The sequence below is a fragment of the Halichoerus grypus genome, chromosome 7 (assembly GCF_964656455.1).
Source record: "Halichoerus grypus chromosome 7, mHalGry1.hap1.1, whole genome shotgun sequence".
Classification (NCBI taxonomy): Eukaryota; Metazoa; Chordata; class Mammalia; order Carnivora; family Phocidae; genus Halichoerus; species Halichoerus grypus.
Genome location: NC_135718.1, coordinates 36,887,677 through 36,951,096, shown reverse-complemented (window position 1 = coordinate 36,951,096; position 63,420 = coordinate 36,887,677). Strand labels below are relative to the sequence as shown.

Genomic DNA, 63,420 nt, shown 5'->3' with positions numbered 1-63,420 from the left:
ACTCTGCCATGGCGGGCCCTCAGCCGGCTGCGCTGGGCCACTCTGAGCGGGCCCTCGAGGGCAGCCTCCCAGAAACCACGGGCTTTTGGTGTTTTAAAGACTAGGGCGGCAAAAACGCACGAGGGAAAAGCAACCTTTTATAGAAGAGCAGATCCCCTCCGCATCCCTGGGCGGGCCAGGACATCCGAGCTGGATGCACCGACGTGGAACGAGCAAAGGGAACCAGGACGGAACAATCTGCAGAGACGGAACTGCCCGCGCAAGTCGCGGGCTTTCTGGGGCTACCCCACCCGGCCGGCGCCACCCCCCCCACCTGCGCTGAAACGGCAAGATCCGTCCGGTTCGCTCCAAGACGCGGCTGCGGCGCGAGGCGCGACCAGGCTGGGACGCGCCGCTGCGGCTCAGGCCCTGGTCACCGACCCTGGCCGCCGGGCCCGCGAGCCGTTCCGGCGGGAGACCCGCCCAGCCCGGGCCTCGAGGCGCCGGGTCTGCCGCCCCACCTCGCTCCCGGCGCAGCCCGCTGCCCGCCGCCACGAGAAAGGCGTTTCCGAGCGCGTCTGCTCCGCCGCTCGGCGCCGGGCGCCAAGTTCGCCCCGGCCGCTAAGGGCGCCGGCCCCCGGCAGGACTCACCTTCGCTGAGCAGCGGCAGCAGCAGCAGCAACCGCAGCCCCGCGGCGCCGGCCGTCGCCGTCGCCTTCGCCATGGCCCGTGCGCGCCGGGGCCGCGGCAAGAGGGCTGATGGCTGGGGCTCGGGGTGTCGGCGGCGGGGTGCGGCGCTCAGCCTGGCCGCCCCATGCCCGCCCGGGGCGCGGCGGACGCGGGAGACACTGGGGGCGCAGAGCGTCGGGGCGCGGACTCCAGCTGCCCTCCGCTGCTGCGCGCCTGGGTCTGGTCGCGGGACTGAGGCGGGGCGGGCGCGGGCTGCGCCGGAGGAGCGGGCGGGGGCGGGGCGGTGAGGGGGGCGGGCCGGGGGCGGGCCGGGCGGGGCCAGGGTGCGGGCGGGGTGCGGGGGTAAGGGCGGGGCTCGGGGTACCAGCCGGGGGCGCCTGGTGCGGATCCTGCCCGGCTTGGAGAGGAGACGGGTGCTGGCACCGGGATGCCGGCCGGGCCGGGTGCGAGTAGGAGCGAGGTGAGGGACGCGGGGTGCGGGCCTGCCACCCGCAGCACCAGTTCGCGCACCTCCGCACGCCCAGCCACTCTTCCTCAGCCCGTGCGTCCGCTCCGGGTCCCTGCGCTTCGCCCTTTCCGGCCGCCCGGTGAGGGCAGGGAAACCGCGCGGGCCTGCGGGGTCTGGGCGGACTGGCTAGGGGTGCGCCCCAGCGGACCAGGAGACTAGGCGGGCGCCCAGCCTCCAGGCTCTCGGCGCGGAGCACATCCTCCGCCATTTCTCAGAGGGGGGAGACGCGGTGGGAGCGCGGCCTCTCCTGGGGCCCGAGGCGGGAGGAGGGGAAGAGCCTGGGCAAGGGAAGGGGAGCCCGAGCGCTTTCTGCGCACTCCTGGAGCGAGCCTGGCGCGTGGCTTACAATGTCCGCGGCCGCGCTGAGAGACAGGGTAAAGTCTCCTGGGGCTAGTTTATGATCCCCCTCTCTTTAGGACTGGTCTAACCAATGGGAGCAGCAAACTGGCTCAGGAGGCCTGGCACTGGCTAATGGGGTGCTTGGAGGGTGAGTGTCCTCCTTTCCCAAAAGGAAGAACTCTTAGGATGCGGACTGACTGGGTAGGAGAGCAACTAGCTGGAACCCAAAATAATGTAATTTTTGCCCAAATAAATGATGCCCATAAACACATCCAATCCTATAAAGGGGGAGACTGAGACTCTGGGCCCCTAACATGGGGGGTCCTGGGGTGAGGTTGGAGTTGGATTCTAGGTCTCTGTGGGAAAAGTCCACTGTTGTCTCCCACCCCTAGCTATCTTTTGACGTCTGGCCTCCACATAGGTGAAGAGGACTAGAAGCCCATGGAGCCTTGGGATGGGAGGGTCCAGGGCACGAGGCCCGGGGTCCCCCTACCTCAGTGTCTCCTCTTCCTGCTGTGCAGAGCCCCGCCCTCTTCAGGGCTGAATAAGAGATGAGCACATCCCTCTGCAGATATGAAGTCAAAGTGAAGTCACCCTCGCAGGCAGGAGGGGCTGCCAAGACAGAAGCTGGCTGGGGGTTCTGCCAGCGGAGATGTCCAGAGCAGGCCTGCTGGCAGGAGGCCAGGGCACAGCGCTGCCAGCTCAGGAGAGCCACCCTGCGGCCACCAGACCTAGTGTTGCTTGCCATACACCACCAGGGCCCTGGGGCCCTTGGATTTATGGGGCTGGAGTTTGCCATGGGAGGGTCCCTTGGGTGCAGACAAGCCCTACTTTGTGGTGCTAATAAGGACTATCAAGGCTGTATATTTGGGCCTCTGCCCAGGGAAGGGACTTGAGTAGGAAGGAAAGGGCTGAGGGGGATTTCTTCATTGCAAATCTCCTGTGGCAGGAGAATGCAGAAGGAAGAGGGGTGGCTTGGCCCATTCTTCCAACCAGCCTCATCCCTGCATCTTTCAGGGACCACCCTGGCGGGGCCATGGCTGACACTAGACAGGCTGAATGTCTGGGCGTGCTCTGTGTGACCATCTCAAGGGCTGAGGCTGTGGTCCTGCTTGGACCCCCTCAGGCCCTTCCACCCTCTCCGCAGTACCACCTTTGAGGGTTTTGAGTGGACACCTGACATGGTGGGGGCATTGCCCTCTTCTTAGAGAAAGGTCTGGGAGGCTTCACACGTAGTACCCCTGTACACATGGGCACATGTATACATATGTGTATATGCCTATGTTCACATAGGTGGACATTCCTACACTCTCCCACTGCATGCCCAGGGACCTGACCAGAGTGGCATCCAGGAGAGGGCGGAGGTGAAGACTTGGCCTTGTGAGCCTGAGAACTGCAGGGAGGGGAGTGAGTAGCCCTGTGGGGTCTTGGGCATTGGGTCATGCTCCCTAACATCAGAGCAGCAGGAAGGAGCTTCCTCACTCAGCAGAGAGGAAATAGATGTGGCCTCCCTGAGGTCCCATAAGAGGAGGTCAGAGGCTAAGTTGGGGTAGAATTCAAAGATGCCAGGCTGTGATCCCCAGGAAGTCCTTCTCCTCACTTCTCTGTCCCAGGGCAGCCCCAGGACATTTTCCTGGAAGAGTCTGCAGGAGGTTCTTGCTCCCTGTCCTGGTTTCTCCTAGTCATTTCTCTTTCAGCCTCAGTTTCCCCAACCGTAAGCATCCCCCTCTCAGAAGGAAGAGTGAGGAAAAAAAGAGGAGTACATGTGAGGGTGAAGCTCAGTGCCAGGCACTGTTCCATAAATCATGGCCATCATCTTGCCCAGGTTTAGGCATTGGCTCTTAGCATCCTTGCCCTGACAGACCACAGTGTTGAGGGGCATGGGCTCCCACAGGCACTGAGAGGCTCTCTGGGATCTGGGGAAGGGGTGCATTACAGTGTTGTCAGTGCTCCCCACCCCTGCCCACAGACCCCTTGGAGTATCACCAGGGCACCTTTTATCAATACATAGATCCCTGGCCTCCGCCTCCATAAAAAAATCCACATTAAAAAAAGTGCCCCAAGAGATTCAGATGTGAGATTCTGCTTTGAAGTGAGTCAGACCTGAGTTTGTATTTTGCCACTTATAGTCATGTAACATTGCACAAGTCACTTTACCTCTCTGAGCCTCAGTTTTGTCATGTGTAAAGTGAGGGCTGAAATAGTGCCCCCCCCCATCGGTGGCTGTGAGGACTGAATAGTGTTTGCAAGGCCCTGCCCCCAGCACAGGATAAAGTGCCCAGTGGGCAGGCAGCTCATATGTTATCCCAGCTGCGTTCTTTGCTTCTGAGCAGGTGAGACCTACCTGGAGCCCCTTGGATCTGGCCCCAAAGCACAGCACAGGGAAGGGAGGGTGGAGGTCAAGCCCAGCAGAGAGATAGATCCCAGCCAGTGCAGGCTTGCCCAAATGGGGTGGAGCTATTCCTGGAGGTAGGAGGAGGGCAGGATGCTCTGTGACCATGACCCAGGTGACTGTGGGGACTCAGGGAGGTCCAGGGGAGCTGCGAAGGCCAGGTGTTAGGAGTGGAGGCTGAGTGCAGGGACAGGAAACCCTGGCCCCGGGGGGGGGGGGTGCGGGGGTGCCTTGCGGGGAAGGGGAAACAAAGATAGGAGCACACTGCTGTCCTGGGGGCACTGGAAGACCAGGCAGCAGTTCCTGGAACTACTGACAGAGGCCTCTCAGGTCTTGCCTGGGGGCCAGATATGGTCAGAGTGAGCATGGGAGGGGGTCTCAGTCCCTCCTGCAGGCGCGTATTGCAGTGGCTGGAAGCACAGACCGGGCCTGACTGTGCGAGCTATTAGCTAACTGCTCAGTGCCTCAGTTTCCCCTCTGTAAATGGGGGTAATCATAGTACCTACTACTACACTCTGTAACCCCGGTGAGGTGTCAAGATGGAGGCAGATCCGCTATCATTCCATGGCTTGCCCTTCTCTAGGCACAGCTGCAAAAAGAGCCAGTGCCACCAGCTGGCTCTGAGGGGCCCCAGAGCAGGGCTCCCCACTCACCCATCCTGATGTCAAACCTGCTATCTCCACAACACACTCACAACACACCACGATTGGGCTCACAGGATATGTCACAGGGACACTCTTCACCTTACTCTGTGCAGGCCCCCCGTCCCCGGCCTTGCCACCCACAGCTGGCATTTGCAGACAACCTCAACCTGGCTGGTGGAGGACCCTCCCTTGGGCTTGACAAGGAGCAGGTGCCTGAGGCCGGAGCCAAGGCTCCGGGGCGGGAGCAACTGGGTCCTGCGTATCTGTGTGCACATATATAGAGAGACCCCTGTGTACAAATACAGATCCCGTGTAGCTCACCTCTACCCTGAGGGCCTGACCTCAGCTCTTTGCCCCAACTCATCCTTCCATGGGCCCCCATAATAGCTTTATTTTTCTCCTCTGAATTTCCTCCCCTGACTCCCTTCCCTTCTCTGCTCTCCCCTTCTCCTTCTCTCCCCCTTCCCTACCACACCCTCTCAAAGCAATCTCTTCTCCATTCCTTTCAACCAGCATGGGAACCAGGTTAGCTGCTTCAGTGGGGCCTCAGGTTCTTCACCTGTTCCATGAAAAGAGTAATATGGTAACTGCCTTGCAGTGTTGTGAAGCTGAACCCACATGAAGCATTGACAGGATTGGCACAGTTCCTGGCTCGGTAGGAAATGGACATTTATTCTCGCTGTTCTTCCAGGGCTCCTCCGAAATCCGGGGAGCCGTCCGGGTGGTAGGCCGGGGGCACTACCGTGGTGTGAAGGTTGCAGGTGGGCTCTGAGTTGTGTCCTCATCTGTATCCTCGGCATGTTCCCAGAAGCATGCTGCCAGCGTCTCGGGATCTGTGTGGGAGAGCAGAGTTCCATTCCCCCCAGGTGTCAAAGGACAGTGAGTCCCCACGCAGTCAGTATGAGCTGTCATTGTTACCATTGGTTCCCATCAGATCTAGAAGCTGGGGCTGAGAGGCCAAAGAGGTCAGTGGACATGGCGAAGGTAGCACAAAAAGCAGGTGGTTCCTAAACCTGAACTCTCTGCTTCTCTGTGCCCTGGCTCCCCATTTGCATAAGGAACAATTCACACCCGCATGGGGATGGCAGTCAAACGTGAGCCTGGCCCACGTGAGCCTGGCCCCTGTCACTCACCCACCCCGCAGGACAGGCCGCCTTCTCAGTGCAAGGAGAGAGAGCTCTGGAACCCCAGAGTCCTCTTGCCGCAGGCCCACTTATCTGGCTATGTAATTACACACGCGGGAGTGCTGGGTTGATTAATGCCTGTGCCCCACCTCAACCAAGTCCCCAGCTCCAGGCACGGCAGGCTGGAGGCGGCTGGAGTCTGATGGGGCCTCGGGCCTGAGAAGGCCCGCCTCTTGCATCACGTGGACGCCAAGGAGAAGGGCCCTCCTGGCTCACAAGCAAGCCATAGAGATGCTAGGGGGCTTGAATTGGCAAGTCCAGCAAATGTGGCCTGAATGCTTTTTAGAAAAAACATCTCCCAAGGCAGTTTCATAATCTGCCTTGTAATGCAGATTTAGACAAGTTTTTACGAATGCACTTTTTAAAATAGGTCTTAATGGAACCTTTCCAGTAGTTACAGTCCATTGTGTAAATGCAAACAGAAGGCTTTTTGAAAACATGTATTATTGATCAGAATGGCAACAGCAATTAGAAGCCAGTGTGTCATATTATTCGATACACACTTCCTATACAGGCCTGCTTGTACTCACTCATAACTTTCTGACAAATTATCCTGTCACTAGGAAGCCTTTTCTTTTCCTTTTTGCTTCTGAAAGCGAAGGAGGACCTCCCCATCAGTTATTAGCTGGAGGCGAATGAAAAATTAAGCTTATCTTTACCATAGCAAAACTTATTTACGACTTCTCCTTTGGTTTCAAGACTAAAATAGCAAAATCTTCAGGTAAGATGGATGATGCCTCTATGATCCAGATGGAAAACAAAAATGGAAAACAAAACAAAACAAAACTGGTGACAAGGTAGCAGTGTGCTACAGGAGGGCAGAATCACACAGCGGGGGAGGTCAGAGCCGCAGGGCCCAGGAGGGAAGCCTGCTCTGCGGGAAGGATGCTGAAGCAGAGCGGAGAAGCGACCCCGCAAGCCAAGGAGGGTCCACAGGGAGAGGTGCCGCCTGAGCCCCTAACGTCCCCAGGGTTATTATTTTCCCTCCCCAGTCATGGAACCTAAAATGATCAACTGAGCGAAACGTTGAGATTTGTTTTTGCCCAAAAACTCCCGTGTGAATCTATACCCAATCTGCACATTTCCCCTTTACCCTCCTTGAAGCGTTCATTTATTTAACAAACATTTCCTGGGCCCTTACTATATTCTAGGTGCTATTTTCAGCACTGGAGGCCCTACAGTGAACAAAACAGAGACCCCTCCCTTCCTGCTGCTTCTTGCCCACAGTGACCAACACAGCAGGCTCATAGGCAATACCTCTTAAAGTGACCCCACACGGGGACGGGACATCTGTCAGGGCCGGCTGCTCCAGGGAGCCAACTTGGGGCAAGCTGTGGGGGACAGTACTGCTCTCCCTGGAGATGGGGCTAGGGGTGGGAAGGGGCCTTGGAGTGAGCCCACACTGTCCCGCAGAAATGAGACGCCATCACTGGGTCTTCCTAGGAGAGCGCCTCCTGAGCAGCCTCACCCTTGCCTTCTGGAAGCCGCATCTCTCATCTCTGAGAGGGTTACAGCCTGCAGTCTGCAGAGCACATACTCTGGCCTGGGCAGTCTTTTGGAGCTGAAAAAAACCTGCCGTGCACTTGGAATGCTGACAAATAGGAAGTCCATTGACTTAATGCCCTGTAATGGCTTCTACCATTCCGGGGCATTACAGGCATCCTTGCCCAGGATGGTGTGGGTTACCACTCCAGGCATGATGTGCGGATTCCAGGTCCGTCTGAGGCCTGGGTGTGGGTGCTGAGGCAGTATGCTGTGAGCTAGATGGGCTGGAGAGAGGGGGGCTGGCAACCTACCTGTGGTGTGTGCAGAGCTTGGGGAGTGTAGCCTGGGTGGCTCCCCCAGCCCCTGGTCTGCAGACAGGCCCAGGAGCAGGGCACCGACCCGCCCCCCAGCCTGAAGCTGCAAGTTTCTGCAGAACTTGCCCGGCCATTTCAGAAGCCCCGGGCTGGTCTCAGGTAGATCACTGCTTGCACTCCAGCAGCCCTGAGCTTGCTCCCTGAGCCTAGGCCTGCCCGGAGCTCCCACCCTTGCTGCAGACCCCTCACACAGGCCAGATGGGTCTTGCTTGCTGAGAAGTTGGCCAGCCCAGCCTTCTTCCCCTAGAACAGTGCTGTCTGATGGAACATTCTGTGATGGTGGAAACGTTCCGCTCTGTGCTGTCCAAGTGTGGCTATTGGGCACTTGAAATTTGGCTAGTGGGGCTGAGGAACTGAACTTTTAATTTTATTGAATTTATCATAATGTGAAATTAAATAGTCACATGTGACCAGTATACTTACTGGGCAGTGACGTTTTAAGAAACAGCTCCCCAGCCCCTCCCTAGACCTCCTGGCACAAACCACCCCTCCTGGAATGAGGGCAGAGAAACCAGAGCCCCAGGCCATGTGGGTGCCCAGCGTGGTCCCAGCGGGCTCTGTGATCCAGCAGCTTTCTCTCTGTTTTCTGACTTTCCTGTGGTTTGAAGTGGCCACAGCCCCAAGGAGAGGGGCAGCGTTGCTGGGGCACCCCCTGGGCACCCCTTGCCTTGGGGAACTTCTGTTCCCCATCAGGCCCAGTCCCAGGCCTGACCACGCCTCCTGAAACCCAGAGTGAGCCGAGCTCACTGCTGCAATGCCCAGCTCTCAGGGGACTCTTCTGAGAGGGGCTGACGAGCTCGTGCGTATTAAGCCGCAGTGATGAAGGGCTGTCAGGGGCACTGTGCAGCAGCCTGAGACCCGAGGGCCTGCTCGCGGCCGCTGGGAGCTCAGCACCTGGCCCCTCTCCCTGGCCCTCATCCCTCTGCCAGGGAGCTACCCCCACCCTACCACGGTCTCAGACTCCCTGCATGTTCCCTGGTGGCCGGCCTCCCCTGGCTGTTCCTTCTGCCTGGAACACTCGTCCCGCTTCCTCCTGGCCCCTTCTTTTGTTCACTAAGAAGTCTTGGCTCCAAGGTACCTTCTTCCCAACCCACAGAGATACTCCGAAGGGGACCCAGTATGCCTCCTGGTCTGACTGTGCTGGATTTATCTCTGGACCCTTGGCTGGGGACCCAGTGGGGATTCAGAGTGCTGGTTAAAGGTCCTGCTGTGAGAAACAATCCTCCAGGTGCTGGGGACAGCCTGGGCGAAGGCAAGGAGGTGTGCTCAGGCAGGAAGGCCGTGGGCTGAGACTGCATCAGTCCTGCTGCCCCCCCCAGGGGCACCCCCATGCCCCTCGTGCCCCTTCTTCCTTTGGGCTGCCTTCCTTGGTGTGAATAGAAGCCATCTGTAAAAATCAGCCGAAGGAGCTACATGACCATGGGCTTGAGCTGCAAAACAACTTGCAGGGAGAGAACAAGGCGCCCCAAATAAATCATTTGGGGCCTGACATTTGGAGCGTTTGAGTTTGAGACCAAACACAGATGCCCTTTAAATAAATACATTTTTGAGAAGTGTTCCGTAGGAGAAGTTTATGACTTTAATAGGTTTTTAGTGTCAGACAAGCATCAGGAAGTGTTTTGTTGAGAGACTTTCTCTTAAAAAGCTCAGAAACCTTCTTTTCCCTCTGGCCCTTTAAACATAAGGATACAAGGATCCTCAGCCAGGGGAGCATACTCCTTTTCCAGGTTCCCTGGGGATTTGCCCTGGGCTGGGATTGCTCAACTGAGGAATGTTCAAGAAGGTTCTGAAGACCTCAGGACTCCAGGCCAGTGGGGGTGGGGGATGGGAGGGGTCTCATGGGAAACTGATTTAGAAGCTTCGAAGTGTCCTCATTCAGAGCAGCTCCCCTTCTCTCCCCAGTTCACCCTACCCTGGAGGAGCCTGGATGGCTCGTCCTCAGGAAGGAGAAGGGCTCTGTGTGGAGGATGTGGGTCCTCCTGAGGCCTCCAGAGGTTGGCAATTTTCTGTGGATTGGAAACCTTATGAAGTTCCCCACGCCGACGTCCAGGAGCACGAAGGAGCTGAGCTCACCTTGGGCCTCACGCCAGAGAGGAGACATGAGAAGGTCGGATGCAGTCATGTCTGGAAGCTTCTCCCTTCTGGCTCAGACAGGCCCCCACCTGCCCATCCCAGGCTCTGCCCCAGGACCTCCAGAACCCCTGAATCCTGCAGCTGCCCTTTGCCCAGCTCTGGCCTGGACACCAAGTGGCCACAAGTGGGGCTGGTTCCACTACCCCTGTGCGTGCTGCCCTGCTCTCGGCCCCAGCCCTGCCCCCCAGGACAGGGGCTGTATTGTGAGGGGCTGGATGCCCTCTCAGAGTTGCAACCCATCCTTGAATGAGGCCAGCACCAAAGAACCCCAGATCACCTGTGCTGTGGCTTCAGGCTATGGCGGAGGATGGGGAGTGTCCCTGGCCAAGCTGGACTGACCTCAGGCTTGTCTTCCCATCAGAGTGGGTGGGCTGGGGCCACACAGAGCCTAGGCAAGAGCAGGAGGGGCCCATTGGGCTCATGGCAGTGCAGGCTCGGAGGGCACAGGCAGGCCGCATCCTAGCATAGCTGTGTGATGAGCACTGGGGCTAATGGAGAACAAGAGAAGGGACAGTTGTGTCTGTGCTGTCCTCCCGGGGGCAGCAGAAATGTTCTAATCAACCAGTACACCAAGACTCCACATTGATTGCCCAGGTGACTTTTGTGGACACATGGAACCATGTTTTCAACAGTCCCAGCTACTGTAATGGAGAAACCTGGCCTCGATTTTTCCATTTCTGCAGATATTCTGCCCTCCCACCGTGCCCCTCCATCTTCCCCATCCCCGCCGTGGCCCTCAGCGGCCTGTCTCAGACCCTCACCCTGCCTGGGACCCCACTTGTGAGAATGTTGCCATCTTCCTGGAGGGGAGTTTGTGTGTGAATGGGATCATGTGTGGTCAGCAGTCCCTGTCGCTTTATCCTGGCTGTCTTGGGCAGTGAATGGACGGGAAGGTGGGTGTTGAGAGGCTGGGACCTGGGTGCCTCCCCCATCCCCAAGTGTTACTCTCCCCCACCAGGGCCCTGAACTCACCTCCTCAGCCCCTGGGACTTGCCAAGACCCTCATCAGGGTCCATATCATAGGTAGATGAGAACAGTTTAGACAAAGTACCCACAATCTTCTAAAGCTTTGCTCCTGTCTCATAATTTTTTTTCCTTGCAGGATCCAGGCACTTGGAAGCAGCTGATTTCTTAGCACCATTTACAACCCTCTTTGTTCTTCCACAGTTATGTCTTGGAAGCAGCTGCCCACAAACTGAAAGCAGCCCATAAACTACATATAATCTTTGAGGGCTCTTGCGACCTTGCCTGTTGGGGGCAGAAGGCAATGACCTCTGTTTTATTTCCCAGGCTGACACACCCAGGCTGGAATCAGGGGTGTTGACTCGTTACCCATTTACATCTGTAACTTATCAGCATTCTCCAAATCCTAAAGGTTGAGGGTTTGATTAGGCCTGTCTGACCTCTGGAGGAAAGGTGCAGTGAGATGCTCTGGGAGGCAGATCTTTGGGACCTGAATCATCTCTCCTAGAGCAAGAAGCAAGCCTCAGAGGGTCCTGAGTAAGAAGGGCTCTCAGCTATTGAAAACCCACCTGTAGGCAGTCTTGACCGGGAACCTCTAACTCACTCAGGCTCCTAGCACCTGCCCCGGCGGGCACAGCATCCCACTTTACAGGTGAGGTGACTGAGGGGCAAGCCCAGTGGTTCTTTCTCTGGAGCCCTCCCTCCACATTGCTCCTGGTTCCTGAACTCTAGTGGAGGGCTGGTCAAACACAACGTGGTCTGCCCCCCAGGTTCTGAGTCTGGATACGGGGCGGGGCGAGAGATGGTACTCAGCTCCAGCTCCCGGGGGCTTCAATGCAGCTGGTTCCAGGCCCGCAATGTGGGATCCATTGCTGCCGAGCAAGTGGGACGGCAGAGGGGTGGAAGGCACCCACCCACATCCCCCTCTGGCCAGTGTAGTACGTCCTTGGTGGGCCTCTCCACCTCCCCAGAATCACCTCCCCATTTCCAGCCTCTACCTACCCCTGACTTATGCCCACTGTCCTGGCTTTGCTGGGGACCCATCCAGAACACGCCTGAGGTGCTCCTGCATTTGCAAACAGCTCTGTCTCCTCCTAACACCCAATTCTTCAGCTAGGCCCCTCATGTTAGGTTCAGAGCCCTTGGAGTCCACTTGGGAGGGGTAGCGTCCAGCACCTTCACTGTGCAGGCAAACAGCCTGGTCATTTCCATGATTGGACTGGATTCAATGCATGATCCAAGACCTGACCCTTGTATAGCATTAGGCTTCAGGGAATCTTCAGCAAATGCGTTTTCCTCATCTGTGGAGCAAGATGGCTATTGCCATCATCCTGATGACCTTGTGCTCAGCTCTAGGAGAACTGGTCTTTGCCAAGCTGTGGTCACTTGGTAAAGGCTGACTCAGGACATCTGTATGGCCCATGCAGGCCCGGAGAAGCTGAGGGCTGACAGGAGGACAAGGGATGCTGTGCTCCTAGTTGGGGGGCACCTAGGCCCCTCCAGGACAGCATATGTATAGGGACAGCAGCGGCAATGACTCTGGCTGGTCTGTGCATTGTAATCTCCAAAGACTAAGGCTTTGGAGCAAAGGAATTTTCACTCTTTAATGAAAACCTTGCAGCAAGGGGAAGCACCCCCCTGAATGACTGATACTCGACAAGATATGCACTGCTCAGAAATGTCTCCTAGTCAATGAAGAAGAGATAACAGTCAGTGGAATAAAAATTAATCTGGCCACTATAGGAATTAATATAAAAACATCAGATGCAGGACTTATAAGGAATGCCACCTCCAACTAACCCTCCTTGGGTTAAATACCCTGGGGATGATGATTTACGTTCTGTGCTCTAGGGCTCTGTGGCATAATCGATAGGGATGAGAAATGGGGCCACTAAGCTGTGCCTGCCTCAGGGCTGGGGAACGGAGCCCAGGGGGAGCACACGCTGGGAGCAGGGGCCCATCCAAGCCCACTCACCCTCCTGTCTTCCCCTTCCTCTGTCTCTCCGCTGAGCTCCAGGCCGGTGGCTGGCAGGCTTCAGGAGGCCTCTCACTAGGCCTCCGCCCCTCCCTACCCCTCCCGGCTACAGGAGGCGCCCAGGGGAGGAGAGGGCAGGGCAGGCGGGGCCAGGCGCTGCCTGAGACCAGAGCGGTGGGACCCCCACCCCCACCCGGTAACCAGTCACACACACCCATCCTTGCTCTGTGAGAATTACTGCTCCAAACTCTTGGTTTAGGTGACACTGGCTTAAGCAACCATTCATTCCCACTAGCCCTACCTGGAGTCCGCTCTTTCCTTACGGGAGACGTTAAGTCCAAGCCCTTTGGCCAGTCCCTGGGGTACTTCTCTGCAGGGAAGCTTCTAGCTGCGGCTCACTGCAGCTGCTGGTCTGGCTGCCTGCTGCGCCAGGTGAGCCGTAAGGTACCCTCGCTCCTTCATGGGGAGGCCATACTTGCTCCCTGCTGCCCCCCTCTGTGCATGCGGCACCTGGGCAGCCAAGTGGGCAAAGCTGTGTCAGGGCCAGCCGGGTTCCAGCCCCTGGGAAGGGGTCTGCCCTCCAGCTGGCTCCCTGCTCCGCACCCTTCCCAGACCTGCTCCTGAGGGGCAGAGGAGCTCATTGTCCTATGTCTCTTGATACCAAGGCCCTGGAGGAGACCAATTCAGGGAGGACAGAGGGTTTATCCCCCAGCCCCTCCCTGCCAAGCCCCCGCCTCCCCTCTATACTCTATCAGGTCTGGACTTGCAGCAGGTGCCAGGGGTCAGGGATACCAGCTCCCCACCGCACCAGCCTCTCCCCACGTCCTGCCCGGCCCTCTGCTCTTACCCTGAACCATAGTCATGGCCCTTCAGGTGTGCCCTCTGTATCTGCTGGGCTCTGCATTCCCCAAGGACAATTCCTGCAGGGCTAGTAGTAAGGAATCTCATGGAGGAAGGCCCGGTTTCCTGTTCTTTTTTTAAAAGATTTATTTATTTATTTGAGGAAGAGAGAGAGAGAGTGAGCAAGTGGGGAGAGGGGTAGAGGGAGAGAATCTTCAAGCAGACTCCCCACTGAGTGCGGAGCCTGACTTGAGGTTCGATCTCATGACTGATGAGATCATGACCTGAGCCGAAAGCAAGAGTCAAACAATGAACTGACTGAGCCACCCTGGAGCCCCTTGGTTTCCTGTTCTTTATGACATGAGAACCTGGTCCTTTCCAGGGAGGCCTATCAACGCCTCCTTTGTGTGCACCACACCGAGCTGCCCAGAGAGAGCCTCTGTGTCCCCCACGCTGCTGCCCATGCTCACACTGGGCTGACCCAGGGCAGGCCCTCACACACCTGTCGCCTAAAGCTAGGTACGAGTGACCCTGAACAATCTCAGGGAGAGAAAGGCCCCAATCTAAACCTCATGGGACAGATGGAGAAACTGAGGCCCTGGAGAGACTGGCCCAGCCCACAGAGCAAAGCAGGCCTCCCAGCCTCCAGAGGAGTACCCTCTGCCCTCTGCCTGTTGGACATGGCTGCAGGGTTGCCCATGAGGCTACCGTAGGGTCATACTGAGTCAGACTAAGGAGGTAAACATAAACCCAAATTTTACTCTTGGCATTGTGGCATGGGTTGAAATGTGTTTCCCTAAATCCATATGTTGGATTCCTAACCCCTAACACTTCAGAATGCGACTTTATTTGGAGATAAGATCCTTACAGAGGTAATCAAATTAAAATGACATCATCAGGGCAGGCCCTAAACAAATACGACTAGTGTCCTTATAAAAAGAGGAAAATTTAGACACCAAGACACCCCCAGAGGGATGATGTGAGGAGACACAGCTGAGGAGAGAGGCCTCGAATGAATTCTTCCCTCCTGGCCCTCAGAAGGAGTCGGCCCTGATTTCAGACTTCCAGCCCCCGGAACTGCGAGAGAGCGCATTCCTATTCCAGCCACCCAGTCTGGGGCGCTTTGCTGTGGCAGCTCCGGGAAACTGCTACCGATGATAAAGAAGTTTATGGTCATGAACTTAGAGCACTATTACTTTTATATTTTGGTAGGGAGGCTGGTGTTTCAGATATTTTTTGGGCTTTTAATTTTTTTAGTTTGTTTTGTTTTGATGGACTCACAAATCGGAGTGCATTTAGTAACACCCCGCGGTTTAGAGGCAGATGCTGGCGGGGAAGGCAGCCTGGTGCATTCTAGGCGCCGTGGCCCCTGCAGGAGCTTGGCTGCACGTTGCCGGGCAATGGGCGCCCGGGAGCTGCTGGCTGTGTCGGCTGCTGGGGCACAGAGTGGATAGTCCACAGCCCACATCACCCACTGTCTTGGTGACATTTTCTGCTCCCCCCATGTCTCCGATGGCAGTGACATTGATCAGGAGCCCCATGGCGACCCAACTAGGGCACCGCCGTCCAGCCAAAGAGACGGGGGCAATGGGCTCCTGAGTGCTTGCTTGTCCTTTCACATAATAGCAGGTCAGTGTTATTTTAACAAAAAGAACTTCATGCGCATTTCAGGTATAGGCGTCATTGTACAACCCGTATTTTAAATAAAATCACAGACCTTCGCTCGGCGCAGCTTGTTGCAGAGAATGTCAGGGTGTTGTTTAAAGCCCCCCTGACCCACTCAGCTTAGTGACAGTTTTGTTCCTACAACAGCCCTGCTCCTGCTGCTTTCAGGGGAGGCTGAAAATAAGCCGTTTCTCGTCAGGCCAGAATCAGCTCGCAGCAGGTTCACAGAAGGGATTTGGAGACCTCACAACCTTTGGGAAAATGACCAAATATCTAACTCAGAAGGCTAACACGTAGCATTTTGCTACCATGAAAACATGTTCACATGGAATAGAAAACCCCGGTCAGAGCTTCCAGGCATGAGGTGTTCCCCCACTCCCTGTGCGCGGTGGATCCGGTTGAATGTGGCTCTCAACCCTTCCCACAGACCCAGACTGGTTGGAGTTCCTCCAGGACAAGGAGCCCTACACTCTCCCAGAGTCTTCCATCAGCCGTCTACAGAGCCTGTGGTACATCCCCGGGACAGAAAGCCCTGGAAGTCCGCGGCATCGCCTAGGCCACTGTGCTCATTATCCATCGTTGAACAACAAACGCTTCCCAAACTGCGTCTTAAAACACCATCCTCTCTTTTGCTCGTGAGCCTGCCATTTGGGCAGCACTCAGTCAGGGTAGCTTGTCTCTGTTCCACTCAGCTGAGCTTGGGGTGGCTTGCAGGCAGGGCTGGAAGCAGCTGAGAGCTCCCTCATGGGACTGTGGCTGGTGCTGGTCGTCAGCCCAGAACTTCAAAGTTTGCTGGAGCTGACGGCCAGGACACCGACGCTCCGCCCCGTAGGATCTGGGCTTCCGTACGACGTGGAGGTCAAAGTCATAGGGTGACCTAGCCTCAGAAGTCACCCCGCATCCCTCTGCCATATTCTTTTCATCACAAAGGTCACAACGGCCTGCCCAGTTTCAAGGAGAGTGGAAATAGAATCCTCTTAGTGGGGGTGGCGAGATTCTGGAAGAGCATGGAGGGCAGAAATATTGCTGTGATTATTTTTGGAAAATGCGTCCTTGCCACACCATGGGCCAGAGGTCACACTAGGGACTCTGGATCAAGGGGGGGCAGGTCCCGAATATGATTCACCACCAGGAGTTGGAGACACAGTCTGAAAATGCCTCCCCACCACCACCAAAGTGAGGCTGAGCCAATACTCCTCGGGGCATGCCTGTGTTCCCCGCTGGTCCCCTGGGGCCATCAGCACGGAGAGACGAGACTGGAGCCTCTCTCAAGCCTCCTTGGCTCTGACCGTCTGTGATGTCAGGACTCTCCAGTCTGAAATGAGTCATCAGTGGAATCTCCTTCAGCAAATGACCCACTCAAAAGGAGGATTTGTCATGCCTGGGGCATTTTATAAATCTTGCTGCTCTGCCTGGCGAGCTGTGATTCTATTAGTAACAGCACAGCCAGCATGAGGTGATGTTGTCAGGGCAGACACTCTGATCAAGGGCAGGTGGAGAGGGACGTGGGACCTCTGCTCTGGCTGCCTTCCCTCCAGTAGGGGCCACCGGAGCCCCCTCCCCTGCCCTGGGGGGTGGGGGCAGGAGACCCTAGAGGGTCAGCTCCTCCCGGCCGGGATACTTGACTGGGGTGGGGTCTGCACACTCAGCAAGCTTGCACTTCTCTACCTGTGATGCTCGTGCAAGGGACAAAGCAAGGGACTCGTGCCCTGAGCCGGGCTCCTCTGGACCCACCGCGAGGGAAGAAGTGATGAGGATGCGAGGACAGCAGCTTGCACCTGAGGACCCAGGCCCATGTCCTGCTCCTCCACTGCCTGGTGGGGGACAATGTTCACAGGCCCACTTGAGGCCTCCTTCCTTACCTGTCACTTGGGCGACACCCACCTTGGAGCAATGTGTGTCTCAGGACTCAGGCCCAGGGGCCCAGGGGGCCCCTCTCCTCCTCTCTCATACTTCCCCTGAGGCCTCATACACAGCTGGGCACACACGGGGTCCTAGGTCAGCAACCTCTGGCCTTCTGGTCATTCTCAGAACAAGGACTGACTTGTGGCCACGACTTAGGGCTGCCAGGACTTGAGGAGGACTTGGTACCTCAGGGTGTCTGAGATGGGGTGAAGTGGGCAGGGCTGCTGCTTTCTGGCATCTGATTGGAGTTCTCTCTGAATGTCCATATTCTGGATTGAGGCCATTGGGTTCGAGACTTGGAAAGGGCGTCAGCAATCTCCAGGGTCTAGAAAACAAGGAGGACTCCAGTAAACATTTTCTGAACCCTGCCATGTGCAGAACTTCTCACAAGGTGGGAGTCCTGGACTGCCTGGGGCCTCTCTCACCCCTGATCCAGCCCCACGTTCTCCTCCAGGTCAGCCCCGTCACGCGTCCCTGTGTCCCCTCATAGAGAACCTGCCCATTTATGGAGGCCTTCCTCAGCGGCATCTCAGGAGCGCCCGGCTTCTATAACTCAGCGGCAAACCTCACGTCCTTGGCTGCAAAACCGGTTCAAAGTGGTACCCCACCCCTCCCAGGGTCACCACCCTGGTGTGGCAAACCTGCACAGCAGGGCCTGGGCAAGGGCCCTGGGGAGTGGGCATGACAAGAACACTTCATGTACATCCCCCCCCCGTCCCGCCCCCCAGCAATGGCATGCTCTCTTGCTCAGCTGGCTAAACCTGAGCCCTGGAGGAGAAGCACCGTGCACTCAGCCACAGCTCCTGAGCCTGCCCTCTCTGCCTTTCCAGTCCTTTGGCTGCACCTCCCCCACGAACACCCCCCTCAAACCTACTGGAACATTCCCTTCAGAATGCAAACATGCTCCTCATATGGGAATCCAAACTCCAACACCCCATGCCTCTCTCTTATTTCTCTGTTCCCTTGACAGAAAATGTTCTGCTCTCCCTTGATAATGTTATGTTCTTTAACTGGATCCTCTCCTGGCTCCTGTACTCCTTGTGATCCCCACCACTCCCCTAACTCCGTCCCTATCTAAGCCTGAAGGCCGAAGGCCTCTACCCCCCTGGGCCTGCAGTGACCCTCTGCACCCATTCAGCCCCTGTCAGTGCTGGACGAGCCCAACCACCTCCTCCAGGGCCTCCCCTCACGGGGCTTCCCAGACTCCTGCCCCGCTCCCGCCACCTCTGCCTCTCCTCTTCCTCATCTGTGTGCCTTCCTCATCTCCATTTCTAAACATGAAAGTGTCCCCAAAGGATCCCCATCCTGGGCCCTCTGCTTACTCCGCCCCCACTCCTCAGCATCCTCATCCAGGCCTGGCTCGCAACACTGCTGTCCAGCTGTTCCCCCAGCCCTCCCTCCCGTGAAGTCCACTTATGGAGCTGCCTGCCCTCCATGGCCTCTCCCACATGGGCACCCAGCAGGCATCTCAAATTTAATGCATCCAAAAGAAACTTGATTTTCACCCTTCCCACTCCCCAAATCTTGCTTCTTCCTCAGCTTTTTCCCATATTCACCCAGTTTCTCAGGACAAAAACCAGAGTTACCCCATGATTCCTGTCTTCCTTTCATTCCCCAAATCTGATCCAACGGCATATTCTGCTGGTTCTCTCTTCACTGTTTTCAGAGTCACCCACTCACCTTGGTCATGGCCACCTTGATCCAAGCTGCTGTCCTCTCTAGGCCGTTATGTTGGCCACCTCTGGGGCTCCTGCCCTTGTCCTCACCTCCTCCTAATCTGTCCTCCCCACCGCCCCAGAGTGATGCTGGAAAATAGCAAGGCCCCATCACATGGAGGAGGCCCATAGAGGAGGGGCTGATAGCCTAGCGACATGCACTGGTTTGCCTGACCCAAGGCTGCAGCCTGAGGGGTGAGTGGTCAGGAGCCAGCTCTGATGGGTGGTTGCCCCCCACCCCAGCTTATCCCACTTCCCTGGTCTCACCTTCCTCCTCCTCACTCCACTTGGGCGCCTCTGGCCTGTTCTGCTCTTCCCTGAATAGAGCAAGGCTGTTTGTGCACAGGGCCTTTGCACTGGCTGTTGGCTCTATCCGGGAGGCACTGGTCCCACGTGCCCTGGCCCTTCCCTCACTTGCCCAGGTGTCTGCTCCGAGCTTGCTCCTCAGCAGGCCTCTCCCGGCCATGCTGTATAAGGCAGTGCTCCCACACTGTCCCTGGCCGGCTTTGCGTGTTTCCTTAGAACACTTTTATATTTCACCAGTGTATTTGTTTGCATGCTTATTTGCATGTGTGTGGTTTTGCGCTATAAAATAAGCTTCTGAGGGCAGGGAGTTTGCTCTTCTGTGTCCGTAGTGCCTAGAACAATGCTTGGAACATAGTAGGTGCTCAAAGAATATTGGTTGGTTAAGTGAATGAATGCGATGGTGATGGTGATGCCCCCACATCAGGACATCTGGCTCACTGCGATCTTCCTGACAGCTGTGTGCTGGTCCACTGTGTGGGTGTGCCCCAGTTTACTGAACTGCCCCCCTACTGGAGGACATGTAGTGTTTTTATTCTTTTGTTACTGTAAACAGAGTTTCATTGCACATCTTTGTACACCTGCCTTTGCATTCATGTGTGAATGTAGTGAAAAATCAGTATTCCAGGCTCTGAACTTGCTGGGTCAACGCGTGTATGCACTTAAAGCTTTGGTAGATAGTGCCAAACTGTCCCCTAGGCATGTTTTTAACAAATTATGATTTTAAAAAATATTTGAAAATGCCTATTTTTAAAAGAATGAAATTGGCACCACTCCATTACAGAGCCCTTGAGATGATGAGATCAAGCTCTGGGCCTGAGTCTCATTTCACAGGGGTAAGGCCAGGCTCAGAGAGGGTGTGGGACTGTGATCTCCTGTCTGCTATGGCCGAGGTAATCAGGATGGCCCCAGCCTGTCCTACTCGCACAGAATCAAGCTTCGGTGTCTGTCACCAGATCACTGTATAACCCCGGGAAAGTACCAGTACTGGGGCGTGGATGTCCGTTACTCGCGCTGCATTGTAAAGAGCTTCCTGAAGTTCACCAGCATCTACCCAATGAGCACTTGCTCTGTTCTGTGATGATGCTGTTGGAGGTGATAGGGATACAGCCCGCAACAACACAAAAAATCCCTGCCTGCAGAGAGCTTGCTTTCTACCCGGGGAGACAGACCACAAACAGAATACACGAGCAAATTGCATGGCGTGTTAGATGAGAACAAATGCTATTTGAGAAGAACATCAGGAATAGCGTGGTAGCCAGTTTCAGAAGTGGCTTCAGGTATTCACACCCCCAGGTGTTCACATACTTGTGCTATCCCCTCCCTTTGAGGGTGGGCTGGACCTAGGACTTGCTTCAAATGAATAGAAAAGGGAGAATGATGGAAGTCACTTCCAAGATGAGGTTGCAAATGATGGGGTGTCTGTCTTACTGGTACTCCCTTTCTCTCCCTCGCTTACTTTGGTGTTTGAGCAGTGCTATGGTGGGCCCCTGGGAAAGAGATGGAGGGCAGCCCACAAGGAGCCAATTCCTGCCCACAGCCTCAGGAGGGAGCCTGAAGATCCAACCCTGAGGTGGCCACAGCCCAGCCAACAGCTTGACTGTAGCCCACAAGAGACCCCGAACCAGAGGGACAGCTAAGCCACATCCAGATTCCTGAACCATAGAAACTGTGAGATAACAAATGTACAGATGTTTTCTTAAACCACTAAGATTTTGGGCTTCCTTGTTACTCAGCAGTAGCTAACTAACACAGAGAGGAACAGAGAGTGTCAGGGTAGGAGGTGCAGGGAGATAATACTCAAAGAAGAGAGAGCTAAGGTGCCCCAGGAGCAGAGCTAGATTTGGGGACATGTGTTTGTGGAAGCTCAGGAGACAAGCTTTGTAGGAATAGAGCAAGAGAGGCAAGAGGCAGGGGGAGGAAGTGGGGGTGTCATGCTAGCATTTGGGTTTCTGCTCTGAGCTCTGGAAAAGGGAACCTTTCAGACTTTGAAAATTTGCACATTTTAACAGGATCCAGTTGGGTGATAAGAGTGGTTGGGGAGGTGGGTGGTAGCAGGGAAATGACCAGAGGTGTCAGGTCCTGGGTTTCCTTTATAGGCAACCGGATGGCAGGTGGATATAAGGAAAGAGAGCTGTTTTGCATCAGAAGGAAGATGGAGGCAGGCAGGTCTCGGGAGGCCTGCAGGTTAGGGTTTGAGCCCTAAACACCTGTCCGAGCTTGTGGTGGAGGGTTGAGGAAGTGGTTGGGCAGGGCAGCATGTAGAGACTTTTTGAGCTATGAGGCAGGAGATAGGAGGCAGTGGAGGAGAGGACCGGGCGCGGCAGGGCCAGGGTGGGGAGCCTGGAATGCAGGCGAGATAGCACGGCGGAGCAGGGGCTGAGGTGCTCAGTCACCCTGACAGCTGTAAGGGGAGGCCAACCACTGATTGGGTTTAGCAACTCGAGGGTCACTGGCAGTGAGGGTGTCACAAAGTCTTTGCAGAGGGCTTGAGAGAGCGTTCAAGGGGTAAACCAGATATAGGACCACAATTTGAACCAGTTTTACTGCCAAGAGGAGCAAAGAAATAGGGCAGCAGCTGAAGGACAAAGTGAGTTCAGCGGAGGGGTGTCTTAAAGATGGGGGAAGAGCAGGATATAAACCCAACGGGGAATGTTTGGCTAGAGAGGGCAACAGCAGGACACAGGAGGGAGGGAGACCGGCTGGAAGTTGTCCCCAGAGAGGGAGCTGGAAATGTCCCTAGGAGCTGGTTGGGAAATCAGAGCATTGGATCCTCAGGAAGTTCCGGAGGATGCAGGTGCCCCTGCTGCACGCACAGGTCCCCTAACATCCCACCCTCCTGGCTGGCGGACAAGTTACCCTGGGGGTGACCGAGAGAGCTGCAGCCAAGCTGGGAGACTGCCCTTGGAATTTCCTGACCTGGACGAGGTTCAGCCTTTAATCTCATGTAGCATCTACAGCCTTGTTTCATGTGGTTTTCAAGAAGCTGGAAGAAGTAAAGGTTGATAAGCTTTACAGAGGGGCAGTAGAGTCCAACCCTAGGCACGCTTGACTGCCCTCAGAGGTGCTGGGGGCAGGACAGGGACTCTGGGGGGCTCGCGGGAGAAGCAGACAGCTGGGTATTCGGGCTGTGACATCAGGCTCAGGACCGCTGGGGCCATGCTTTCAGGCAAGGGACTGCCTTCCCAGGCCTCAGTTTCTTCATCTGGAAAAATGGAGTGACGGAGAGCACAATCTCACAGGCTGTGCAAGGGGTGTGCGAGGGGTGTGCAAGGGAGGCCTGTGGGGGCAGTGACTTTGTGCAGAAGAGGGATGAGTCTTCCACTAGGAGAGGAACCGAGATGGTGCCAACAGGACATGAGGCGCCCTGAACAGTCGAAGTACTGTTCTGTCGGCGGGGGTGGGGGCTGGGGGGGTGGGGGGTGGCTAAAATCATTCTGAAAGAAAATATAAACTTGCTACTGAATTGAGGGAAAAAATCCCTGTTTGAAACAGCATCTGGTTCCCTTCCTCTTCCTCCGGGCCCCAGAGGATTTGCTGCCTCTCGATGGCCAAGAACGCAGGTAGTAAGAGCAGAAACGGAGGGCTGGATGTCAGGGCAAATTGAATTTTCCTTTTTTTCTGGCCTCTTGGGAGAGATATTATTTCCTCCATTGGTGCAAATGTGCTCGAAGTGCACTTCCCACAAACTCAGAAATAACAAAGTGCCTTCCCTCAAGGCCTGGGACCGTGGCTATGGCTCTCCAGCCAGAGGTGGCCCGTGGCTGGCCCCAAGCCAGCGCCCGGCCCTGGTGGAGAGCCCAGGCGCCCTGAGCGGGGGGGCCGGGGGAACTGCCGGGTGTGCGCGGAGGAGAGCAACCCCAGGAAGCTTCTGGTGTGCTCCCTTCACTCTCCTGCTGCGGAACAGGGTCCCAGAAAAGACGTTAAGTTCGCCGGGGCACGCAGGAAGTCCTGGGCACCCAGCCCGTCGCTCCTCTTCCTCCACCACCCGTCTCGGACCAGGCTTGTTTCTGGGAAGCAGTGAGAGGAGTTTTCAGCCAGGACTTGGGGTTTCAGCCAGTGGTTGGTATCCGTTCAAAGAGATGAAAAAGGTGAAGCTGTTATCAGGAGAGAGTATCTGGGGTCTGAGTTCACTGTGGGGTCTCAGGAACTAGATACCATCAGCCTGGCCTGCCCAGCGGATGTGTGGCTGTCACACATGGGAGCCGCCTAATTCCAGGCCGGCCTGCCCTGTGCCCCTGGGAGCCCGGAAGATGGAAAACAGGTTACGGTCCAGAAGGAAAAGAGCAGAGGCGCCCTTGCTGCCAAGGGCTGGGGCCAGCAAGCTCACTGCTTCTGGCTCCTTCCGCCGGCCTGGAGCCGGCAGCAACGGCAGTTTCTGGCAGAAGGTTGGCTGCGTTGAGAAGTTGGATCTGGGGACTTTGGATGCCCTGGATCCTGGTCTGCATGAGTCTCAGTTTGCTGAGTTCCCAAGAGAAGGGAGCTCCCAGCTGGCCCACACAGCTAGATGTCCCTCCCCCTCCTGTTTCACTACAGGTGGGCCTCTCTTTAGGTGGACCCCAAGAGCAGGAGAGGGACGGAAACACCACAAAGGTCTCACCGCTGAGGAAACATTTGCTGAATGCCACCACCTACTCCTGATTCACTAAAACATGGTCACACGGATTTTTCTTTAATAGGAAAAAGAAATAGTGACAGGCTCTGCGGAGGTCATTCCCGACCTCCCCTCCCTTGGGATCTGCACTATTGAGGCAAAAAAGCTAACTATAGTCCCCAGCCTGTCTTGAAATAAGTGTGGTCAAATGACACCATTCTGGTAAATGAGACATAATTGGCAGTCAGCTGGGGGATTCTGGGAAGGTTTGTTTTCTTGGTAAAAGAGCCACATGTGGTTGGTGCTTCCAGTTTTCTCTCCATTTCTCTTCTTCCTCCCTTAAGGTGGATGTGATGCTAGGAGTTGGGGCAGCCATGTTGCAACACTGAGGCAGAAAGCAGGAAAGAGAGGCTAAGCACTTGCTGAGACAGGCCCAGACAGGGCTGAGGTGCTGAACACAGGCCAGCATCTGTTTACTTACAGACTTCTTGTAAACTGAGGCAAAACAAAACCTTATTTGTTTAAGCTGCTGTGTTTGGAATTCTTGCAGCAGAAAGCATTCCTAGCTAATGCACACCACGATGGCAAACTATCAGCGAGCATCACACGTAACACTGAAACCCTAGTGCATTTCCATTACATTTTGAGACAAGGGTGTGCCCACTGTAACTGCTAGGAATGATAATAATACAAATAACGTTTTTTCAAGTGTTCACTACATGCCAGCAACTCTCCTAAGCACTTGGCATATTTACTCATTTGATCTTCCTGCTACCCCATGGGGGATATTTTATAGGTATCAAAACTAAGGCATCGAGTGGTTGGGAGATCTTGTCCAAGTTGTTAAGCAGGAACCGAGGATGTGCATTCAGAAAGTGTGGCTCCAGGTGCTCATAATCACTTGTGGTAGTACTATCTAGCTATAAGATCGGGAGGTGGGAAAGAACAGCACAGTCCAGGTCTAAGGCCTCTCGTCCTAAACCTCCTGGCCACCACATTCCCTCCTGCCATGCACCACCTCGGGAAAGCCATTTACCTTCTGAAGGAGGGTGGGGAGCCAGGATCAGAGCTGGGAGCGGACACCTGGAATGTTCAATAGCCTGGGAGAGCCTATGGGGCCACTCCACAGAGAGCCAAGACCTCAGGCCAAGTCCCTTCCTCTGCTCCAGGGCACGTGTGAGCAAACACCGCCAAACTTCTCTCTTTATATTTCCAAAGCTGTTTGACCCCACTTCTGATGAACACCTTTTTCTTTATTTTTAAAGCTACTTTACTGTTCAACAATACTGGCAAGTCTTCTAGGCTGGGAGCTGGCTGTCTCTTCTTCCCCTATTATCTTTTAATGCTTTTAAAAAAAAATTACGAAAGAAATACAAGGCTGCTATAAAACTTCAAATAGTTCAGAAGTGTACGAAATAAAAACTATAATTTTCTGCTCCCATATTTTCACCTCTACACTCCTCTCTCTAAAACTCAGAGGGATAACATTGCCTAGGAGATTAGAGTGTGTCCTTTCAGAGTTTTCTTACACAAACACACTCACTATGTAAGACGGACACATCTTATTTTAAATAGAAAAAATTCAGACTATACACAGCAGTCTATAAGTTCCTTCTTATCCAATAATAATTCATGGACTTAAATCTGGCTCATTGTTTCCAACACATGATGAGTCTTCTTTAGGAAGGAGGTATTATGATTTCTTTAGCTAACCTGTGTCACTCGACACTGTGGTTGCTTCCACTGTGTTGCTTTTATGTACTTGTATGCTAGTTTGGGTTGAAGAGATTCCTATATGTGGCTTGGCTGTGTCCAAGTGCACGCCGATCTGCATTTGACAAGTGTGGCCAAATGTCATTCCTAAACTCCTGCACCAGTTACTCTTCCCCTGACTGAGAACAAGAGTGCTCTTTCCCCGTGCCTTCACTAATTCCGGATACTTTTAATCTTTACAAATTTTGCAAACACCCCAGTAGCAACATTCAGTGCCCAAATCTTGGTTTCTAAATACTGTCTCCACTAAAAGGAACCAGGAATCACGGTTCCTTGGAGAAATGACTGATTCTAGGGCTAGGACAGGGAACAAAAAAAATGAGCTTAGAACAGTTCTATTTGACAGAGAGTAAGGAACTATTCAAAGAATGATGGGGACATGTCAAAGGAACACAAGCTAACTTGAAGGGGCTCCCATTGACACAATGGGGACATTTTGAGCATCAGAATAAATTATAGTAATGAATTATAGCAATTGAAATGAAAACTCCATGAGTCTATAATGATATTAAACAAATAAAAAAGAAAAGCTTGTACTTATTGTAGAATTTCAGCTAATAAATGTAGACAGAATTTAGAAAAAGCATCATTTGGCAACAATTATGATAATAATTGATCAGACAAGAATCATCAGCAGATGCTAAATTTATGGGTGAAAATTTGAACAGGAATCACAGACTCAGGGTATCTTCCCACAAAAATACTTCTTTATTATAAAAGGAAAAGGAGCAACTTTAGAATTGAGAAACCTAGTCAATATCAACTTAAACAAATAATCAAAGTTAATATCACCAGTGATGGAACCAACTCCCATGTCCATCTTGGTGTGACCCACTGAGAGGGCATAACAGCACTTTGGTGGCTTCCTGCCAAAAACGCACGACCTGAATCTAATCCTGAGGCAACCTCACAAACCCCAAATTGAGGCACATCGTATACCATCAAGGGACAGTTCCCTTCATCGATGTCAATGTTATGCAAGCAAAGAAAGGTGGAGGCTGTTCCAGATTACAGGGGTCCATTGGGCCATGACAATTGGATGTAACATGTGATTCTGGACTGGAAAAAAAATGTTATTAAGGACAATATCAGGACAGCTGACAAAATTAAAGTATGCCTTCAGATAATATATGAAAGTAGGACTAACAGGTAAAAACTGTCTCCATGTTAACCTTCCTGCACTTGATAAATGTATCATGGTCAAGTAGGAAAATGACCTTGTTTGTAGAAGACAAAGGTTTAAATATTTAGGAGTAAGGAGGCATGGAGGTATGCAACTTATTGTCAAATCATTCAGAAAAGAAACTACATATAAATACATACATATACATACATTATGATGCATATGAGACACACAGAGAAAGGTAGAGAAAAGAAGACAGATGTAGCAAAATATGAACAGTCCAATGAATACGGGTCAGTGGTATAAGGGAGTTCTTCGCACTGAGTTGAAAATTGCTTTCAAATAAAAAGTTTGAAGAACCACGAGAGACGATGGACTCTGAAAAACAAACTGAGGGTTCTAGAGGGGAGGGGGGTGGGAGGATGGGTTAGCCTGGTGATGGGTATTGAGGAGGGCACGTTCTGCATGGAACACTGGGTGTTATGCACAAACAATGAATCATGGAACACTATATCTAAAACTAATGATGTAATGTATGGGGATTAACATAACAATAAAAAAATTTTTTAAAAAAGGTTTAAGGAAAAAATTATTTTTTCCAACGTGTTAGGTGTAAAATCATATCTCACAGGGATTTTCATCTGCATTCACCTCATCACAAGCAATGCTGAGCATATTTTCACATGTTAGTCATTTCTAGTTATTTTGTGAATCACCTGTTCATAAGCTTTGCTCATTTCTCTTAGATTGTTTTGTTTCACTAAATGGAATGTTTTCTGAATTTGTATTACAGTTCTTTTCTATTTTGTACATGGTGAATATTTCTCCTATTTTGTTATTTGTCTTTTGATGTTCATAGTGTCTTTAGCTGTGTGGATGTTTTACATTTTTATTAATTAAATCTATCACCTTTCCCTCCCCCCTGCAAGTGAATAAAATATGTGTAATCTCTAGTAATTAAACAGTGTAGTTAGAGCTCAAGTCGGCGTCTAATTTCATTGTTTTTTGTTTTTTTTTAATTTTTTAAAAAAGATTTTATTTATTTATTTGACACAGAGAGAGAAAGAGCAGGTGCACGCACAAGCAGGGGGAGCAGCATGCAGAGAGAGAGGGAGAAGCAGACTCTTCTCTGAGCAGGGAGCCCGCCGCTGGGGCTTGATCCCAGGAGCCTGGGATCACGACTTGAACCGAAGGCAGACACCTAACCGACTAAGCCACCCGGGCACCCCTCATTGTTTTTTTTTTTGTTGTTATTGTTAAAGATTTTATTTATTTATTTGACAGAGAGAGAGGACAGCGAGAGAGGGAACACATGCAGGGGGAGTGGGAGAGGAAGAAGCAGGCTTCCCGCTGAGCAGGGAGCCCGATGTGGGGCTTGATCCCTGGACCCTGGGATCATGACCTGAGCCGAAGGCAGATGCTTAACGACTGAGCCACCCAGGCGCCCCTCCCTCGTTGTTTTTTAAAACTAAAATTTTTATTTGGAGATCAGTGTAGATTCACATGCAGTTGTAAGAAATAATACAGAAAGATCTCATATACTCTTTACCCAGTTTCCCCCATCAGCACAACTTTGCAAAACTCTAGTACAGTATCACAGCCAGGATATTGCCATTGATATGGTCAAGATATAGCACATTTCCACCCCCACAAGGATCCCTCATGATGTCCTTTATAATCACACCCACTTTCCTCTCACCCCATCCCTCCTTAACCCCTGGCAACCACTAATCTGTCCTCCATTTCTATAATTTTGTCACTTTAAGAATATTATAGAAATAAAATCATATAGTATGTAACCTTTTGGGATTGGTTTTTATCACTCAGCATAATTCTTCAGAGATTCATTCAGGTTGCTGTCTGTACCAATAGCTTGTTCCTTTTTATTACTGAGTGGTATTCCATGGTATAGCTGTCCAGAAGTTTGCTTAAACCGTTTACCCATTGGAGGACATTTGGGTTCTTTCCAGATTTTGGCTGTTACAAATAAAGCTGTTATACATTTTTGTATACAGGTTTTTGTGTTAACATAAGTCTTCGTTTTTCTGGGATAAATACCCAGGAGTGCAATTGTTGGGTTGTGTGGTACGTGCCCGTTTAGCTTTTTGTTTTTGTTTATCTTAAGAATCATCAAACTTTTTCAGAGCAGCTGTACCATTTTACATCTCCACCAATAATGGATGAGTAATCCAATTTCTCCACATCTTCATCAGCATTTGGTGTTGTCACTATTTTTTATTGTAGCCATTCTGATGATGATATGTCATTGTGGTTTTAATTTGCACTTCCCTAACAGTTTATGATGTTGAATACTGTTTCAGATGCTTATTTGCCGCCTATATATTATCTTCAGTGAAATGTCTGTTCATGTCTTTTGCCCATTTTCTAATTGAAATTTTTTTTCACTGGTTGAGTTTTGGAAGTTTTTTAAGCAGGAAAATGTCCTACAAAATGGCATAAAATGATATATTCTAGATACCAGTTCTTAGTTGGATATGTAGTTTCCAAATACTTTCTCCCACTACATACCTTACTTTTTATCCTCAAAGCAGGGTCTTTTACAAAGCAAAAGTTTTAAATTTTGATGAAACTCAAGTTACTAATTTTTCTTTTTGAGGATCATGCTTCTGATGTCAAGTCTATGAACTTTTTGCCTAGCCCTAGATCTCAAAGTTTTTCTCCTATTTTTTTTTTTTTTTTTTTGGTTTTAAGTTTCACATTTATCTCTGTGATCCATTTTGAATTCACTTTTGTATAAGATACGAAACTTAGGTCAAGGTTCAGTTCTATGACTAAGGATGTTCAATTATTCCTGTACCATTTGTTGAAAAGGCTATCTTTCCTTTGTCAAAAATCAGTTGGGCATATTTTTGTGGGTCTATTTCTGTGTTCTCTGTTCTGTTCCATAAATCTATGTGTCTCTCCCCTTGCCAGGACCACACAGTCTTAATTATTGTAGCAACGTAAAAATCTTAACATTGGGTAGACTGATTTCTTCCACTTTGTTCTTCTTTTTCAAGGTTGTTTTAACTACTCTAAGTCTTTTGTCTTTCTATATAAATTTTATAATAATCTTATATATATCTACAAAAAATCATGCTGAGATTTTTATAGGAATTGTGTTAGGCATATAGACTGATTTAGAGGAAATCAACATCTTTAGTATGTTGAGTCTCTTATTATATGTCTCTCCATTTATTTAGATCTTCTTTGATGTTTTTCAGCAGTATTGTATAGTTTTCAGCATAACAAGTTTTTTTAGATTTATATCTAAATAGTTCATTTTCGGGGCACCTGGGTGGCTCAGTCATTAAGTGTCTGCCTTAGGCTCGGATCATGATCCCAGAGTCCTGGGATCAAGCCCTGCATCGGGCTCCCTACCCAGTGGGAAGCTGCTTCTCCCTCTCCCACTCCCCCTACTTGTGTTCCCTCTCTCGCTGTGTCTCTCTCTGTCAAATAAATAAATAAATAAATAAAATAGTTTATTTTCTTTGAGTTACTGTAAATGGCATATTTTTAATTTCCGTATCCACGTATTTGTTGCTGGTATATAGAAGTAACATTCTTGTATTTTTTTTTTTTTTTGTATGTTTATCTTGTATCCTGCAAACTTGCTGGTCTCACTTAATAGTTTTAAGAGATTTTTTTGTTGATTTCTTAGGCTTTCCTACCTAGAGAGTCACGTTATCTGCAAATAAGGACAACAGTTTTATTTTTTCCCTTTCAATCTGTATGTCTTTTATTTCCTTATCTCATCCCCCCTCCCCTTATTGCACTGGCTATAATTTCCAGCACTATGTTGAATAAGAGTGGTGAACATGAACATTCTTGCCTTGTCCTGATTTTAGGGGGAAGCATTCAATCTTTCACCATGAAGTATAATGTTAGCTATAGATTTTTTTGTAGATGGTCTGTATTAAGTGGAGAAAGTTCTCTCTGTTACTATTTTTCTGAAACTTTCTTTTTCAGGAGTGAGTGTTGAATTTTATCAAGTGTATTTTCCTCATCAATTGATGTGATCATATGATTTTTCTTCTTTAACTTGTTAATGTGGTGGATTACACTGATTGATTTTCAAATGTTGAACCAACCTTACATTCCTAGAATAAACTTACTTGGTCATAGTATAAAATTCTTTTATTATTTTTTTGTTTTTCTAAAAAAAAAAAAATATATATATATATATATTTTTTTTTTTTTTTAATTAAGTAAACTCTACACCCAATGTGGGGCTCAAACTCAAAACCTTGAGATCGAGTCACATGTTCTACTAACAGCGAGCCAGGCACCCCTAAAATTCTTTTTTTTATATTGCTGAATTCTCTTTGCTATTACTTTGTTAAGGATTTTTACACCTATACGCATGAAGGACATTGGTCTATAGTTTTCTCTTTTTTTGTATTCTTTGTTTAGTTTGGCCTCCAAGCAATACTAGCTATATAAAATGAATTAAGAATGGTTCCTCCTCTTGTATTTTCTGGAAGAGATTGTTTAGAATTGGTGTTAACTCTTTAAATATTTGGTAGAATTCCCCAGTGAAATCATAAGGGCCTGGAAATTTCTTTTGGGGAGTTTTTAAAGTTACAAATTTAATTTCCTTAATAGGTATAAACCTATTCAAATTATCCATTTTATTTGGATGAGTTATAGTAGTTGTGTTTTTCAAGGAGCTGGTCCATTTTGTCTAAGTTTTCAAATTTATGTGTGTAGAGTTAGTCACAATATTTCCTTATTACCCTTGTGATGCCTGCAGGGTCTTTAGTGATATCCCCTGTTTCATTCCTAATTGGTAATTTGTGACTTCTCTCTTTATTTCTTTGTCAGTCTTGCTGGAAGCTTCTCAATTTTATTGACCAAACAACTCTTTGTTTCATTGATTTTCTCTATTGTTTTTCTGTTTTCAATTTCACTGACTTTTTTTCTTATCTTCATTGTTTCCTTCATTCTGCTTGTTTTTCAGTTATTTTGCTATTCTTTTTCTAGGTTTTTGAGAAGTGGTATGGGCTAATTATGTCCCCCCCCTCCAAATTCATATGTTGAAGTCCTAAACCTGAGTACCTCAGAATGTGACTGTATTTGGAAACAGGGCTTTCAAAGAAGGAATTAAGGTAAAATGAGGTCATATGGATGGCGCTTTAATTCAATATGACTGGTGGTCACGTAAGAAGAGAAGGTTAGGACAGACACACACAGAGGGACATAGTGAGAAGGCAGCCATCTGCAAGCTAAGGAGAGAGGCCCCAGAAGCCACTCAGTCTGTGGTATTTGTAATGGCAGCCCTAGTAAACTAATACAAGGGGGGAGTTTAGATAATCTATTTGAGCTTTTCTTTATTATATGCATTTGGTGCAATTTCTCTCTCATCCCTGCTGTAGCTGTGTCCCACAAATTTTGATAGGTTGTATTTTTATTTTCGCTCACTGCAGTGTATTTTTCTTGTTTCCCTTGAGACTTCCTCCCTGACCTATGGCTTAGTTAAAACTGAGTTGTTTCACTTCCTATTGTTTCAAAATTTTTCTGTTGTCTCTCTGTTATTGATTTCTAGTTTCATTCCATTGTGGTCTTAGAAAATACTGTAGGATTTCAATTCTTTTAAATTTGTTGAGATTTGTTTTATTGCCTAGGATATGATGTATTTGGTATATGTTCCATAGGAACTTAAAAAAATTGTGTATTCTGCTGCTGTTAGTGGGAGTGTTCTATAAATGCCAATATGATCTTTTTGGTTAAGGGTGTTGTCGAGTTCTATATCTTTGCTAATACTCTGTTTCTATATCCTTGCTAATATTCTGTCTAGTAGGTCGATGAATTGTTCAAAGAGGGCTGTTGAAGTCTCCAACTCTAATTGTGGATTTATCTATTTCTCCTTTCAGTTCTATTAGATTTTGCTTCACATATTTTGTAGCTCTGTTGTTTGGTGTGTATACATTTAATGTTGCTATGCCTTCCTGATGGATTGACTCTATTATTACATAATGTCTCTCTCTGTCTTTGGTAATTTTTTTTGCTCTGAAGAATACTTTAGTTGATTAATATAGCCATTACTACTTCCTTTTGATTAATGCTTGTGTGGTATGTCTTTTTCCTTTCTTTATTTTCATACTGCCTTTATCATTATACTTGAAGTGAGTTTCTTACAAATGACATGTAGTTGGGTCATATTTAAAAATCCACTCTGCCAATCTCTGTTTGCGTTTCATGTAATTATTGACATGTTAGGGCTTAAGTCTTCCATTTTATCTTTTGTTTTCTGCTTTAAACTTTTTGTTTTATTTTTCCTGACTTTCTTGGATTATTTGAACATATTTTAGAATTCATTTTGATGTATGTCTAGTGTTTTTGAGTATATCTCTTTGTATAGCTTTTTTAGTGGTTGCTCTAGGTATTACATTACATATACATAACTTATTGTACTCTACTGGTATCACTGTTTTGTCAGTTTGAATGAAGTACAGAAATCTTACTTTTGTTTCCTTCCTTTACCCTCTCTCATATATAACATAATTGCCTGAAATATTTCCTCCTCATAAATTTAGAACTAGATCCAAATGCTGTTTTTTGCTTCAACGATCAAACATCATTTAGAAAACTCAAGATGAGAAGGAAAATCTGTTGTGTTTACCCATATTTTTGTTTGCCACATTCTTTCTTCTTTCCTGATGTTCCAAGATTCCTTCTTTTATTGCTTATTTTCTGTTTAGAAAAATTCCTTTAGTCATTCTTTTAGGGTTGTTCTGCTGGTGATGAATTCTGTTAGTTTTCCTTCAACCGAGATTGAGAACAAGAGTAAGAATGATATTTTCACTGGGTGATTCTGGGTTGACAGTTCATTCTTTCAGCATCTGAAGAATACTGTGCTCACTTCCTGCTCACTTCTATGGTTCTGATGAAAAATGCATTGTCATTTGAAGAGGACATTTTTCTCTGTTTTCAAGATTCTTTTTTCTTTGTATGTCTCAAAAATTTAATTATCACGTGTCTTGACATGGATTTCTCTGTTTTTATTCTGTTTGGGATTACTCACCTTCTTAAATCTTGAAGTTTATCCTTTTTGCCAAATTTGATAAGTTTTCAGCCCCTATTTTATTTTTGAGTACTTTTTCCGCCTACCCTCTTTCTCCTTTCCTTCTGGGACTTGAATGATATGAATGTTAGATATTTTGTTATAGTCTCTCAGGTCCCTGAGGCTCTGTTCTATTTTCTCTCTGTTGTTCAAGATGGGTAACTTCTATTTTACCTTCCAGTTCACTGATTCTTTCCTCTGTCCTCTTCATTTTATTAAGGCTATCCACTTATTTCACTTATTGTATTTTTCTGTTCTAAAATTTCATTTTGGCCTTTATTATATCTTCTAGTTCTTTGTTGAGACTTTCTGTTTTTTCCACTTATTTCAAGTATATTCGTAATTGCTTGTTGAGTCATTTTTATGATGACTGCTTTAAAATCTTTGCCAGATCATTCTAACATCTCTGTCATCTAGCTGTCAGCATCTGTTGAATGTCTATTTTCATTTAGTTTGATATTTCCCTGGTTCTTGGTATGACTAGTAATTCTTTGTAGAAACCTGGACATTTTCATTTCTTTTTTTAAAGATTTTATTTATTTATTTGACAGGGAGACACAGCCAGAGAGGGAACACAAGCAGGGGGAGTGGGAGAGGGAGAAGCAGGCTTCCCACGGAGTGGGGAGCCCGATGTGGGACTCAATCCCAGGACTCTGGGATCATGACCTGAGCAGAAGGCAGACGCTTAATGACTGAGCCACCCAGGCGCCCCTGGACATTTTCATATTATGTTGTGAGACTCTGGATCTTATTCAAACATTCTGTTTTAGCTGGGTCTCTCTGCCACTACTCTAGCAAGGAAAGTGGGGGGTAGCTCCTCCTTACAACCAGGTGGAATTAGAAGCTCAGATTCCTCACTCAGCCTCTGTTGACACCTGAAGCAGGGATCCTTGTTAGTGCTGGGTGGGGGTGGGAGTTCTGGCTTCTGTGTGGTCCTCACTGACACAGCTAACAGGGATGGAAGATCCCAGCATCACACTTGGCTTTCTCTGATATTGGTAGACGTCTAGGCCTTTGCTGCTGTGGGTGTGGTTGAGGTCACAGTTCTTTCTGTGATGTTTGGTTGGAGGAGAGCAGTGATTTTCTAAAGTTTTCTCTCTTAGTGGGCTGCTCCTTTCCAGTCCTTGGGCTAGACTAAGCCAGTTTTGTTGTAGCTTTTTTGGTCTATACTCTTTGCCTTTCTGGGTTGCTGACTCTTCAGCTCCAAGTCTGGGATATATGAGGCAAAAGAAACTCCAGGGAAACCACCACTATTGTTCCTTGGGTCCTGAGGTGCCTAGCAAGTCTGTCTTCCACACTCCACTGTTTGGAGTCTTTTTATATTTGTTTTATATTTAATGTCCAGGGTTTTGATTTGTGCCCCCTGGGAGGAATAATGGCACACTTTCAGATTTTTGTCTGCTCATTTAGTACAGGCATATATACTCATAAAACACATGTGGCATAGTTTTGAGGCAGTTTAAATATAAATGACATTGTTTTGTAACTGTATCTGTCATTACATAATTCAAGAGTTACTTAGAAAGCTTTTAAAAATATTTTGAAGTTGGCAGACTTTGGAGCTTAATTCCCTCATTATTAAATTTCAACTTTTATTTTATTGCTACAAGTAGTAGTCTTAGGAATATTGATTTTTGGAATTCAATGGAAATTTTTTGAGGATTAATATGTGGTACCTGTGGTTGAAGCAAATATGAATTCTCTGTTTTTGGTAAAAGTTTATCATATTTGTGGTTAAGTTTATAGTAATTCAAAATTTTTGTATTTTTTTCTCTTTGGTATCTCTTACGTGCTGACTTCTGAAAAATATGTCCTAAAATTTCCCACAGTGATTGTGAATTTCACAATTTCTCTCTGTCTTTCAGTAAAGGAAACTGACTGTGAAACTAAATTATTATATACATAAACACTTATGACTATTACACTTTCCTGGTAGACTGTAATTTTCATGAATATGAATTATCAATCTTAGTCCCTTTTAATGCTTAGTACCTTGATTTTTATTTTGTCTGAAATTCACACGTGAATGCCCACTTTTTGATAGCATTTGTCTAGTATACTTTTTTCTATTTCTATATTTTAAATCTTTTGTGTAATATATTTTGTGCATGTGTCTTGCAAACAGTGTATAGATGGAGTATGTTTTTGCCCAGTCTGAGTCCATTTTTCAAAAGTAGAATTTGACCCACTTGCATTTATTGTGAAGTTTGATATGATTTGACTTACTCCTGCCATCTTATTTTAGGTTTTCTCTTTATTACGCTTTCTTATTTCCTTTCCCCCATTCCTTTTTTTTTTTTTTTTTACAGTTTTTGTTCAAACTCACCAGAACCTAAAATCTGCTGGGCTTACCAATTTTTCACTGTCCTTTCACTATTCATTTCCCTGTTATGCCCTTGCTCATGGCAAAGACCCATCCTGGTGAAACCTATCTCTGTCTGCCTGTATCTGTGCCCATAACCTTAACAGGCTGGAGAAAAGTCCATGACAATGCAGCTGATTTCACTTTGGATCCACAGTCATCAACATCAAGGGGCTCACAGAGTTGCCTGGCAGTCACACTCTAGTCTCTCATTCATTCCCTCCCCCATTCTCCCAGATAGCTGTTTTATATCTTCTCTTCTCTACTTGAAGTGCCATGCTCTCAGCAGACATTGTATACCTTGCTTTACGTATACTTCTATTTCACAGAGAAAACAGAAGAAATAAGTAATGTCCACTAGCTCCATTCACATCTACCCACCTACTGGTGTCTGCTTCTAATATCCTCCACATTTGCTTCAATGGATAAACTCTCTTTGCTCCTAGTGAGACTCCTTGTTCCCTAGACCTCAACATCTCATGTGACGTAGGATGTTTCTCCAATTAATCTCTCCTGCATCAATTTTTCCTTTCCCACTGGATATTTCCTATGAAATCATACAAATAGAAAATAATTTCTCTCACCCTAAAAAACAAACCCCATCTTGACCTCTCTTAGACTTCTAGCTACTATCCAACTTTTGTTTTTCCATGTAGAGCAAGATTACTCAAAATAATCACATTTGCTTTCATCCCCCACTGTCCCATTAAAACTGCTCCAGTCAAGAGTATCAAAGATTTCCATTTGTCCAGTTGGTCAAATCACACAGCTTGTATTAATTACCTATTTCTATGTAACAAATTACCCCCAAATTAAGCAGCTTAAAATAACAAACATTTACATGCTATAATTTCTGTGGGACAGGAGTGGCTTAGTTGGGAAATTCTGGCTCAAGGTCTCTCACGAAGATGCAGTTGAGCTGTTTGTTGGGGCTGCAGTCTCATCTGAAGGCTCAACTGGATGAGGATCCATTTCTAAGCTGACTCACAAGGCAGGTCTCAGCTCCTTGCTGGCTGCTGGCCAGAGATTTTAGTTCCTTACCACTCAGACTTCTCCATAAGTGCCCTGAGTGTTCTAATGTCATCATGGTCAGCTTCTCCCAGACAAGTGATCAGAAGTGAGAATAATCAAGACAGAAGGCACAGTCTTTTTATAATCTAACCTTGGATGTGACATATCATAACTTCTGCTGTGTTCTATTCTCTAGAAGTGAGTCACTAAGTCTAGCCTACACTCAAGGGGCAGGAATTGCACTGGACACAGGGATCATTGGGGGCCATCTCAGAGCTGCCCACCATATGCTCCTTATCCAATCTGTCAGCAAACCCTGCCACCTTTGTTTTCTCTTTCACTAAATGTCCTCTGCTACCCCCTCACTCACTCCATTTCAGCCACACTGGCCTCCTTGCTGCACTAGTCAAGCCCCCACCACAGAGGTTTTGCCCTTTTGGTCTGGTATTCTCTTCCCTTCGATCCACATAACTTGCTGCCTCACCTCCTTTGGTCTCTACTCACATGGAGGCCTTTCCTGACCACTCTGTTTAAAACTGCAAACTGGGCACATGGGTGGCTCAGTCGGTTTAAGTATCCAACTCTTGATTTTGGCTCAGATCATGATCTCAGGGTCGTGGGATCTGCACTCAGTGGGGAGTCTGCTTGAGATTTCTCCCTCTCCCTCTGCCCGCCCCCCACTTGTGCATGCTCTCTCTCTCTTTCTTTGAAATAAATAAATAAAATCTAAAATAAAATAAAAATATAACTGCAAACCATCTCTAGCACTTCCTCATCCCTTTTCCTGCTTTATTTCCACAGCAGTTATCACTGGTTAATATGCTATGGATTGACTTGTTTATTTTGATTATTTTCATTTTTCTCACAAGGATGTAAGCTCCATGAGGGCAGAAGTTTTGTCTCTTTGTTCTTTATTGTACCTTCAATACCTAGAACAGTGCCCAGGACATAGTAAGACCTCAAAAACTATTCAAAAAAACAATTGAATTAAGTTATCTTCATTTTTTTTAAGTTATCTTCATTTTAATGTGTACTGAAAGCTACCCATTCTATTTTTATTTTTCTAGTAGTTACTCTTAAATTTGTATAGAAATATTTAAATTTATATTTTTCTATCAAGTCTAAATTTAATCAGCACTATATTTCCTCTATCAAGAAACAAGTATGATGGTATGCTTCTACTCTCCTTTTCTCCCTCTTGCAACCTCCTATATTGCAAGGATCTAGGATTTATTTATTTATTTTTTTTTAAAGATTTTATTTATTTATTTGAGAGAGAGAGCACATGAGAGGGGGGAGGGTCAGAGGGAGAAGCAGACTCCCTGCTGAGCAGGGAGCCCGATGCGGGACTCGATCCTGGGACTCCAGGATCATGACCTGAGCCGAAGGCAGCCGCTTAACCAACTGAGCCACCCAGGTGCCCGGCAAGGATCTAGGATTTAAATTTCATTCATTCATTCATCCTCCTTTCATGTACCCAGAATTAACTGAACATCTACGAAGTTTCACATTTTTAGCAATTAAAAACAACTTAAACCTTGTTCTATATCATATCAGGAGTATGTGTGACATGGGTATACCCATTTCTTTCAAAATTATATAGGTAATATTTGTATATCTCAATTGAGAAACCAAATAGACAATGGCCAGACTGTATACAAAAATAGAACTCTGACCCACAACCTGCAGTAACCTGCGCAGGAAATCAACCCTTTATCTGCAATAATCAGCCCAGAAAGCCAACCTGCTATGAGTCAGACTTGCAGGAAGCCAGATTGCTATCTCTAGTAACAATCTAGGAAGCTAAACAGTAACTTCAATAACAATTGACCCAAAATGGCAAGGCTTTGATTAATAACGGATAGCTCCCTAATTTTGGTTCCCACTTACAACTTAGGACCAACCAGAGGAAGACAAATGTGCTCCCCCGAACCAATCACATAGGATGCCCTGCTTACCATTAGCTCGCCTACAGCTTCCCTGGGCCAATAGCCTCCAAGCAGGGTATACCTGAAGCCTTCTCTTTTTTCCACTACGAAGTTTTCCTACTCCTCCGCCTGCCTTGAGTCGCTGCCAACACACAAGTGACCGTGGCCGACCCCCTTGCTATAGCAAGTTCAGAATAAGTAACTTGCTTTTCTCATCTGTGTGGTCTTTGTTTATTTCTATACAATGTATGCACATTTTACCTATAAAAATAGTAATTGAATAGAGTGAGGGGTTGATGGAGTCATAAATGATGTAGGAAAGACAAAAGGTTGGTAACTGTTGAAACTGGGTGATTGTACACGGGAGTTCATTATACTATTCTGCTTACTTTGTATGTTTGATTTTTTTTCCATAATAAATGCCTACAAATTATTTCAGTGTCACCACCGCTGTTTCCCTTATTCTACATCTTTGCTTTGGACTCATTTTTCATTTTGCTGAAACTCATTCACTTGTCCAATCAAAAGGGATATATTGAGTGTCTCTTGTGTGTAGATCCGCTCTAGGCACCGGAGATAGTAAACAAAACAGAGCAGAGCAGTTCTCACTCTGGGGAGCTTGTATTCTAGTGAGTGAGGCTGGAAATTAAACTGATAAATATGAACTATATCAGGAGGTGGTGAGAGCTGCTCTCATATCCCTCTTAGTGCAGAATCAGGAGGATGGAGAGTGGTGGCCATGGGGCTTCTCCATCAATAGGGGCTTAGGGATGGCTCTGGGTAGGGTGACTTCAAGCAAGGATCTGAAAGGAGTGAGGAGCATGTCACCGGGGAGTAAGGACATTCCGGGCCAGGGCCTGAGACCACATTCAGACAGCAAAGATCTCAGATGTCCCCAGTACAGCCCTTGGCCTGCCTATCTTCATTCACAGCAGTGGGAGACAGTTCTCTGTGCTTAGACTCACCTCCCCCCACTATAGTGTCCCCCTCGAGCCATGCCTTGGGTCTCTCCCTTTTCTGCCTTGGGGTCTTCCTAAGGAGCATGGTGAGGCAAAGCTGCAGCAGCCTTTATGCAGTAGGGCAGGAGCATGGACAATGCCCCAGCTGCGTATCCTCCAAGGGGATGGTTCTGAGGGCTTCTCAGGGGTCCCAGCAGCCCCCAGCCACCATCGATGACATACCCCTTGATCGGCTTTTTTCCTCTCTCTCAGTTCTGCCTCCTGGCATCACCTTCCAAATCAACTACCTGCCCCAAGTCCTTGTCTCAGGCCCTGCTTTGAGGGTCTGAAGCAACATGCTTGGTGGGCTCCAGGAGCCCCAGGGAGGTCACCGTGTCTGGAGCACAGGGAGCAGGGAGGTTTGGGAGACACGGCTGGCAAGGAGACCGGGGCCAGGTTCTGTGGGCATTGAAGGCCATGGCAAAGATGATGGGTTTCCTTTAGAGGGAGGAGGGTGAGGAGCACAGAGGCTAGTGATTCAGGAGTTAAAGAGCAGCCTCTGCTTTCTCAGGATCACTGCGTTAACAGTCATCGTGGGCCAGGGGCCAAGAGGGCAAGACACCAGTTAGGAGCAATTACAGTGGTCTAGTTGAAGACCAGCATGGCTGGGGACCCTGGGTGGGTTTGGAGAGTTTGCTGAGGGACGGTGGGGGACAATGGTAGAGTCACAGTCACTTAGCTCCCAGGGCTTTTGATTGAGCACCTGGAAGGACAAGGTTGCCACCTACTGCAATGGGTAGGAGATCTGGGGGGGACTGGTGTGTGTTGTGGATGTGTCAGGAGCTGGCTCAACTTACCCTTGAGGTGCCTTTGAGAGAGTCAGAGTGATCTTCATGGGCAGCATCGGCACACAGATGCTGAAACCACAGCTCAGATGACATCACTGAGGAAGGAGCATAAGAGAGAAAAGATTAAGAACTGAAGATCCTGGGACATTCCGAAGTCCACCCATCAGGATGAAGGTGGAGCCAGTCAGGGGACCAGAGGCTGGGACTGGGTGGCATGTGAGGTGAGACTCCAGGGCCTTCTGCATTGGCTGGGATCTCCCTGTGGCCCACCTGCTGCAGCTTTGCTGGCCCCGGCCAGGGAGGGAAGCACTTCCAGGAGGAAGTGACTCACTACATTGAGGGTAGCCAGCCACAGGGAGGTCAAGTGGACCTGGATGTGAATGTGTCCCTTGTGCATACAGAGATCCTGAGAGGAATGGCTAGAACTCTTCTTGGCCTTTGCATCCCTGAAATGTCCCCACTTCTCCTTCCCATGTCTTTAGCACATAGGGGAGGAGGACAAGTGACCTCTTTGTTTCTTTCTTTGAGCAAATGTTACTTTTGTGTGAGAAAAGAAAACAGTGAATTTTATTTTATTTAAAAGTAGAGTTAGGTTCAAGAGACATTCTGGGTCCCACAGGCACGGTGGTAGACTTGAGAGTCTGTGGGCCCTGCGTGGGTCTAGGGGTATCACATCCAGCTGAGGGCAGGTCACCTGGGCACTGGTTAGGTGGGACAAGACCTCTGGGTGGTCATCCCCGCCTCTGCCCATGAGGACATCACAGTGGCCTCTGCGCACAGGGCTGGTGAGAGGCAGAGGGGGCGCCATCACCCATCATTCTGTACCTCCGCTATGACCATCCTAAGAGGGTAGGGGCCTCGATCAGCATCTCATGGCTCCAGGGTCAGCTCGGAAGGAGCGAGTGTTCATGAGTAAGGTGGATGTATTCAGCACTCACTTGTCACTTAGTCACTGAGTCACCATGTGCTGCCCACTGTTTTGGTTGCTGGGTGTATAGCAGTGAACACAGAGGAGGTGAGAGTGGGAGCGGGGCAAGTGGGGTGGCAGTGACTTTGGGTGTGATGGGCGGGGGTGGGCCTGGGGCCAGGAGCTGAGCTAGTGCAGCTCCCTCCGCGTCAGAAGTGCATCCCCCCAGCTGAGACCTGGGAGTGCCCAGGCCCTGGAGACCCCTCGCAGAGGCATCGAGGTCCAGGTGAGGGACCTGAGGCCTGGAGAGGGAAGGGGCATCCCAAGGCCATGGTGGGTGCCCTTCTCCAAGGCCAGCCCTGCTCTCTGCTCCCTGTCCCTCCTTCACCAAACGACCACCCTCCCTCACTCTAACTATCCATACTAAGCTTCTCGCCATATGGACACCTGTCACTGCCCGGGGAAGACAAGGACAGGTCACAGGCAATGGCTCCTCAGCAGGACAGGGCCCTCTGGAGCCATTTAAAAACACAGTTTTAAAGGTGTGGTAAAGCAAAAAAACACAGACAAAGGCCCACTGATGTGGTAGCCCTGAGCAGCTTTCCCTAGGCCCCAGGAGTGGGTGGTTTCTATGGTGACAATTCTCTGGGGCCTTGGCCCCCTGGGGGAACACAACTGGCCCTGAGGGTCTTCTCACAGTCCCTCCATCAGCTGCCCTCTCAGGCCACGGCCAAGGTTGAGAGACTGCTATTGCTTCATTGTTTTGTTAGATTTGCCTGTCTTTTCCAAATTGTGCAGGAAGGTGAGTTACTTTTATAATTTAAAGACCAATACTTCTATTACAATGCAAAGGCAAGTTTTGTAGTTCACTTTAAACAACACTGGAAGCAGTCTGGCTAAGCCTGGCTTGGGTAAAGTGTGTTTCTGGGCCCACCTGCCCAAGTCCGGGGGTCCCTCCGGCCGGCGCTTAGCCCACTCACTGCTGGAGCCTGCAGATGTTTGGCTAGGCAGGTGGTGAGCAAGGTTGTCAAATAATTTATCACAAGGCCCCTCGGTTTGGGCCTGTAATCTTGGCCTCCAGGTCTCCCCTTGGTCTTGCCCCCTCCCATTTTTCTTCTTCCAAAATGACCAAAAGACATACAACCTCCCATTTAGTGGAAAAAAAAAAAAAAACTCATCTAAGTAGCCTTTTAATAAAAACAAAGGCTCCCGCTTAATCAAAAAAATCAATTAGTCAGTGGAGAATTTTATTAGTCAATCATGTAAGTAATTAAAAATATTGATGGATGGGGGCGCCTGTGGCTGAGAGCTGCCGCTTTGGCCCAGCGCTGGGGGGCCATGGCTGGCATGGGGGTGATCTAGAGCAGCGGCTTTTAAATCATTCCCCAGCGTGCCTCTTCCAAGGTCACATGGGGACGCATTAGACAAGGGACATGGTCGATCCTGCAGCCTCAGTTTCGTCCTGTGAAAATTCACAGTCCTGGCCGCACAGGGTTCTCTCGTGGATTGGAGGAGACAGGATGAACGGTGAGTGGCACAGCCTCTGGCTCACGACAGGTGGGGCTGTATGTCTGAGGGTCAAGGAGCTCTAGACCACAAGCTGGGCCCTGTCCCGGGACCTTGGGCTAGGAGGGACAGAAAGGTCGCTGGGGCCTTGTCTCCTGAGACAGGCCTCGCAGGTCAGGGGCTCCCAGGTTCCTCTGATGAGAGACGGAGTGGGTGACCTTGGCGTCAGCCTCCCATGCTCAGGCCCTAACTCTGGGAGTTCAGGAGAAAAGGCCCAGCCCCAGAATGCTGATGCTCTGTTATTTCTTGCTACGTACCCAATCGCCCCACGGATAAGTGGCTTAAATGACAATGTTAATTTAGTTCACAAAACAGCAAATCGGCCAGAGTGTGGTAGGGACAGTTCATCTCTGCCCTACTCAAGTCAGCTGTGGGGGCTGGAGTCATCTGAAGACTTGTGGCTCCCAGGTCTGGCCATGGATGCTGTTGCTGGGACCTGTGCTGGGGTCCTGCCAGGCAGACCGCTTCCGTGTGGCCCCTTGGGAGGTCTGGGCTTTCTCACAACATTGAGGCCACCAGGGGTGAAACTCCTGAGAGAGAGAGAACTGGGCAGGAAACGAATTATCTTGTCCGACCTGGTCTCTGATTTCACTTGGTGTCACTTCTGCAGAATTCTGTTCATCCAGGCGGCCATAAAGGCCCCACTGCCCGCCACCCCTGTCCTCACCCTGAGTTCCATGGCAGAGGAAACAGACCCTCTGTTGGTGGGGGAGTGGCAGGTTCTGAGAGAGTATGTGGGACTGGAATTATTATTATTATTTTTTTTAATTCTTTTTTTTTTTTTAAGATTTTGTTTATTTCTTTGACAGAGAGAGACACAGCGAGAGAGGGAACACAAGCAGGGGGAGTAGGAGAGGGAGAAGCAGGCTTTCCGCGGAGCAGGGAGCCCGATGCAGGGCTCGATCCCAGGACCCTGGGATCATGACCTGAGCCGAAGGCAGACGCTTAACCGACTGAGCCACCCAGGCGCCCCGGGACTGGAATTATTTTTATGGCCATTTTTGGAATATTCCATCTGCCACTTTGGACCCCTCTCCCAGATGTCCAAGGCTAGAGTCCTCTGCAATGAGAAGGGCCTGCCTCGGCACCCCCTTCCGAGGGATCCTGAGGAGGGGGACGAACCTTGGCTGATGGAGTGCTCCGCCCTGCTCCTGGCACCCGCTCTCCTCCTCACAGCACGTGTGGTGGAAACCATTCCCCAGCTTCACAGAGGAGGAAACGGGGAATCTGGGTGGCTACCTGACTTACAGCTCAAGGTCCCCCTGCTGGCACCTGAGGGGCAGAGCTGAGAGTCAGGACTAGAGAGCCTTGCCCCTCTCCCTGCGTGGCCACCCTGGAGGCCCTATCTCGGCTGGGGAGCCCAGCACTGGCTTTGGTCCTGGCTCCTTGTCCACCTACACAGCCTTGTCTGTCATGGGCTTGACCACCCTCATCAGGGATGGGGAGGGGTGGGGTGCCTGCAATGAGGCTCCAAGGCCACGCGGATCACCTTCAGCACTGCCCTGAAAGTGGTCCACTAGCCGTCTGAGGCCCATTCCCAGGGCCTCACTCTCCTGAGCCAGGGCTGACGTGATGGCTCTCCTTGCAAGTAGCTCCTACTTGGCCACAATCCATGGAAGCCGCTGGAACTCACACGGGGCCCAGCACCCTGAAAACCTTTCTAGACTGTGCTGCCAGCCTGCGTACCCACCCTGCTCGTGGCTGCAGTTGGACCTGTGTTTCAAGGAGCGTGGGCACTCACAGCCTGCTGTTTGCCCAGGATCTCAGGGACACCTCAAGCCCCGAATGGATTTGGCAGCCTGACTGCTGTTGGGGGCTGAGTCGGCAGCTGCTTCTGCAGCTCCCAGCTGGGCCTAGGCCCGAGTTCGTCGGGCGCTGGCTGTAAGTTCCCTCTTCCTTCTGGGTCTCCTTCTCCCCCTATTCAGTGGACCCAGTGAGGATCGAAAGACTTCCCTCACCTTGGCAAGTCCCTCAGGATTAGGCCCCATTCGTGACTCCCCTAACACAGAGCTCTGCATAATGGATAAGAAGGAAGATGGGGCTCTAGGAAGTAGACTCCTGCATAGGAGGGGAGAGGAGAGGAGGGAGGGCCACCAGGCCTGAGAGGTGTCTGTCTGTGCTACTCCCCCAACCCCTTTGCCCCCAGGGCCTCAGTCAGCCCTGCTTGAGGGTCTTTAAGAGGGAGCCCCCATCTGATCGGAGCCCGGCTCTTAAAGGCCAGTCACCCCGCACCAGGCCCAGGGTCCGCCCGCCCCTTCTTCCCCAGGGATCTTGCAAGCCCTGACTCTCTGGGCTCAGTTGTGATGATCCTAAATGCTCACCCCAACAGGCAGGATTCCACATTTCCTGCGGGCACACAATCTGCCAAAGCCACCTTGAAAAGCAGGCCCTGGAGGCGCTTGTGTGCAGGCTGCTCATCCTCCATCAAACTTGGCTATTTGTTTAGACTAGCTGACATTTCCATGGGCTTTTATTAAAGAAAGTATCCTGGGGAGGAGGCAGGATGTTTGCACAGAGCTTATGCCCTCTGCCTCCGGCCCCCAGCGCCCCAGAGCTGCTGGGCCTGCATAGCAAGAATGGGCAAGGCGGCAGGGGCGCCAGCCTCTCCTCCTCCTTTCCTGAGAGGCAGGGGTGACAGGCAGACCCCCCCTGCCCCCCGGCGGGCACCGGGATCCTCCCGTCTCTGCTTGGTCCTGTGCTGCGCTCAGAGAGGCAGGATGGACGGAGGGCCAGACGAGACCACTACCTTTGTGGCGGGTGGGACCACAGTTCATGGAACAGACGCCCACTGACCCACGCAGGTCTCCCGTCCGGCTCCATTGGTGCGCTCTGTGTTAGTCTGTCTTGGGCTTTAGTGAGCTGTGTCCTTTCCTCTCCCTTGTGTCTTTGTGTCTGCATCTGCCAGGGGTGAGGTGGCTCCTGGTGGGCGCCATTATTTTTTTTTTTTTTTAAGATTTTATTTATTTATTCGACAGAGAGAGACACAGCAAGAGAGGGAACACAAGCAGGGGGAGTGGAGAGGGAGAAGCAGGCTTCCCACTGAGCAGAGAGCCCGATCCGGGGCTCGATCCCAGGACCCTGGGATCACGACCCGAGCCGAAGGCAGACGCTTAACGACTGAGCCACCCAGGCGCCCCAGTGGTGAGCGCCATTATTAACAATCATGTTTACTACATCCTTCTTGAAGCATCCCTAGCCAGGCCCACCTGAGGCCTGCAGAATATTCTTTCTCTCAGTCCTCCCCCAGGCATTTCTGAAGAGCTGACAGTGCTCTGAGTCTTGCCTCCTCCCAGCCCTGGACCATGGTGTCGCTGTCCCGCTGACTGGGGTGTGGGTCCGGGCTCGGCCACTCACTGGCCGTGTGACGTCCCGAGCTTTAGGCGCAGCTGCGGACCTAGCTGTGCTGTGAGGCGTAATGAGCACCCGTGGGGGAAGCGCTAGAGAGCTGACTGTAGGGGGGTGACCCTCCCCAGGGCCCCACCACAGGCATCCTGGTCTTCCCCATGCGCCCGGGACGCAGTCCACGTACAAAGTCCTGGACACGGGCCTGGCAAACTGAGGGAGCGTGGGCTCAGCCCAGGAGCCTCTTCCCACCTTCTCGGTCCTAGAGAAGAGGGAAGGAGGGCCCACTCAGCACGGCCACCCAGCGATGCTGGGCACGGGAGAGCCAAAGACCGTGGCTGATGTGGCCTTAATTAAATCACCCCGCAGGCCCTGACTCGCTGAGATAGATTGCTTTTATCCCGTTTCGGCCAGTATCCTTGCAAATCTGTGTAAACCTCCCCACACCCTCCACTCCAGCTCCAGCGCGCAGATCACAGGAAGCATTTTCATTTTAACTGGGGCAAGGCTCCAGTTGAGACCACCTGCTGACACAGTTAGTCATCATCATCCTCAGTCACCTCGAAAGGGCTACCGGTTTGTGGATCAGGAGAGCACAGCCGCCTTCTTCCTGGGACGGAGCTGGGCCTTGGGCCGCCCAGTGCGCCACTACCAGGCCTGGCTGAGCAGGCGGGGTGGGGTGTGGATGCTGTGGGACCCCAGCCCAGAGTCCAGCTGCCAGAGGTGGGGTTGGTCCTTCCTGCCAGGAATCCCCTCTGTGGGCACTCCAAGTTTTTGTTATATAGAGTGGTAGCTCCCAGCTGCTGAGAGCCTGCCTGGGGGCCAGACCTGAGACTTGCAGCACCCTCACAGGACAGGTGGGGTAGGAAGGGGACACAGGAGGACAGAGAGGGAGGGACACAGGCCTCTGCCTGGATTAGTGGGTGGAGCATTTCTTAGCTGACCAGGAGAATGAGGATCTCACAGGCCCAGTGTCTACCCAGCCTGTCCCTTCTTGGGCTCTCTTTCCATACAGAAGCAGAAGAACCATTGAAGTCTCTGGAACAGGGAAAGAGGTCAGTGAATGGGGGCAATATGGGTCTTTCCAGATGCTAGAGTCCCCATCTGGAATCTGTTCAGAAAGTGCCACATAGCACAGGGAGTTTCAAGTCTCTTGCCTGTGGCTCTCAGGCCCTTAGGTAAGGTCTGGGACCTGGTTATAGTAGGATGGCCAAAGGCTAGGAAGGAAAACATGGAAGGCATGTACCATGATGGAGGCTTCCCACACAACATGGTAGGTCCTGGGCCTGTGAGGAGACAAGCATGGATGGTTCTGGGTACACCTAGGGGTAGAGCCAGGACCCAGAGCAGAGGGGAAAAGACACATCTAAGTGGGGGTCAGAAGACTTTGCATATCCTGGGCTTCCAGAGGCCCTGTGGGTGAGAGACTGAGGCCCATCTGGCTTCTGACCAGGGAATGGGATCCATGAGGTCCTGGCAAGGATCCTAGAATCGAGGAGATAAGGCCTGATTGGATAGAGCTTTCGTTTCTGGGCCCTGATTTCCTCTTCTGGGTGCACCAGAGGTGGGGCCGAGGTGTCTCTTGGGACAGCACCAGGGCCCTCAGACGCCCAGATCAGCAAGTCACTGCATCGCTAGGTGTGGGCTAGGCTGGAGGGAGAAGGTAGGGTCAGGCACCTGAGAGCTGGCTGCACGGAGACCACATCTCCATCCTGAAAGGGGCCTCCATGCCCTGGGCCCAGGGGGAAAGGCAGGAGTTGCCCCATTTCTGCCTCTGCCCCAGCTCTAGGGAAGCCCAGAGTGAGGTGTTGCTGGGCCTCACCCTCCATGCACTCTGGCAGATGACAGTAGGTGACAGGACCTGGGGCCCTCCACCCCTCGGTGGCTGAGGTTGGTCAGATGAGTGGACGTGGGCTGCTCAGGAGACTAGGAGTAGATGTTGATGATGTCATAGCTGGGGCAGGTGCACGACCAGGGGGAAGAAGGCAGAGCCCTCTCTTTAACTTCTGAGAATTCCTCAGGGGGCATGACCTCCTGGTCAGACCTGCACTGGGCTCAAGAATGCTCCTGTAGGGATTCCTGTTGGGAGCCCAGCTTGCCGTGAGCCTCTCAGACATGGCAGCCAGCGGCAGGGAGCCAGCCAGCTCTGCGCCTCCTGGGGTTCTGTGGGGGTGGCCAAGCTTGCGTTATCCCTGCCTGCCTTGACCTTGGGGCTTCATGGCTGAGATGCTGAGCGGTGAACATGTCAGGGGGCTCATCCAGAGATGAGAGGTCACTTGGTTAGAGACTCCTAAGGGGTAGGCCTCTCTCACACCTACTGATACACTCTTCCAGGGCTGCCTCCCCACCAGTCTCCCGGATCTGTGACTTAGAGGAGGAGGGAGGAGAAGTCCCTGAAGCTGGTGACAAAGCCAGGGACTGCCGAGAGGGAGGGAGAGACTTCAGGTCAGGTACTAGGTGAGGGAGGCCCCAGGAGTGGGAGTCTACTCTGGCAGGTAAATGAGGAGCCCTGGGCTGGCCTCTGTTGTCCTACGATTGCCCTTGCCCTACCTCGAACTCACGGTGTTCTGGGCTACTCACTTCCCTCCCTCCCTGGTCACTGTGACAGGTGAATTCCAAACCCACATGCTGGCCTACTCCAGCATTTCCAAAGTGTGTTCCGTGGAGCCTGGTGGTTCCTCAGGTGGTACTTTGGGGGTTATAGAGGGGTGGGTTATAGCAGACGGGAAGGTTGGGGGCCAATTCTGCCTCTCATCTCACTGCAGGAGATTGAAAACCACAGAATCCTTTTCCACTGAACTTTCTGTGATTCTCTGATTCGGATTCTATCCCTGAACCTCTCCTTTCCTTCTCCTTCGTAATTCCCTGCCTTAAGCCGCTTCCTCCTTGCTCTTGTCTGGACTGCACTCCCCACTTCTGCCTCAGTGCCCCCCGCCCCGGGCAACTTCCCCCCCGCCACCCACACACTAGCCAGAGTGAGCTTTCCAAAATGATAGTCAGATCCTGCCACTCCTTCATGCACAGCCCCCCAGTGGCTTCCTGCTGCTAGTAGATTCCCAGTTCCTTCTGATGGCCCCCAGGGTCCTTTGTGGCCTCCAGGCCCCCCTGCTCCTTCCTTGGGCCCATCCTTCTAGCCCTTTGCCACCTTGGGTCCCTGCGCTTTTCTTTCTGCCGGGTCCCCGTTCTTCTCCCTCTACTTCTGTTCTGCTCAGCTCAGTGTCTCTCCAGAGGGGCACTTCCTGAGCACTCCTGCCATCCTCACCCTACCTGTCCCCTTCGCCTGGCCTGCCTGTCACAGCTGGTTAGCATCTTCCATATTGACGTGGTCACTGCTGCCTCTCTCCTAGGAGAGCGAGAGACTCACCTGTGTGGCACATGCACCCGGTGGTCCTTGCTTGGCAGACCGTGTCCTCCCCCTCAGCAGGGCAGAGGCCAGGTTTCCTGTTGTCCTGGACACCGGGCCCCGTGTCTCCGTGCTGGGCACCGTGTGATGCCTTGACACGCACGGGCTCAGTTCACGAAGGGTCACAGTGACCCTGTGGAGCAGACAGGAAACACTGCCTCCAGGAGTGAAGCCTCGTGCGGCAGGCTGGCCGGCGTTGGGAGTGGAGAAGGCCTGAGTTCCGGCTGTTTGCAGACCCCTGGCCGGGGCCGGCCCCGGACTAGCTACGCATGGGCCGCCGCCTGGCCGCCCTCCAGCTGTGGCGCACACCCGCTGCAGCTGGGCCTGGCCGGCGGCTCTGCCACATGTGTTCTGTCTCGAACCATCGGCTGGGGACATCGCCGATGATGAGACTCACACTGCGATTTCCTGTGATGTAATGAGCTCCCGGAGCCTGGGGAACACCCCGGCGTGGGCGGCCGCAGGGCGGGGCTCCCCTGCAGGTGTGCGTGTGCCTGTCCGGGCCTGCGCCCCCGCAAGTCCTCTGGGAACGAGGGGTCTGGCACAGTTGGCTCTGCTGTTTAAAGGGACAGTATCCTGGGCCGCCTGAGCACTAGGGGAACTCAGAGGCCCCACTTGCTGGTGCGCAACTCTAATGAATGGCTCAACCTCCCTAGGGTCTTAGTACACTCACCTGTAAAACGAGGATAACAATTCTACCTCGTTCTCAGGCTCACTGCGAGGATTTAAATGCTTGACAAGGGCTGAGGGCCCCATCCACCCAGAGAAAGTGAGAAAGTGCTGGAAAGTGTTGTGCTGAGTGGACTTGGTTGGAGGGGTTTAAGGGGGGCCTTAGAATCCAGCCACTTAGTAGAGGGATGTCAGGCAAGCTGGTAACTGGCAGGCGGCCTTCTCTGTCCCACCTACCTTGGGAGGCAGCTGTGAAGGCCCCGTGACATGATGCGGGCCTGAGAAGCCGACCCCGGCACCAGGAGTTAGAGAAGCCGGTACTCTCATGGCTAAAACCTGAGCTCTATTCTGGCCTCAGCTGCTGGCTGCGAGTTATCTGAGGGATCGGCCTTTTTCCTGGAGCCTCCTGAGATTTTCCAGCCTGGGAAGATGGAGTGCACCCGCCCTCAGGAATCCTGCAGGTTCGCTGGGAGCTGAAGAGAAGCGGGAAACTTTGAAGGCCGGGCACCACTGCAGGGAGAGCACGTACCACCCCTGCAGCCAGGCCGGGTCGGAGCGGGGGAGGGGAGGGGGGCGGAGGGGCGGTTCCAGGGCTGCCCGGGAGGTAGCAGGTATCACACGCCAACCCCTTGGTGCCCTCTGCGCAGGACCCGGTTCCCCCGCTGCCACCTCCTCTAGGCAGGGAGCCCAAGGGGGCTCAGGGCCCACAGTGCTCTCCAGGTGCTCCTGCTTCCCCCTCAGCAGCCGGCTCGGCATGTGGGAAGGATTAAAAACCAGAGCAGTGGCAGGGAAGGCTCTCTAGCCACCTGGAGTGGGGACCCTTGGGTCAGGGCAGCCCCCTGCACCTCCCAGGCCTCAGACATCTCCCGGGAGCATCGTCTGCCTTGCCTGCCCCCGGGGCCAGCTGAGGTCCAAGCAGCAGTGTTGTGTGAAAGGATCAAAGTCATAAAAATGATAAAAACAAGCCAGTTGGCGTTATTATTTTGCCCTCCATGTCCTTGTTCTTACTCTGCTGGCTCTGGGCTGAGCTGAATGAGTGTAATGAGTTGTTGGCACAGTTTATTCCCTATGTGCGGCTGGCCGGAAAGCCAGCCTGGGGGTCCACAGTCCTCACCTGGCAGGTGGCCCCCCAGCCCCTGCCCATGGGACTGTGGACAAGCCTCGCCCTCTTCTCCTTGGTTTCCCCATCCTGTGAAATGAGGAGCTGGCATGGGGCTGCTTCAGAGCTCTCTTCTGTTCTGAATTGGGCGGTGCTTTTTCCTTTTTCCCTGGGGTCTTTCCCAGCTGGCCTTCCCTGAGGCGTGGCATGGATTGTTCTAGCTCTCTAGGTACTCATGTCCTCTCAGGGGATGGGAGCTAGAGAATGCTGTAACCCAAATCCCCTGTGTTTCTCCGTGGCCACATCCCCCAGAGCCTGAGACAACCCAGCTACCAACTTGAGTGTTACCTGGATTGCCTTCCCCTTGGTGGGATTCCTTGAGACAGGGCACCGGCCTCTGACACCCACCTCACCCAACACCACTGCACACTGGATGGACACCAAGTGCTCCCCACCACGGCTCTGCGTCCCAGAGCTCCTGCACAGAGAGGCTGAGCCAACACAGGCAGGACATGGACACGGGAGAGGCCACCCAGCTCCCTCAGAGGTGGGGTCAGTGCCCCGTCATGCCACACAAAGCTCCCACCCCATGACCAGCCCACCGCCCAGGCCCCTCCCAGTGTAATCCTGGGTCATCCCGTTCTTTTAGCAGTGCATTTGCCCAGGCTTTGTGCCTTGTCTTTGTTGTGCCCTCTGCTTGTCCCTTCTGTGCCCCCAGATGTCCCTCCTCTGTGAGACCTGTGACTGCCTATAGGGAGGGGGCCAAATCCCTACCTCTCTGTGTCTCCCAGCTGTTCTCCAGGGAGGGGCTGCAGGTCACCTTTCCTATCCCCGGGCCCATGTTGGCGGGGTGAGTGAATGAATGCCCAGTGGCCAGGTGTCTGGTCCTCTCCAAAACCCAGCTGGGCTGGGCTGGTGGGCCACAGACCTGGTCATGAGGTCAGAACCGCAGACTCCATCTGGTGGGCTAAGCTCCTGCCCTCTGCCTGAGGGATCATGTGGACAGGTGAGCTCAGGAGCCCATGGGCAGGACACGTGTGGCACTCTGCTCTTGGACAGTCCCAGGGCCCTGAGCTCCCAGCCCCACCTGCTCTGCAGCTTGGCTGACTGCAGGCTACTGTTGATGGGAGGTGATGGATCCATCATTCTGTGCCCAGCGTTAGATGGGCCAGGACTATCTCCTGTGAGAGACTGGGGTGCGGCGGTGAGTGGCCTCCAATGGGGAAGGTAGAGCTTAGAGACAGGGGAGTGATGGGTGTGAGAAGATGTTCAAGCCAGTCCCCACCACCCTCCAGTGTGTCCCATGGAAAACAAAGGGAGTGTGACACCACACCTATTAGTACCCCATAAAGCCAACGGTCCTGGGCAGAGGGTGTTAAGGGTGTTACAGGTGTAGGGGAGTCTAAGCCCTGCTTGAAGAGAGCACAGGTGACCAGTGTAGCCCATTGTGGTTTTCCTGATGCCCCACTGCAGTCTCAGGGACCACCAAGAAGCCCTCACTTGAACCTCATTCCCTTTGCTGCTTTCTGTTACCCCTAACACAGCTTCCAAGATTAGTAATACATTCATATTGGCAAACAGTTATTACACAGCCAGTCCATCCTGAATACTTTAACCTGATGGACAGCAAAAAATGGAGAACTCCAGACCACTGACCACTCTCTGTTCTGAACACAGGTGCAAAACCCTCAAGGGAATCATCAGCAAATAGAATCCACGGCACATTAGGAGAATAATACTCCATAACTGGGAGGATGTCCCCCTGGTGAGGAAGGCTGTATGGTGTTAGGAAAGATATTAACAGAATCCGCTCATTGACGGGTCAGACAGTGGACAGTGATCGGATGGGCGTGAAGGGGCTTCAGGGCCTGGTGGTGCTATGACCTGGGGGTGACGTGGACGCATGCACTTGGGAGAACTCATGCAGCTGCACGGTTAGGAGCTATGCAATCAGTGCGGTGTTCAAAAACAATTTAAGAAGAAAAGCAACCAACAGGGAGAAGATGTTTGCTATACATACACCACATTGAGGATCAGCAACATAAAAATTAGTAAGAAAAAGAGGGCACTTGTTAGGATGAGCACTGGGTGTTGGATTAAGGGATGAATCACTGATTTCTACTTCTGAAGCCAATATTGCCCTGTATGTCAACTAACTAGAATTTAAATAAAAATTTGAAAAGAAAAAAAATCAATAAGAAAAAATACAAACAACCTATAGGAAAAGTGGGCAAAATAAAAATGAACAATTCACTGAAGAGGGGACATGAATGGCCAATGAAAATTTGGAATCAGATGTTCAATATCACTAATTATCAAGAAAATACAAATTAGTACAAATGAAATATCATTTTTTATCCATCAGTTCGGAAAAAAAAATCGTGCCTGAGAATCCCAAGCGTGGATAAAATGATGAACATGGGAAATTTCACGCCCATGGGCAGGGGTGTAAATTAATCCAACCACTTGGAGGAGCAGAGAACAAAAACGTGTGAATTTGAGACAATGCGTTCCGGAAGATGCTGAGACACCACTCTGGGTACATCCCCTTGGGTACCACTGGGACGCTGAATAAGGATGCTCATTACGATATCATTTGTTATGGCACAAAATTGGGAAAAACTTAAGTCATTACGGAAGTGGATAAACAAACGGTGAGATATTTGTGAGATAGAATTTTTACGGAGAAGTTCAAGTGGATGAATTAGATCTATATGTATCAACGTGGATAAGCTCAAAAATAGATTACAGTTTCCACACGTGTGCATGTGTGCATGTTCCTGCATGTTCGTGCGTGTGTGCGCGTGCATGCGTGAGTTTCGATATCTCAAAAATGTGAAAACATGGACTGCAAATAGACCCCCGAGGCTGTGCCACCATTTGCTGAGCGGGGAAGGGCAAGTCCCTTGAGTCAGGAGGGAAGGTTATCTGCAATGTCCTATTGCTTTTACATGAATTGAAAACTTCTGGAGTAAACATGACCAGGTGTCAACATTTATAAATTCTGACATTGCTATCTGTTATATTCTGTATTTTCCTATAGTTTTAAAACTTGAAGCAGGAAAACAAAAAACCCACAAAGGAAAACCAAGAGACTTAATTGGGGAAAACCCCCCAAACTCTTCAAAAAAGGCATGTGGAGCTGGAGAAGGTGGCAGCTAAGCCCCTGGAGGGGCCCAATCTCAGGGGTTCACACTTGCCAACCTGCTAAGCCCAGGACTGGCCCTGAGCCCACAAAGGCTCCCCACCACCTGTGGAGGACAATGCCCACGGGAACCTTGGATCAAGCCGTGCCGGCCCTCGCTTCTGATCTGGCTCTGGCCTCGGGGCAGCCCCTCTGGTCTCCAGCTCGCCCGCATCCAGGAAGCTGCTCGGGGATCTGGTGACTCTAGCCCCAGCCAGAGGTCAGCCCTGTCCACTCCCACCCACACCTGACTCTAGAACCCAGGCCAGCTCAGAGCGGCGCACGGCCCTCCACACACCCCTCCTGTTCTGAGCGTGATGAGGAGTTAAGTTTACACTGGAGCTATAAAAATAACAGCACACACTTACCATATGCTTAGAATTCACCAGGCAGGCATTGGCTGCTTTCTGTCGTCATCTGCTTTACCCCACACAACCACCCTCCGTGGGAGCAAATGCTAGACCAGGATGCCTCACAGGAGAAGTCCATGTTCCTTTCAGCCCAGTTAAGACGCAGGAGCAAAGAAAGAACCCAGAACAGACAGGAAGAGAGGAAAAGACTGGGAGTACTATTAGTTTGGCCCCTTTTTGATTTTGTCCCTGTCACACAGAAGATAAGCTGAGCTGATATCTGAGTGGTTTTAAGAATGAGTGAGAGCTCTCAGTTGGGTCTCCAGTGGGCCCCCTCCTAGGGTTGAGAGGCTCCCTTCTTCTCCCTTGTGCTTTGGGAAGAAGGGGCTGCGGGAGGAAAGAGTTGCCCTAGGGTCAGGAGAGGCAGGGTCCCGGCCAAGGCTGTCAGGAGCACCCTGGGTGAGTAATTCGAGTGCTGTGAGTGTTCTGGGACCTCACCTGCTGGTCCCCTTGCCTGCCAGTTCCAGTCTGTCTGTCTCTCTCTCTTTGTTTTAAAGATTTTATTTGAGAGAGAGGGAGAGAGCATGAGCAGTGGGGGTGGGGGGCAGGGACAGAGGGAGAGGTAGAAGCAGACTCCCCGCTGAGCAGGGAGCCGGATCCTAGGACCCCGGGATCATAACCTGAGCCGAAGGCAGACGCTTAACCGACTGAGCCACCCAGCATCCCTCCAGTTTCTCTTCATAGCCCATGGCACAGGCACCCAGAGGCTCCGCCTCACCCTGGCCCCCAGTTGGCTTGCTCAGGTCTCAGGGGCCGGGGTGGGGATATGCGGCCACAGCAGTGGGCAGGAGCTTCACTCTCGGCTTCTAATGAGCACTCCGTAGGAACAGAAGTAAGTTCCAGGGACCCAGCACCATGCCATGCTCTCCACAGCTCTTGACACTCTCTGGATTCAAAGAATTCTGGGGTTGGGTCTGATTTTTCCTGCTAGAGCCTGTCTATGTTTGCATGTCAAAGTGCAGTGAAGATCGAGTTGGGGTTGTCTTTCTGGGGCCTGCATCCCCCACCCCACCCCAAGAAGCTGGTCATGGTGTCTGCTCACAGTGGACCCCAGGGAGGGAGGCTCCAAGTCACTGAGACTGCTGGGGAGAGCCTCAAAGGACAGTAATACAATCACCACCACGAGACTGTGTGCAGAGAGCTTTTGCCACAGTATCATGTTCATGCCTTGTGACCCCCGCACGCGGCTGGAAGGGGAGCCCCTGTCATGGCGGAGGCCCTTCTGGGGCTGGCTCCGTCCGTCTGTCCAGCATTGGCTCCCACCGTGCCCCCTCAAACATTTCTTGGACCACCCGTGCTCATTCCCACCTTCACACCCGTGCTTGTACAGGTCACCCTTCCCAGGATGCCTGTCCCTGAGCCAGAGGGTCCTGCTCAAAGGCCACATCCTCCAGGATGTCCGCTTGTCTGATTGCCCTCGCAAGAAGCACGCTCTCTGATCTCAGACGGCATCTCATCTGCACGCCTGGTGTCTCAAAACAAAGTCGTGAGAAGTAAATCTGATAGATACAAATTAGTATGCTCAAGTTCAAGTAATAGATTAGAAGTAGTCACAATCAGCTCTGGGAGCTGGGTTCAGTCGCCTTCCTAAGGGTGGAGGCTCCTGCTATGAACCAGCAGCATCACATGCCTCCTGCTGAGTCAGGCTACCTGCCCTAGACTCATTCCTTCGGTTCTGGAAATGTCTCTGGGGGCCGGGTTGACCAGGACCAGCTAGCTGGCCCTGAACAAGGCTGGCCTGGATGAGAATACCCAGGGCCGGGTGGGGTAACGTGTGTGAGAAGGTGGCAGACACAGGGCCTGGTGTGCAGACCTCAAGACCCTGCCCTGGGCCGGTTCGTGTGTGCGTGTGTGTGTGTGTGTGTACACATGCACGTGCATGGGAAGTGTGGGGATGAGAACAGAGAAAGGCGCCTGTCAGGATGGCCGGCCTATGCTACTCTCCTTTCTCTGAAAAGGCCCTTAATGAAGAGACATGGTGAATAAATGAAATGCATGATCTGGAGTTGGAACCTATATTAGGAAAAACAAGCAGGGGCACCTGGGTGGCTCAGTCATTGTCTGCCTTCGGCTCAGGTTATGATCTGCCTTCGGCTTAGGGTCCTGGGATCGAGCCCCACGTCGGGCTCCCTGCTCAGCGGAGAGCCTGCTTCTCCCTCTCCCTCTGCCTGCCTCTCTGCCTACTTGTGCTCTCTCTCTGTCAAATAAATAAATAAAATATTTAAAAAAAAAAAGAAAAAGAAAAACAAGCCATGCAATAAAGGACAATGTTGGGACAATGGGTAAAATTTGAATATGGACTGAATATTAGAAAACAGGGTTGCATTGTTGTTAAATCTCCTGGCTTCAATAATTGTGTGGCATTCCTGTAGGAGGATGTCCTTATCTTGTTAACAATTGTTGAATTTAAGAGTGTGTGGGTATTCATTGTACTCTTCTTGCAACTCCTCTGTAGAAGTAGAATTGTAGAATTTCAAAATAAAAACTTAAAGATGAAAAGTGCCCTTTGTCGTCAATACAATGCTATTTGTGTAGTTATGAGAAGAAGGGAAGAGAAAGAAATGATGGTCTGAGTGTTGATGGCCGAAGGCCTGAGGACTCCCCTGGGGAAGCAGGAAGGGCTGCGCCGCCCTGCCTCCCAGCCCGGGCACCCAGCTGGCCTTCCCAGGCTGTGAAGGTTTGTTCAGAGAGGCGTGAGGTCTCGGAGGCTCTAAAGTGTAAAGTGGAAGGTGGAGGTCAATTGAAAATCGATTGTGCAGGACAAGCAGGTCAGCTCCAAGGCAGGGAGGCCTCCTTCTGGGGACAGGCTGCTCCTCACCACGGCAGCAGCCCCAGGGCAGTGGGGGAGGGCTGGGAGAGAGGCCCAGCCCTTCTCATTCCCAGGCTCCGGGGGGCCTGGATCCAGATCAGCTGTCACAGGCTCAGGGTCTGCCCCTGGCACCCAGTCTCACCTGTTTGGCCTCAGCTTGTACATCAGCAAGATGGGTCACCCTGCAGACCCCATTCACCTCACAGAGGCTGAAGTTAGAAGTTATCCAGGTGGGAACAAGGCTCAAGGCCCTGGGGACAAAAGCTGTCCTGTCATCTGTATCCCTGGGCCCTGGAGGCACCTGTCCCATCTTAGGTGCTCAACCAATACTAAGCAAGTGGTTGATACGTTCATTTAGCAAATAGTTATTTGGTGGCTGTGCCAGGCTCAGGACTGGGGCCAGTGGCCAAATGGACCAACATACATAGCCTTGCACCTGGGAGCTTGTGTTCTAGTGGGAGAGCCAGACCCATAAACAGCAGCTGGGGTGGCAGGAGGAGCCCCGGAGAGAAGAGGCTCTGGGACACTGGGTGGGCCTCTGCCCTGTGAGGTCCCTGCAATGTGGAATCAGGATCATTCAGCCAAGGGGGAAAGCGAGTGGGGAGCAGGCATGGCCTCATAGGCTGGTGACCGACCACACAGCGGCACAGGGTCCCGGGCTCAGAAGGGCCTGTGCTTGATTCAGCGCTTGGCTGTAGCAGTCCTGAAATCTTAATTTCATTGTTGAACTTGTGTTCTCTGAGTGCTGTCCTGGGACGAGGGGGTATGCGTGACTGGGGAGATAGGCAAATATGTGCGCAGCCCTGTTCGCATATGCCAGCAGGAAATCTCAGGCGCACAGGGCACTGGGGGACTGTGTGGGGCCAGGACTCAGCGAGGACAGGAGAGCTTGTCACGTGGGTGACGGAGTAAGGGAGAGGGGGGACAGCCCCAGAGGCCCCGCTTCTTGTTAGAACCAGAGTCGCTGGGCAGTGATGACAAGAGAGGAAAAGAGAACGACCTTCCTTCCTTCCTCCCCCGCCAGTAGGCCAAGGTGGAGAGCATTGATAGGATGTGCCCTGGGGTCAAGAAGTGAAATTGGAACAGTTGAGTTAGTCGTGTGAGGTATTCACACTGTTAAATGCACGTGCGGTTTATGGATATGAGATAAATGCTCTTAGATTTAATGCACTTAAAACTGGCATTGAACAATAGAAAGATGAAGGGTAAAATTCATACTAACAATTAAACATTTTAATTTCTCTTTACTTAGAATGACATTAAATATCAAATTAAACATCAAATTAAAACAGAGAACAAAAGGAAGACAAAGAAAGGAGGAAGCTTCACATTTCAGTACCTTTAACAGCGCCTTTCCCCTGCCTCATTCTGCACTGGGGCCGGTGGGGCCATGGCAGGTGGAAAGGGCAGGTGGGAGGATGTGGGGGAGAAGGAAGGGGTCAGGGAGGAGGCTGTGAGAAGGGCCCGTGTGGTCTGGGGAGATGGTGTCTGTCCGCCAGGTTGTGGTCACTGTAGGGAGGTGGGGCAGGGTGACCGTGGGACACTCAAGTGTGCTATTCAGTGCCCTCTTACGGACAGCCTGGGGGTGGGGGTTCAGGGCAGAAAGGAAGCAGCCCCTTGGCTGATGTCAACCAGACAATTTTATGCACTGGGCCTCCACGTAACGTCTCACTTGAACAAGGCTCTGAGGCCAACGAGTATTTGGAGACCCGTGGAGTAGCCAGTCGCAGGGGTTCAGGGCTGACCTTGTGCCTGGCCAGGCTTGCATCCCAGAGCCATCTAGAGGTGGGGATACCTCCTCCTCCTCACCTGGGTCTGTGGGAGTTGTGGTTATGGAAAGCGACTGATTTCACTGCCTCTGGTCGTGGTTCCCCGTCATGCCCCACCCCCAGCCTAGAGGTGATCTTGGCCCTGAGTGAGGTCTGCCTGCAGGGAAGGTCCAGCGTCTCTCATGCTCATCAGCCCTGCTCTGCACCCCCAGTTGGAAGATGATGCCTGTCTGGTGTTTGGGGAGCGCTGCCTTCCACTTGAAAGCGTGGATGATGAAAGCCTAGGCCGGTGGTGATGGAAGCGTCTCCATTAGCTCTGGGCCAAGTGGCACATGGCGGCCTCCCTTGTGTGTTTGCTCCAGGTCCTCCGCAGGGGCCCCGGGCAGCCTGGGGTGTGGGGGAGACATCAATCACACACACACACACACACACACACGCACACGCACATGCACACCCAGGACCTCCTGCGAGACTAGCAGCCGCTCTGGGAGGTCAGCAAGGTGGGGCTGGGCGGGGTGGTTAGGGAAGTGAGAAGGAAGAGAAATCAGGCTTCCTTCAAGACGCTGCAGGACTGGGCTCTCTCCGGGCGCTAGCTCACTCAGCTACCCTCACGCGGCTTCTCGTAACTATGGTCATAGCAACTGCTATCTCCAGAGCGTTGACTCTGTGTCAGAGTTTTGCAGCATTTCATCTCGGATCTTCACGTGAGTTTAACTGACCAAGGGACAGTGGGCACACCTGTCACGCACTCAGGCTCTGGAGCCAGACTTCCTGCTGTTCCCAAGGGCTCTCCCCGGATCCCAAGCTTTCCTCCCCTTCTGCCTCGCTTCCTGCCTGCCTCACTCACTGTGCTTCCCAAATAGACACCGTGGGATAAATCCTTGTCTCAGGATCTGCCCTTGTGGAGACTGGAACTCAGAGACTCCCTTCTGATATACACAGAGAAGGTCCCCTCTGGAGTCCTCAGCAGAGCGGGGCCAGACCCCAGGCCCCAGGCCCAGGCCCACCCTCAAGGGGCAGAGATGCCCAGGGCACCCACTCACCTGCAGCCCCAGGGATGTTGTCAGGACAGAGTTGACAAACGGTTCTTTCAGCGACTTGGCCCCTTCCATGACCACCAGCAGATGCCAGGACCATTCGTTAGGGGAAAATGGGGGATTTCTGAGAAATATGGATACTCAGAGGCCTTTAAAAATAAATCCCTGGAGTCCAGGAGGTCTGTGGTGTGACAAGTCTGTGGATTGCACACATTGGAGCTGGAAGGTAGGCAATCTGGGTGCCCAGCTCCCAGGACAGGTGGGCATTTGGGGCTGAAAGGTGGAGCCAGGGCAGGGCCGGACCCCTAACCCCTTTGCTCCCTGCTGCTCAGGTTAACTCAGTAGACCTCCGGTGTGATGGTTCTCCGGGACAGGGATTGCTCAAGGATATGGCAGAGGCTTGCCAAGGCTGCAGAATGGAAGGCCTGGCTGGGGATCTCCAGACTCCTAGGTTTTTTTTTGGAGGGATTTTTTTGAAAGTCACTAGTGACCTGACCTAAAAAAGCAAGGGGAATAAGAGAAATGATGAGTCAGAGCCCAGCAACTTCCACTGGGCTCTAGTTAGATTCCCAGAATTTTTTTTATTTTTATTTTTTATTTTTATTTATTTATTTTTAAAAGATTTTATTTATTTATTTGACAGAGAGAGACACAGCGAGAGAGGGAACACAAGCAGGGGGAGTGGGAGAGGGAGAAGCAGGCTTCCCGCTGAGCAGGGAGCCCGATGCGGGGCTCAATCCCAGGACCCTGGGATCATGACCTGAGCCGAAGGCAGACGCTTAACGACTGAGCCACCCAGGTGCCCCGAAAAAATTTTTTTAAAAAAAGCACAATAGAGGGCACCTGGGTGGCTCAGTCGGTTAAGTGTCTGGCTTCGGCCCAGGTGATGATCCCAGGGTCCTGGGATCAAGTCTCACATCAGGCTTCCTGCTCAGTGGGGAGTCTGATTCTCCCTCTCTCTCTGCCCCTCCCCCCGCTCATGCACACTCTCTCATGCTCTCTCTCTCTCTCTCTCGCTCAAATAAATAAATAAATAATCTTTTTTAAAAAGTGCAATGGAGTTTTCAATTAATTGCTGAAACACATGGTATTTTAAAATAATGTCTTTATTGAGATATAATTCATACACGATAGAATTCACCCTCTTATAGGTGTATAACTTAGTGGTTTTTAGTGCATTCACAGAGTTGTGCAACCACCACCACCACTATCTAATTTCAGAACATTTTCATCACCCCCAAAATAAGTACCCAACCAAATAAGCAGCACACCCCATTCCCTCCCCCACCTCCCCAGTGCTCACCAAGCACTAATCTATTTTTTGTCTCTACAGATTGCCTATCTGGACATTCATATAAAGGGAAACATATAGTATGTGGTCCTTTGTGACTGGCTTTTTTTACTTAGCATGTTTTGAAGGTCCATCCATGTTGTAGCATACATCAGTACTCCATTCTTTTTTATGGCCAAATAATATTCCATTGTACGGATGTACCTGATTTGTTTATCCATTTATCAGTTGAAGGACACTTGGGTAGTTTCCACTTTTTGGTTCTTATGAATAATGCTGCCAATGAACATCTGTGTACCTTTTGTGTGGAAATATATTTCAGTTCTCTTGGATAGATACTTAGGAGTGGAATTGCAGGATCCCATAGTAGATTAACTTGTTGAGGAGCTGCCAGATTTCCTCCCAAAGCAGCTGAACCACTGTGTTTGAGGGTTCTGATTTCTCCACATTTGTGTTAACATTCGCTGTTATTTGACTTTTTGATTCTAGCCATCCTAGCAGGTGTGAAGATGTATCTCAGTGTGGTTTTGATTTGTTTTTCCCTGATGACTAATGATGTCAAGCATCTTTTCATGTGCTTATTGTTCACTTGTATGTATTCTTTGGAGAAAGGTCTACTCAGATCCTTTGCCCATTTAATAATTGGGTTTGTCTTTTTATTATTAAGTTGTCAGAGTTCTTTATATATTTTAGATTCCAGTCCCTTATCAGATTTATGATTTACAAATATTTATTCCATCCTTGTCTTTTCACTTTCTTGATAGTGTCCTTTGAAGCCCAGAAGATTGTAATTTTGAGGAAATTCATTTATTTTTTTGTCACTTGTACTTTAGATGTCATATCTAAAAAACCATTGCCTAATTCAAGGTCGTGAAGGTTTATGCCTGTGGTTTTTGTTTTTTTTTTTAAGAGTTTTATAGTTTTAGCCCTTACATTTAGGTCTATAATCCATTTGAGTTAAATTTTTACATGGTGTGAGGTGGAGATCTAAATTCATTCTTTTGTATGTGGATATCCAGTTATGCCTGTTTTTAATATTTGTTGAAAAGATTGGTCTTTCTTCATTGAATGGTTGGTCTTGGCGCCCTCGTAGAAAATCAATTGGCTACAAATGTAAGTGCTGAGTGTTGGCCTCTCTATTTCATTCCGTGGATCTATATGTCTACTGCTAGCCGGTGCCACACTGTCTAGATTATTGTA

At 50.8% G+C, this 63,420-nt stretch overlaps 1 protein-coding gene and 1 long non-coding RNA gene across 4 annotated transcripts in view; both read right to left on the bottom strand.

Annotated features, from left to right (window-relative positions):
* RET (ret proto-oncogene) overlaps positions 1 to 878 on the bottom strand; it is a 55,138-nt gene extending 54,260 nt beyond the window's left edge. For 2 of the 3 annotated variants that reach the window (XM_078077399.1, XM_078077400.1), the window contains exon 1: positions 631 to 878. In XM_078077399.1, coding sequence (XP_077933525.1) covers positions 631 to 703 — 73 coding nt within the window. In that variant the 5' untranslated portion in view covers positions 704 to 878. The remainder of the gene's footprint in view (positions 1 to 630) is intronic. The other variant, XM_078077401.1, reaches the window with a different exon arrangement.
* Positions 879 to 16,693: 15,815 nt separating this feature from the next.
* On the bottom strand, positions 16,694 to 50,297 carry LOC144382458 (uncharacterized). The gene is made up of 3 exons (XR_013449440.1): positions 49,914 to 50,297; positions 40,744 to 40,829; positions 16,694 to 17,401 (listed from the first exon to the last, which is right to left on the bottom strand). It is a non-coding gene; the product is annotated as an uncharacterized LOC144382458 (long non-coding RNA).
* Between the last annotated feature and the right edge of the window lie 13,123 nt (positions 50,298 to 63,420).